Genomic DNA, 72,089 nt, shown 5'->3' with positions numbered 1-72,089 from the left:
AATTGTGCAATCTCTAGCGAACCACCTTGTGCTTCGTAGACCTCTGTTCCTGATTGCAGCCAATAAATTTGGTCTTTGACGTCACCTAAAAGTGTCCCGTGTCTCTGTTTGCCAAGGCAGGGGAACTCGAAGACATCGGGCGTTTTCGCTGGCACTGCTGGGTTCTAAAGCCCGGTTCTTCAAAACCCCAGCTAGCACTTTTGACTAAAGACACTCCAATGCCCCTCCCATGGACAGATGAATGTGAAACTGCTTTCCATCATGTACGAAAAGCTCTTTGTTCAGCACCAGTGTTAGGTACTCCAGAATCTATGAAGCCTTTTACACTCTATGTACATGCGAAATCTGGATGCGCATTGACAGTTTTAGTGAGGACACACGGCGATAAGCAGCGTCCCTGTGCATAATTTTCAGCAGTACTTGATCCTGTTGCTCATGCATTGCCTGGATGCTTCCATTTAGTTGCAGCAACAGCTGTCTCAATACGTCAGAGTGAAGGGCTAGTTTTGCCACATAAACTGTTGGTGCTAGTACCCCATGCGGTTGGTGCCCTTTTAAATCAGACAAAGACGCAGCATTTAACTAGCGCTCGTCTGACAGGATACGAATTGACATTGTTGGCCCCTCACATTACACTGAAGAGATGCGCAGCCACTTTGTTGCTATACCCGATGACTCAGCCTCAGTCGCGATTGTATATTCCTTACTGAAGAACATACAAAGGGTCATGTTGACTTACAAGATATGCCCCTTTCAGATGTATATGGGGAATTGTGGGTTGATGGGTCCTGTTTGAAGTTGGCAGATGGTACGAACTCAGTTGCATATGCCATTACAACAATTCACACGGTAGTGGAGGCAGCTCGCATACCACAGAAGTCAGCTCAAGCAGCTGAACTAATAGCTTTGACACGAGCTTGTGAGCTTAGCACTGACTTATGTGTGAACATTTATACAGATAGCTGCTATGCTTTTGGAGTGGCCCCTGATTTTGGCCTGCTCTGGAAGGAAAGAGGCTCCATTACGTCCCACGGGATGCAGATAATACACGGAGAACTAGTACATAATCTTTTGACTGCACTGATATATCCAAAGAAAATAGCTATTGTGAAGTGTAGTGCACACAAGAAAGTGACTGTTAACACCTTAGCTGCGTGTAAACATTTCTCCCCAGTGCTGCGCTGTCCATTAGAACTAGTGCTGAATGGACGTTCAATGGTCGTGCGCAGCACTGGGGAGGTAGCGCTGCTGACGACCATTGGCCGTCAGCAGCACTTAAGGGGTTAAGGCAGGACAAGGCAATGCCTTTGTAGACTGCGTAACTCGTGAGACTGCGATGCAGCGAAGCACTACTTCTATGTATGTAGTGAAGTCACAAGCTGAAGGTTGGCATGATGCTAGACAAGAAGTACTAGACATACAGAAATCTGCTTCTTTGAAAGAACGTGACCAATAGTCTGAAGAGGGTGAGTTGGATGACAAGGGCTGTTGGCGGAATAAGCAGATGAACAAATGCAAACTGCCTATAGCTTTTGTACAACCTATGGTTCAGATGGCACATGGGCTGGCACATGTTGGAGCTTCAGCAATAACGAAATTGCTTACGCAAGATTGGGAGCATCCAGAAATTGCCAGCACAGTCTTGTTTGATCTGTTTGCAGTACAATCCGGGAAAGGGGACACAAACTCCTGCAGGAGGGTTTGCTACACCGACTGCACCTTTTGAAGTTTTGCAAATTGATTATATCCAACTTGAACGCTGCAATAATCTGAAGTATGTTCTAGTGGTGGTATGTGCCTTCAGTAAATGGATAGAGGCATATCCCATGAAGGATAATACTGCTATCACCACAGCGATGGTGCTTTTGAATGAATTCTTCCCTAGATATGGTGTTTGCAAACTTTTGTGGAATGATAACGGACCTCATTTTGTTGGGGAAGTTTTTAAGCATGTCCTGAAAGGATTAGGGATCAAACAGAAGTTCCATGCGGTCTTCCACCCGCAACCAGCAGGGCTAGTGGAAAGGTGTAATGCTACTCTGAAGCTGAAATTAGCGAAAATACTGGCTTCCACATCCTTGAATTGTCCAGATGAATTACCTTTGGCATTATTGTCTATTAGATCGGTGCCACATTCTCAAACAGGCCTTACCCCTTATGAGTGGCGTTTTGGAGACCGATGAACATTTCGGAAGTTCCTAAGCCACGCTCCATACATGATGTACCATGTGTTTTAATGAGTGATTATTTGGCACAATTAACTGACAGTTTGGTCTCTATTCATCAACAGGTTCGAGAAGCACTTCCTGACAGATCCACAGGTGAGGCCCATGAACTCCGGCCCGGAGACCATGTAATGGTCAAAGTCTTTGAAAGGTTGAACAGCTTGGAGCTGAGGTGGCGAGGACCAGAGCAAGTGCTCCTTGCAACGAGGACTGCAGTTCGAGTGACAAACAGAAAGAACTGGATCCATAGCACCCACTGAAAGAAGGTGCTACCTGCCTTGGTGGAACCTGCTGTACTGACCGACCATCGAGAGATCCTGCATGCGGCGAAAGGCCACGCCATATCACCTGTAGAATCTGAGGAGGTCTTCCCAGACCACACGATTCCTGGAGTTTCCCGATACCAACTGAGACCACGGAAAGAGTCTGCATCGTCGTTTGAGCAACTGCCCTGGGTTAGTGAAACGGAATGCCGATGTGGCAATGGGGGAGAATCAGTCCTGTATAGTGTAGCAACACCCGTCTTGACCCCCGGTGAAGAAATCAGCGACTGCCCAGGGATAAGAGCTCCAACGATTGTTTGAACGAGTTTGCAGAAAGATCAATTATCGCTGTTGCTAAAATGCATAACAAAAGAATAATTTGTGCTGTAGGGTTTGTTGTTGCGCTGGTGGTTATGGCAATAATCACCTGGTTTGCTGAGAAAGTGGCTCCTGCTCGACAGCTTTTTGTTGCCACTACTCCAGAACCGATGGAACATCACTACTTCACGCTTCCCTATCACGAGCAGAAGCACCGACAATCCTACCTCAATAATACCTTTATCCAGATGTTGCATCATACTCATAATGCCACAAATACCACCAACTGTTGGGTATGTGGGATGATACCTGCACATCAAAAGAAAGGAAGAACACCTTTTATTCCTCTTCCCTTTTCACATAACGGTTCTTGTCATGCTTGGTATGCGCTTTTTTTTGCATCTGGAAGATGTACAGTAGGCGAGCTTCTTTTTCGCCTTAATAAAGTATGCTACCAAGATAAAGATGCTTATCCTCAAGCCAAAGGGACCAAATGGGAATGGGAAGAGTATCAACTGGACAATATTTCAACACCATATGTTTTCACAAATATGAGAACATTTACCAATAACGAACAATTTGTGATTTCTGTTACCAGAGCTAAAGCAGATCTATATATAAACAGTATTGGGCGAATTCCAGTGGGGAAAAGCCAATGTACTGTAAAACTGACTATTGAAGGTGTAAACAACAGTAGTTTTAAAGCCTCACATAATACCTACTTTATCTGTGGTAGCCATGGATATTATCAACTACCTGCTTGGTGGTCAGGTGTGTGCTATGTGTCCTTTCTATTTCCCCCTGTGTTTTTGGCACCTGCATCATACCACCGAGACCTTAAATTATTCGACGACATCTCTAGAAATAGATACAAAAGGACAATAAGTGCTGACAAAGTATACCAAACTGACACTACTCTTCAACAATATGTCGATTTTAATTTAGGTTTGTTCTTCTTTGTGGGTGCTGCATTAAACAGTAGGAAAATAAGACGATTGACTAGAGTTGTGGAAGCTGTTACCAATCAGACAGCTATTGCACTTGGGAACATTACAGAGGAGCTGCAAATTGCAAGGATTGTATCTCTCCAGAACAGAATGGTTCTAGATGTGGGTCTGGCTGATCGAGGTGGTGCATGTCGCATCATCGGTAGCAGCTGCTGTGTATTCATACCAGATCACTCACCTTCAGTATATGACACAATATCAAAACTGCATAAGATTGCTGCAGAAATCCATCCAGAGACTGGTACTTGGACTTTTGCTGGATGGTTTTGGACTCTGGTTTCTGCTTGGGGTTGGAAGCTACTGACTATCCTATGTGTAATACTCAAAATACTTTTTACATGCTGTGTATGTATCCAATGTGGTCCAATGCTTTGCTCCATTTGTATCTCTGCTTGTATACCTTCCAAAAGGAATGTTGCAGAAACAAAGACCCAACAAATGTTGAAAAAAGAGGTGGCCGAAATAATGCTTATAGATGTACGGGATGCATTACCCCAGAGGAACAAATGTCTTCAGCTAATGCTAAAAGGGTCGTCTGTTGTAAATTGGCAGCGATCGGGTTAGCATTAGCAGAAGCGTTCTTTATCTAGAGACTATCTTGCCCGTTTTGTGGAATCCATTTTGTATTTCTGTCAGCCATTTTGTTTGCCATGTGCTACCATGTGCTCTGTCCTACCTTTCTGTTAACTGCTCTTGAAATCTGCCTAGAAATGTACTATATTTAGCATCTTCCACTTTCACACATGCCCAGTTGAGTTTGCAGCTGTCCTTGCAGCTGTTAGTAGTATGTAACTGTCAGGATGTGTTTACTAGTCTTGGAAAACTGTTAACCCCTCCTACTTGTCGACTGTGCATTTCTATATGACCTTATATGTACATAAAACCTTCTTCTGTACTTGTACCGCCTTCTGTTGAGCCCCTGTGTGGGTATAAAAGGACTATGCTCCTTCTGTTCGGTGTGCTACTTCATACATTACGGAAGGGTGCTGTTTGAATGTAGTTCCACCTCATGAGGTTTATTAAACTTTGTATTTTCTATTCCAGTTTCTGTGCCAACTTCTTCCTATTGGTCTGAGGACTCTGTGCAGAGAAGCGCGTACCCCTTGCACTGGTAGACCTTGCTGAGGCTTACTCCGACAAGTTGACTGGGGGTGAGTGTTTGATTCGCTCAAACGCTCCATCCATCCTCCCCATTGGTGACGCTTTGTTCGCCCTAAGTTGGCTGGGTTTGCCCAGACGTGTGTTCCTTGCTCACTCTACCACTGGATTCAAGATAGCCTGCCTGATGACGGCTGATTAGCCAGAAACCAGTCCCAGGATGCTTTTTTCCGGTCCAGGGAAGACATGGCTTGGCAGTTCAGGCTGGACTGTTCCCATGAGGCACAGGGTCAGACCGATTTGCATATGGCCATGTCTGAACTGGGGAGGTGGAGTGAGCTAAAGAATTGTGATGGATTAAACCCAGATCAGTTGACTGGTGGTGAGTGCTTGATTCGCTCAAACGCTCCATCCATAATCCCCTTTGGTGTCGCTTTGTTCGCCCTAAGTTGGCAGGGTATGCCCAGACATGGGTCCCTTGCTCACTCTACCACTGGATTCAAGATAGCTTGGCTGATGAGGATTATGAATCTGAAACCAGTCCCAGGATGCTCGTTTCTGGTCCAGGGAAGACATGGTTTGGCAATTTGGGCTGGACTGTTCCCATGAGACACAGGGTCAGACTGATTTGCATATGGCCATGTCTGAACTGGGGTGGTGGAGTGAGCTAAAGAATGGGGATGGATTAAACCCAGATCAGTTGACCGGGGGTGAGTGTTTGATTCGCTCAAACGCTCTGTCCATCATCCCCTTTGGTATCGCTTTGTTCTCCATAAGTTGGCAGGGTATGCCCAGATGTGGGTCCCTTGCTCACTTTGCCACTGGATTCAAGCTAGCCTGGGTCCCAGGATGCTTGTTTCCGGTCCAGGGAAGACATGGCTTGGCAGTTCGGGCGGGACTGTTCCCTTGAGGCACAGGGTCAGACTGATTTGCATATGGTCATGTCTGAACTGGGGTGGGGGAGTGAGCTAAAAAATGGTGATGGATTAAACCCAAATCAGTTGACTGGGGATGAGGGTTTGATCCGCTCAAACGCTCCGTCCATCATCCCGTTTGGTATCGCCCAGTAGGGACTGAGGTCACCAGTGTGTAGTTATGGTTCTGGACAGCTTTTTTTTGAAAATGTATTTTCACTTGATGGTCTTTTGGCACCGTGGACAGATCTGTACCAAATTTGCGAGTCTCTTAGTTGAGTCAGCTGGGGTCTGGCTTGCTCATTTTCATGCACATTTTTTCAAGGGAAAAAAGTTAAAGGGGGGGAAAAAAGAAGTGTGATCCAATTTTAGCTCCTATGTTAATTGTGCTTTCACGTACAAACTGCTGAACGGATTTACCCCAAATTTAGCATGCAAGAAGAACTTTACTCCAAAATTGTGTGCTTTGATTGGTTCAGTGAAAGTCCATTCAGTAGTTTTTGAGAAATGAGTGTTTAAAAAAGAGTGCTAGGTGGGCTTGAAAGGTTTAACACCTTAGTACATGTCTGTCTTACAAGGTTGTGATTCACTGATTCGCTACTTCTGTTAATCGCTGCGATTTATTTGACAATTGTGATACATTGTTGACAATCTCTGGATTTTAATTTAGTTTTTTTGACATCTTGAATTGGTGATTAAAATTTGAATTGCTACTTTTGTGCTGTGAGCAAAGAAAATAAACTGGAAAGGGTAAGTTTCATAATGAGCGTCTGACTCCAGCGCAGTCATTTGTGTGCTATTTGCACCACTATGCACATTCGCAGCAGTGTTCAGGTGACTGGGGAAACAAAACCTATACAGCTGTGCATGGTGGGCTAGTGTGGCGGACTTGAGAGACAAACGGCTACATGCATCAAAGTGCCCATTTGCGATTTCTTAATTGCGAAAATTAAGGAATCGCAATTAAGAAATTGCAAATTGGTATGCATTAGGAAATCGCAATTTTATTTGCGATTTCTTAATTTTCCTTAATTGCGATTCACAATTTGCGAATCACAATTAAGGAATCCCTTCCCATTGATTCCTATGGGCCAAAGGGCCCATAGGAATGAATGGGAAGACAATCTCAATTTGCTAATCGCTAATCGCTCAATAGCTAATCACAAATTGAGATTGCAATCTCAAGGGTGCCGGGGTGTCCAAAGGACACCCTCTTGCACCCCTGAAATCAATCTATGCACATATGTTGTGCTCACACCTGCCCTAAGGGCATGTGTGTGCACAACATGACAGTTTGAAAAATGCACAAAATTGCATTTTTCTAACTTTTCGCAAATTACCATGAGGTCCAACCTCATGGTAATTTTTTCCTCCTATTTGCGAATTCGCAATTTTTTTAAGTGTCATGCATTGCATTTAAGGAATCGTAAATTACGATTCCTTAAATGCAATTGCATTTTTATAAATCGCAAAAAACAGCGATTTCTTGCATTTTTTGTTAATGCATCCCAAATAGTGGCCGAATTTTGCGATTTGCACCGTTTGCGATTCCTTAAATCACTTGATGCATGTGGCCGAAAGAGCCTATCCTACCCTTAACCACCATTGGGCAGGTGGTAGTCCGAAATGGTGGCCTTATGGCTGGAAATCTTAGCTGAGGCCATTAACGCTCTGACATCTATCTGCAAGGAGGAAGGGGGAAATTTCTGCCTCCAGCTAAAACAAGCTTTCCATTTCTGTCTTTGATGCCAACTTAACTTCTGTTTCCCCTAAGAATATCCACCGGATAAAAAGAGCAGTTTTTACTTTATTCGCGTTGGAGACACAGTTGTGTTACCAAACTCCAGCCTAACGCCCGCGGGGTGCTGGTGAATAGATGCTTTCTCAAGTATTTACAGACTGTGCCATGCTGTGTCCTGTTGTCTGGACTCCAGTGAGGCATTCCTTAATCTTGTCACGGCGACCTGCTGTCATTTCTACGGCAATCTGCAGCATTTTAACGATTCAGTCCATTTTTTTTTTTACTTTGGCAGCGCATTTTTGTAAAACAAGTAATTGGCTGCAGGGTGACTGGTGTGATGTAATAGTACAAGACTTGTAGTGCTCAAGGCATGAAAATCTCGTTTTACACCTTAATTTGGCGGCTGATTGAACTTTGACCTCACCCCATGACTGACCCCTGCGTCTTTTTTGCCACCAGTCAAGGATGGGTCATCAGTAGGAAGTGTGTGTCACTAGGTAGGTGTCTTGTGGTCTGTAGGTAGGGTGACCAACCGTCTGTAAATTTCACGGACCGTCCGTAAATTGGACCTCACGTCCGTTGTCCGTGAGGATCCTTTTGACGGACGCCTTTTGTCCGTAATTTGGCCTTGCAGGGAACAGAGCTGTTCCCTGTGAGAGGCCTCTGCTCCTGATAGGGCGCCTCGCACTCCACCTCGGAGCACAAGAGCAGCCCCAGCCCCCATTCCCATTCTGTTTGAGGCTGATTGCCACATACAGAATAACAATGGGCCCGTCTGAAGTGTTACTGCATGGTGGGCCTCCTCCTGCCTTGGTCTAGGGCAGCGTATTTTGTTAGATGAGAGGAATGTGCAAACACGCAAATGTGGCTACAGAATCCAGTTCATTCAAAGAAGCTGGTGAAACAATTTGAAAAGAAGACGCTCGGGCTAGAGTGCTTTCAGTCTCATCATTTTAGAAAAGTACTGTTTAAATATTATTTTCAACAAAGCCATGGTTACAGCATTTTTATTTTATGCATCTAACAGCCATTGACAAAGCCAATAGTTCTGTCTTGTTGTAGGTGAAACGTTACTTGTTATTTATCTGGAAACAATGACAGAAGAGGCAAAATACCAGTCTGGCGGCACACTATGCTAAACACAGATTTTTAGCTTAGGTGTTTTGAGCCCCGCTCTTAATTACATCGAACACCCCCTTTTGAGAGACCCTCCCCCTTTTTTCATCCCGCTTAAAGCCCTGGAAACAACACCATGTTCACAGTCGCCTCATGTCCTGGCACTGTGCATCATGCATGACTCATGACTTCCACTTTTTCAGATTGCCTATGTGCAGGGGCATAGTGAACCCTCCCCACCCCCACTCCACCTGTTGCTTTAGGAACTACAGGGAGGGTGACATTCTTGATGGGCCTCTTCTGTCTGGAACTCTGCACACAAAGGCTCAGCTCATAATTAATATGAAAACGTGGGCGAGTGAGTAAGTGAAAGGATGGCTGGATGGATTGCTGAATGGATGATTCAAGTTCAAGTTAGAAATTTGTATAGCGCGCTACTCACCCAGAGGGTCTCAAGGCGCTTAAGGGAGAGGTGTTCGCTACTGATCGAACAGCCAGGTTTTCAGTTGCTTTCTGAAGGAGAGGTGGTTCTGTGTAAGGCGGAGGTGGGTGGGCAGGGAGTTCCAGGTCTTGGCCGCTAAGTAGGAGAAGGATCTTCCTCCCATGGTGGCTCTTCGGATACGTGGACTCGAGGCGAGGGATTGGTTGGATGATCGTAGTTGGCGGGTGGGGGTGTAGAAGGTCAGGCGAGTGTTGAGGTTTTTGGGTCCTAGGTCGTGGAGGGCTTTGTGTGCGTGGGTGAGGAGACGGAACGTGATTCTTTTGTTGACGGGGAGCCAGTGCAGGTCTCTTAGGTGACCGGATATGTGGTTGTGGTGAGGTATATCTAGGATGAGCCGAGCGTTCTAAATTCGTTGAAGTCTTTTCTGCAGTTTGGCTGTGGTTCCGGCATAGAGGGTGTTTCCGTAGTCCAGTCGGCTGGTGACGAGTGCTTGGGTGACCGACTTCCTTGTTTCGGTGGGGATCCATCGGAAGATCTTACGGAGCATGCGCAGGATGTTGAAACATGATGAAGAGACGGCGTTGACCTGTCTGGTCATTGAGAGGGAGAAGTCTAGGATGAATCCCAGGTTGCAAGCATGGTCCGTTGGTTTGGGTGCGTTGCCTAGGGCCGGGGGCCATCATGAGTCGTCCCAGGCAGAGGGGGATGATTCTAGGATGAGGAATTCCGTCTTGTCAGAGCTCAGTTTCAGGCGACTGTTCTTCATCCACTCGGCTACGTCTTTCATCCCTTCGTGTAGGTTGGATTTGGCGGTGGTTGTGTCTTTGGTGAGTGAAAGGATCAGCTGGGTGTCGTCTGTGTAGGAGATGATGTTGAGGTTGTGTTGGCGTACGAAGGATGCGAGGGGACTCATGTAGACGTTAAAAGAGGGTGGGGCTGAGCGATGATCCTTGTGGAACGCCGCATATGACTTCGGTGGCCTCTGATCTGAAAGGGGGAGGCGGACTCTCTGTGTTCTTCCGGCGAGGAACGAGATGATCCAATCCAATGCTTTGTGATGCATCCCGACGTCCCTGAGGCGTTGTACAAGTGTGCGGTGGCAGACCGTGTCGAAAGCTGCGGAGAGGTCCAGGAGGATGAGGGCCGCTGTTTCCCCATTGTCGAGCAGTGTTCGGATGTCGTCTGTGACTCTGATAAGGGCGGTCTCGGTGCTGTGGTTGGCTCGGAAGCCGGACTGTGAGGGGTCGAGGGAACTTTTAGACTCAAGGAAGGCGGCGAGTTGACTGTTGACGGTCTTCTCGATGACTTTGGCGGGGAACGGGAGGAGCGAGATGGGCGGTAGTTCTTAAGTTCGGTGGGGTCAGCTGTAGGTTTCTTCAGGAGGGCGCTGAGCTCGGCATGTTTCCAGCTTTCTGGGAAGGTAGCGGTGTTGAAGGAGCAATTGATGATGTCCCGGAGTTGGGGTGCTATGACGGAGTCGGCCTTGTTGAAGATGTGATGGGGGCATGGGTCAGTTGAGGACCCGGAGTGGATGGATTTCATCAAGCGGATGGTGTCTTCGGTGCTGATCGGGGTCCAGGCGCGGAGGGTGGTGGTGGGGGGCTTCGGTTCAGTGGTGAGGGGAGTGGGCTGGTCGCCGAAGCTGTTGTGTATGTCTGCGATATTGCTGTGGAAGAACGAGGCTAGACAGTCACAGAGGTTTTGAGAGGGAGTGATGTTGTTGTTGCCGGCGCTGGGACTGGTGAGTTCTTTGACGATGTTGAAGAGTTCCTTGCTGTTGTGTGCATTGTTGTCTAGTCGATCCTTGAATGCTGATTTCTTGGTGGTGCGGATTAGCTGGTGGTGTTTGCGGGTGGCGTTCTTCAGGGCGGTCATGTTATCTGTGGTTGGGTTTCTTCGCCAGGCTTTCTCGAGGGTGCAGCAGTTCTTTTTGGAGTTCTTGAGGTCATCGTTGAACCAGGAGGCTTTTTTGCTTCCAGGCTTGTTGGGATGGTTTTTCAGGGGTGCTAGTTTGTTAGCGCAGTGGGTGATCCACTGTGTGAGATTGATGTCTGCTTGATTTGGGTCCTTTGATGTGGCGGGAGGGTTTTGGTTCAGAGATGTGGTGAGCTGGTCGGTGGTAATTTTGTTCCAGCTTCTGCAGGGAACTTGTTATGGGTGGTGGTGGGTCGTGGTCTTTCTGAAGCTAAAGTGGACGCAGCTGTGGTCTGTCCAGTGGAGTCCCGTGATGTGATTGAAGGAGATGTGCTTGCTGGAGGAGAAGATTGGGTCGAGCGTGTGTCCGGCGTAGTGGGTAGGGGTGTTCACCAGTTGTTTGAGTCCGAGATTGGCGAGGTTATCCAGCAGGGTGGTGGTGTTGTTGTAGTTGTTATTTCCCAGGTGGAAGTTGAGGTCCCCTAGGAGAATGTAGTCTTCGGAAGGGCGGGTGTGTGGGCTGACAAAGTCAGCAATGTCTTCGCTGAATTGTGTGCGGGGTCCCGGGGCTCTGTACATGAGGGTGCCTCTGAGTGTGGTCTTGGGGTCGGTGTGTATCTGGAAGTGAAGGTTTTCGGCGGCAGCGAGGGTGTCGTCGGAGCTGGTCGTGATGCGGATGGTGTTCTTGTGGACGATGGCGATGCCTCCTCCTGTTTGGTTGATGTGGCCCCTTCGGATGATCTTATAACCGTCCAGGATGGCTATGGCGATGTCGGGTGCTGATGAGGTGTTCATCCAGGTTTCCATGAGAAAGGCGATGTCCGGCGAAGTGGTGTCGAGTAGGTTCCATAGTTCAATGGCGTGTCTGTGGACCGAGCGGGTGTTGAGCAGGATGCACTGCAGGTGGTTGTTGTTGGAGCTCAGTTTGCCGTTTGTGGTTGTAGAGTGGGACTTGATGCTGCAGAACCTGCAGGATTGATAGGTGAAGGGTCCATGGGTACGTCCTGGGGCAGCTCGGTGGCAGTTTTGGAGGCGGCCGGTGTTGAGTCCAGTGAGGGTTGCGGCGTCGTAAGTTCGGCGGGGGGGAAGGCCTCTGCGGGAGCCAGTGGGTCTGGCACTGGGCGTGGACCAGGCGCGGACGGGCGTAGACGGGCTTACCTTTGGTGCGCCTTCGGCGCGCATAGGGTGCTTCCGCTGCGCGTATGCGTCTCTTCCTTAAGTGGAGAGCGGAGGGGGGCGGAGCGAGGGAGGAGCAGCTGGGAGGCGGGAGCGGGGTGGCGAGTGGGGAGGGGATCGGTCGATGATGCTGTAGGGAACGGGGGCGTGGCTGCGGGGGAGCAGCAGCAGGGAGCGGGAAGCGGGGTGGAGAGACGGGCTGGGACAACAAAATGGCACCAAACAACAACAAAAACAATACAGGGCGAGATCGGGGGCACAGTCTAGCACCGATACCTAATTAAAGCAGGGTCAATACGATAAAATGCACAATCTGGCACAAATACGATGCAGGGGAGACCGGGGGCACAGATACAATACCACAGGAAGCGGGCAGAGTCAATACGATATCAGCACAGGATGCAGGCAGTGTCAATGCGATATCAGGACGGCCTGGAACGGGTGGAGCGACCGGTTCTGACCACATCAGGATGGATAATTAGCGAAAGGATGGATAGAGGAGTGAAAGGGGGATGATCGGTGAGTGAATGGGTGGATGGATGAGTGAAAGTATGGATGAGTGATAGGGTCAATGGATGGATTCATGAGTGGATGAGTAGAAGGATGGGTGGATGGATGGATGGAGGGCTAAGTGAAAGGGTCAATGGAGAGAGAAAGGGAGGATGGGTGGATGGCTGAAAAGGTGAATGGGTGGAAGGATGAGTGCCTGGATGAGTAAATGAAAGGATAGCTGGATGGGTGAAAGGATAAATGGCTGGATGGAAGAGTGGATGGATTAGTGTACGGATGGATAGGGTGAAAAGGTGGGTGAATGGATGAGTGAAAGTGTGGGTGGATGAGTGAAATAATGGCTGGAAGGATGCACAATGGATAGGTTTGCAAATGTATGAATATGTTAGGATATAAATGGGATTACTTATATACTATGTGCAACCTCCTTTAATGTGTCTGTAAAACCTACCTGTTGTCCCGAAATTTTGTCCTGAATTTTGACCCCCTGTCCTGAATTTTTGTCCTAAATTTTGACCCTTTGTCCTGAATTTTTACACTCACTGTCCTGAATTTGGACCCATGACAGTTGGTCACCCTATCTGAAGGGGATGCCGAGTCCTTTATTTCTAATTCTGAATAAAAGTTTGTGTTAGTCAACAAGAGCAAAAGTGTTCTTTCTAAAGCCCTGGCCAATCAACTCCGCTCTCTGGGCTATATCAGATGAACCTGGACGCTGATCGATCTGGTTTCTCTGTCAGAGGCCATTTAATCTTCGTTTGAGTGACTGCAATTTTTATAGCCCACTCTACGAACATCGCTGACCCCAGGGAAATATGGTCGAACGGAAAATACTATGTAGGTGGTGTATGTGGTATTTTAATCCCAGCTTTGACACTTGACTTCTTTCTGTGATCGTCTGCTGTTAATAACTTGATCTTCAATTGCCTCTGTTGCCTTTTGAAAAAAACATCGAGAATTTACAAACATTCAAAATACCACTAAGTTAGCTATACATTGCGCTATTTCTAAATAAAGTGTGGATTTCCCTCTACAAGGTGTCCGTACCAGTCCGGGCAGAGAGGACACCCTCCCCTGAGCTTTGGAGAGAGACGGGGCTGCCCAGGCCACAAGTCGTAAAAAAAGAATTGGGGGGACGCTGTCACCGGAAGAGACGTCACAACAGGAAGTGGCGTCACGAAAGGTGCCGAGCTCCTCATTCCAGAGAGGCCAAAGAGTGAAGTCCAGCGGTTTGGCAGGGGGGACGGCGTCCCTCCAATAAAATAAGTGGGGGGACGCCGTCCACCCACGTGGTACCCCAACTTGAGCCCTGGGGCTGCCCAGGCTGGAGGGGCTGTGTGTGCGGAGGTTGAGGCTCCTCGCTCCTGTCACATAGCTCTGTAATGAGATCCCTCACCTCCTGAGGTCCCGATCCCGGGACACACAGAGACAGACCCGGACAGCCCACGAGCCCAGCTGCCCAGAGGGAGATGCTGTTCTAGGGAGGTCCCTTTGCCACCTTCTCCGCCCTCACACCGCTGCATCCTTTCTCTGCCCATGGTCTGTGAGTACACCAGTAAGAGGAGCTGTGAGGGGACGGTCCGGGCAGCCCTGCGTGCTCAAACAGCGGGAGCCCAGGCGAGCTGTCCTCCTGGGCAGAGCAAGGAAGAAGAACCGGGCGGGGGGAGACAGAGGGGCCACCCAGACAAGGGACTGAAGGTCGCTCTCCTCCAGAGAAGACTGCACTCGCTCTGTCACCTTGGACTAAGGGGCTGGACGCTCTCACATGACCAGACTGGGGGGCTGCGCACACCACCTACAGAGCACTAGCAGTTGCTCACACCCACCCAGAAGAGGAGTGGGGGTGGGCTGCTGACACGTGGGCCCGAGTGGTTTCAAACATCTCTGGGCAAAGCACTGACTCTGCAGGCACTGAGGACTGGGGCTGTTGACACTGCAGAAGACTGAAAGGTGCTGCTACCTGGACCTGAGGGCTCCAGAATGAACTGAGAAGGAAATCAAAAAGTTTGTACTGATAGGGAGACGTCTTTTGGTCTCAGGTTGTTTGACCTGGCACCTAAACCCATGGGCTCGTTCACACTTGCTGCTTCCTGCTCAGTGTGTGCCCGCCGTTGTAGCAGCAACGGGTCCATGACTGACGATGCGTCTCCGAGGTGGGCAGCAGGACCGTAGGGGTAGCTCTGGAAGGTAGGCTTGGCTGTACCGCCCCCTGCCATCCTTCCAGTAAACACTGTGTGCGAGGGACCGACATGTGAACTCGGGCGATGCTAACTTTACATGCAGCCAATTGGAAACCCAAGCAGAAAGAGAGGAAGGAAGGCGAGCCTAACAAGTGGGAGGGGTGGAGAAAGTGCGGCAGGGATACGCAGAGTTTACATTGCGGGAGCGAGCGTGATAACTGCTAACAGATGGCGCCGCTCGCTCCCGCAAAGGAACCCCCAAAAGTACATGCGTTGCCATTCAAAGCAATGCAATAAGTGCACGTTTTTGCCCTCAAAACCAAATCGATTACAAGAGGTCTCCTATGCAGTGCATGCGTACTGCGTAGGCGAGACCTAAAAACAGCTGGATATACAAACACCTCAAAACGAAAGTGCAGAAATGCATTGGAACTAATAGAAAGCCAAACCTACAGGTGAAGTTAAGGTGGTGCAGCCTACACAAAATAACCAATTTCAAAATCAGGACACTGAAGATAACAGCACCAATGTCTATAGTCTTTTTCATCGAAGGTTCATAGGTGAAAAGCATTAATCTGTCCCTACTCTACCACTAACGTGACATCTTTACTTAGCATTCCCTATGCAAGTACTGTAAAAGGTGCCAGCAAGTGAAGGCTTCCCAAGAAGACCATTCACTCTGAATGGGTCAGGTAGCGTGAAGCTACAGAGCTTTTCTAAGATGCTCTCTCTTCTCAAGGCAAGGCCAAAGTCCCCGGACTCTGTCCCTAAGTCAAATACAAGAACGGATAGAAAGAACGTAACACAAAACTACACAACATCACCCCATCCATGCAAGACACATCCTCGTAGGTAACTTTCCATGCAGCACCGATGCTCCCAGGGTTGGCTTGATGCCCTTGATTCCCAGGCTCTTTTCGGTGAGAAAGAACACCATCCCACATTATCAGCATCGCTGTTCAATTTATTTTTTCCTCCCTAAGCCTAACTCCTAAAACTAAGACATTATTCTAGCTAAGAAACATTTCACCACCTGCAACAGAAAACGTGAAAAAGAACAGGTTCTGCATACACATGAGTTCTACTAGCAAATCCAACTCGAGAGCAGCAGGGAGGAATATATATGAGGCCTGCAGAATTTGGCCAACATAAGAAACAGCACATCATTTAATAAGACACACGTGATCACTGTTACAGGACACATTTAAGTCAATGCTTTACATAAGCATACAAATATTAATGTTCATTAGTCATGGGCAATTTTTCACATTATGGCTTACATCTAATCATTTGTAATTGAAATGCTGTTTTTGCCATGTTAGATACCGGTATGCCTCTCACTTCACCTTTAGCATTATTACAATAACCAATCTAATAACACAAATGTTAACAAAAATAAAAGATTATGCACAGGTGCGGACTAATCATGATTATAATGCATTCCTACAACAACATAGCAATTTGTGCTCTATCAGATCCCCCCTCTGATGACTAGTGTCATCACACTCACTTTAGTCCCTGCAGAAAGAACCGCCCTAAACAGAAGTTGTAGCCAGTCTACCCTGTCGAAACCTCTCCAATATCTTGAGGTTGTCATAGTGACTGTCCTGCAGTCTCTCAAGTCTCCTCTCTCGCTGCGTAAGAGAATTTTCATCTAGTCTGGACCTATGCCACTGGAAAGCTTTCACCGTTTTCATCAAAAGGATGACACAAACCACAACTATGAGTATTGACTTCAGAATATACCCAAGAATTCCCTTCCCAAGGTTTGCAAACCAACTTCCAATATTTTCAAATCATTTATCAAGCTTGATCCAAACACCCTCTGTTGCCAAGTCATGTATCCCATGATGTATCTCAGTGATGTTACTTATATACTTCCTCAGATCCCTACTGTGGTCTGGGATATTAGTACAGTACTGTTGACCCCTCAGCATTTTACAGACTTCGCTTTCCTTTGCTAATAACACATCTAAAGCAAGACAGTTTTGCATCACCATTGCTCTTATCGAGACCATCCCTCCATTCACGAGTAATAATGACTGAGCTGTATTAACTGACAACTTACCTACTATGGTTGACAATTTTCTGATCTTAACATCATTCAAAAACCACTCCCAAAGTGGGTATCAATGCTCAAAACACATGTCCCCTAATCTCTCCTGCACTTGTGCCGCTTTTCTCTCTATGCAGAGACTTCTCCTCTAAAGGTTTCAAATTCTCCTCATGGTGTATCTTAGGGAACACAACAGCCACATAACATGTACCATACCAATTCAGTGGCAATTGGACATACGCATTCTTCTCACACACAAAATACACATTTGGCACCACTTGTACTGCTTCTTGTAAGTACTTCTTTACAGTGGCTGCAATCATAAAGATGTGATCACACAACTCTGGTCCATAAATATCTTGTCGTAATATGTCTGTACTGGAAGCACGCCGGTATCAACTCCCTACTCAAGAAACCCACAGCGGACCCAAAGGACTTCAAGAACTTCCAGCACATCTCCCTTCTTCCTTTCCTGGCGAAAGTCATTGAAAAGATCGTCAACAGGCAACTGATCCACTTCCTCGAGGATAACAACATCCTGTACACATGACAAACTGGATTCTGAAGCAATCACAGCACCGAAACTGCCCTCATCACTGCCACAGATGACACCAGGACCCTACTGGACAATGGTGAAATCGCTGCCCTCATCCTCCTGGACCTCTCGGCCGCCTTCAACACCGTCTGCCACCACATCCTACACACACACCTACAAGACGCAGGAATACGCGACAAAACTCTGGACTGGACCACCTCCTTCCTCACTCACAGAACCCAGAGGGTCCGCCTCCTCCCTGTCCGTTCCGAAGCCACCAAGATCATTTGCAGCGTACCCCAAGGATCATCCCTCAGCCCTACCCTTTTCAACATCTACATGGCACCGCTCACCAACATCGTACGCTCGCACAACCTCAACATCGTCTCCTACGCCGATGACACTCAACCGATCTTCTCACTCACCAAAACCACTGCAAAAACCAACCTCCATGAAGGAATAAAGGTCGTCGCCAGCTGGATGCCGACCAGTTGCCTGAAACTCAACTCAGACAAGACAGAGATCCTCATCCTCGGATACACTCCCTCCGCCTGGGACGACTCCTAGTGGCCAGCCGCCCTGGGAGCCGCACCCACACCCACTGACCACGCATGCAACCTGGGGTTTATCCTGGACGCATTGCTCTCAATGACCCAGCAAGTCAACGCCGTCTCCTCCTCCTGCTTCAACACCCTCCGCATGCTCCGCAAGATCTACAGATGGATCCCCACCAACACCAGAAAGACGGTCACTCAGGCCCTCGTCAGCAGCAGACTGGACTACGGCAACGCCCTCTATGCAGGGACCATGGTCAAACTCCAGAAGAAACTCCAACGCATACTGATCACATCCGCACGCCTCATCCTCGACTTATCCCGCCACACCAACATCACTACCCACCTGAAAGACCTGCACTTGCTCCCAGTCAACAAGAGGATCACCTTCAAGCTACTCACCCATGCCCACAAAGCACTACACAACGCCGGACCAGCATACCTCAACACGTGTCTCACCTTCTACACCCCAAACCGCCAGCTTCGCTCTGCTGACCTCGCCCTCGCCATGCCCCACGCAACCACTGGACCTCCACCATCGGCAGATCCTTCTTCTACCTCGCCACCAAGACATGGAACTCCCTCCCCACACAGCTGCGACAGACCCAGGACCTGCTAACCTTCAGGACACTTCTCAAGACCTGGCTGTTCAAGCAGTAGCTGCTCACCCACCAGCGCCTTGAGACCCTCACTGGTGATTAGTGCTCTCTACAAATGACTGATGACAAATGACTAATTGATTTATTGATTGATTGAAAGGGGATGCAGTTTGCGATGATGCCTGTACAATGATATAAACTCTTCCATAAATAAATCAAGGCTCAGCCGTAAATGTGTGACCTACTTGACCGCAGTGTAGGCCAGAGGCAGCGGTCAGCAGGGACCCACAGCCACATGTCATTGGTTGCGATGCACAGACTTAGTGGCACCAGAGCTGAAAGGGGATGCAGTCTGCGATGATGCCTGCAAAATGATATAAACTGTTCCATAAACAAATAAAGGCTAAGTTCCAAATGTGTCACCTACTTGTCCGCAGTGTAGGCCGGAGGCAGCCGTCAGCAGGGGCCCACAGCCACGTGTCGTTAACTGGCGATGCAAAGAGTTAGTGACATGAGAGCAGATGTTGGTAGTGTTCGATCACCTCCGTACCGATAATCCTTTATCCATCTGGACAGAAACGAGTCTTCCACTTACTCCTCTCCTTGCGCACAATGATATGAACTCTGCCATTGAGAAATCAAGACTCAGTTCCAAATGTGTGAACTACTTGGCCACAGTATAGGCCAAAGGCAGTAGTCAGCAAGGGACCACAGACACGTGTCACTGGAATGCTATGCCCAGAGTTGGTGGCACCACATCAAAGGGAGTACAGTGATATCAAACGTCCCATTAACATATGAACTCGGCCATCATGATATCAAGTTCCAAATGTGTGACCTTCTGGACTGCAGTGTAGGCCGGAGGCAGCGTTCGGGTACGTCAACGAGAAAGGAGTGCTGGGGGCCTGTGTCGCGGAGGTCAGCGATGGTCTGAGGAGGCTGCCAAGGTTACGGGCCTCAGACTTGGAGCTTGAACCGGCACGTGGTGGGCCCTCTTTGACACATGCCACTGTCGGCAGGTGAGCAGTGAGCCCTGGGTGATGTGGGGCGGGCAAGACGGGTCTGGGGACCAGCGGCCTGGGGTGCTGCAGGCACACAGGCTCGCAGGCAACACCGCTCACGCTGTTGGCTCATGGTGGGGTGAGAAGCGCCGCACTGGCAGACACTTTGGCCATTCGAGAAGAGAACCACGCCCAGAGCTACGTGCTTTTTATTCACACCCCTACACTAGCTTTGCATATGCTGGGCCAGCACACTCTGCTCACGCTTACAGGGGGGGACGTAATAAACTACATTTCCGTGATCTTCCCCACTGGCTGAGGAACATGGTTGTGTCCACTGTCCACTACACTTCAAACACCAGCAGTGTATGTCAACATGGATATGTCTGAGATCTGCATACTGCAGTCTGGCCAGCACATCCACTCCACACTTGGCATTGTGTACATTCTCATTCATGGGTCACTTGCCTCCTTTGCACATGCCTGGTTCCCATCTCTCCCCACAATATGCTATTGTGTGGCTGAGGTGCCATACCGTTGATGGCTTATGTACATGGCTGGCCCAGGTGTGAGAAGTTGGCCTGATATATGATGTTTCCAATTCTGGAACCACCTTGTATCAGTCCAAACAATCCCTTATGGTGTCTGGTTGTAAGTCAACCTTGTTAGACAAGCTATCCTAGGGGTAGCATGGACTAAGCAGCCTTAAAGGCTTAACTTAAGAGGTCGTGTTAAGCGAGCTGTTTTACCACATACAATCCTGTAATCAAATGAAAGGACACCACACAAGTATATATTATAAAAATATATGTGTTTATTTCTAAAATAATCCCCAGTACTCTTTATGAGCAAAGGGGCACAAGCGTTAAATCGAAAGCACAGTATAACATACAAAGTTGCACAATTATGGATGAGGGCGGGTGGCCACTCAGACCATATACTAAAAAAGTGGTATATGAGATACCAATCGAACAGTGGTTAGGCCTAGGGCCTAGAGAATCGCTGGGAGCAGTCTGGACTAGCAATGCTGAAGTCGGGAAAAGCCAGCGGGATTCGGGTGCAGCACGTAAAGTGCGGCTTGCACCAATGCAAAGTCAATGGTGCGTAAAAGTTACACAAAGTTAGTTTAAGGATACTTCCGCGGAACCTAGAAGAACAAAACTTAAGACACAGACCCTAGAGGTGTGTACCAGTGTAGGAACACCGGCATTGCAATGTTACCTCATCCACAGGAAGCGGGTGCACAGGGTTGAAGTGGCGTCGGGTTTTGACACACAGGCTCTTGGTGCTTGGAGCTGAAGATGCTGCAGGCGATGGGAAGCAGAAGTGTCCGGTGTGATCCAAGGGTGGATCGAAGTCTAAAAGTATCTGAAAGCAGAGGGGACAGAGTCTGGGTCACTCAGCAGTGACCAGGGTGGAACCAGGATGGAACCAGGCAATGTCGGGCGCACTCAGATGGTTGTAGAGGAGCTTCTCTCTGTTGTCACGTGGGCTCTGGGGCATCTGCGACATCCAGGAGCAGGTCACGATCTGTCCCACGCAGGCTCTCGCCGTCAGCGCCGTTGGCTTCAAGATTGGAGCAAACAGCACTTGGCAAAAGCAATCCACACAGAACCGGGAGATTGCTTCTCACTCAGACCAGGAGAGTCAGAGCGGGGGCTTCGTTTCACAGGAGCTGGTGCAAATCTGGAGCATATTAAACACACAAAAGGGGAGAGGGCCAAATTATTTATACTCCAATACCCCAAACCACCTAAAAGGACCAGTGAAGCAAAAAGCAAAAAATGGGGTGACCATAGGATGGCAGACCATGCTCTCCTACACAGGTGTCATACGAATTGGAATACTACCCCCTCGCCAGTTCTGGTGACGGGGTAGCATTCCACCCCTCTAGAGGGAGAAAACATGTTACTTTACTTAAATGCGGTTGATTTTAAAAGAGCCTCAGATCCACAAAATGGATGCCTCTGCCACAGACACGGGTCTGGCCTCCTGCTGCTGACCGAAACTCAGCAGATGGTGGCCTGGACAAAGTGTTTCCTGTCGCAGGGCGGCGTCACACAACCCCAGACAGGAGATAATGGATTGTAGCAGGGAGGTTTCAAAGAAACCAGACACTGCCCGGGGAGCACAAGGCTGCCCCTTGCATAATCCGGCCAAACCGGTTCTGGGGCACACCAGCCCCTGTCCCAGCGCGGCCGTGATCAAAGGAAAGGGGTGTATCCACCCCCTTCCTGGGTCCCACCCATTGGAGGGGACCTAGCAGGTAATCCAGCCCACCAGATTCGAATAAGAGTGGGAGAAGTGCCAATGCAACTCCGATTATCCTGAAGAAACATAAGAAATGAAACTCTGGGCCCTTCGACATCCTACTCAACGTAGAAGACTGAAGAATCTCCCTTGTGGTCAAGGAGTGACCACCCTGTGCAAACAGGCACCATCCAGCACCTCGACCCTTGCTTTGTTGCAGTTCCCGCCAGAACTCGAGCGACAGAGATTGACGAGATCAAGCTTGCCTGCCTTCCTCCAGCCCGATCCACAGTCCCTGCAGAGCTGAGACCCGTGGAGGCAACCGGAAGCGTGGGGCACGCCATCTTGAAAAGGCCAGGAGACTCTGACTGTGCAGCCCACAAGTGACCCTCGAAGCTGAACACCGGGGTTTGGGAAGCCCCAACCCTGAGCTACTCCTGCACCAAAGCCACCCCCTCCACACTTGACGAGTGCTGCATGGGGCCCTTCTGCTGGTGTTGGCTCGACGCGTTGGCCCATTCACTTTCCAGCTGGCTTGTGGCCCCTGTGCCAACGAAAACTTTAAACCGACTTGCTTTTCTGGTAGCTTCAGATTTGCACCAGCTCCTGTGAAAAGGAGCCCCCGCTCTGACCCTCCTGGTCTGAGTGAGAAGCAATCTCCCGGTTGCTTTTGCCAAGTGCTGTTTGCTCCAATCTTGAAGCCAACGGTGCTGACGGCGAGAGCCTGCGTGGGACAGATCGTGACCTGCTCCTGGATGCCGCAGATGCCCCAGAGCCCACGTGACAATGGAGAGAAGCTCCTCGACAACCATCTGAGTGCGCCCGACATTGCCTGGTTCCGTCCTGGTTCCACCCTGGTCACTGCTGAGTGACCCAGACTCTGTCCCCTCTGCTTTCAGATACTTTTCGGCTTCGATCCACCCTTGGATCACACCGGACACTTCTGCTTCCCATCGCCTGCAGCATCTACAGCTCCAAGCACCAAGAGCCTACGTGTCAAATCCCAACGCCACTTCGACCCTGTGCACCCGCTTCCTGTGGGTGAGGTAACATTGCAACGCCGGTGTTCCTACACTGGTACACACCTCTAGGGTCTGTGTCTCAAGTTTTGTTCCTCTAGGTTCCGCGGAAGTATCCTTAAACTAACTTTGTGTAACTTTTACGCACCATTGACTTTGCATTGGTGCAAGCCGCACTTTACGTGCTGCACCCGAATCCCGCGGGCTTTTCCCGACTTCAGCATTGCTAGTCCAGACTGCTCCCAGTGATTCTCTAGGCCCTAGGCCTAACCACTGTTCGATTGGTATCTCTTATACCACTTTTTTAGTATATGGTCTGAGTGGCCACCCGCCCTCATCCATAATTGTGCAACTTTGTATGTTATACTGTGCTTTTGATTTAACGCTTGTGCCCCTTTGCTCATAAAGAGTACTGGGGATTATTTTAGAAATAAACACATATATTTTTATAATATATACTTGTGTGGTGTCCTTTCATTTGATTACAGGATTGTAAATGGTAAAACAGCTCGCTTGACACGACATCTTAAGTTAAGCCTTTAAGGCTGCTTAGTCCATGCTACCCCTAGGATAGCTTGTCTAACAAGGTTGACTTACAACCAGACACCATAAGGGATTGTTTGGACTGATACAAGGTGGTTCCAGAATTGGAAACATCATATATCAGGCCAACTTCTCACATTGGTGCGCAGCGGTGCGGATTTGAGCTTGCTGTTGTTTTACCATTGCAATCTTTTATCAAATTGAAAGATCACATCAAGTACCTTAGGTACATATAAATCAAAAGCTTAGCATATTAAGTTCTACTGAACTTAGTAGTTGTAGATTAAAGGGATTAGCACACCCTGACTACAACTCACTAGCAAGGTACAGTAAGAAAACACTTAGTGTAGGTAAGTGCACCACTTACACCTCACTAGCAGTCATGTCTGATGTAGGTGGAGCCTCAGGCTCTCTCCCTGTGAAATTTGACCCTACCAAGGCAACTTCCAGATATGACAACCTTAGCCACAAAGACATGGGTGCCTTGTGCACTGCAAGGGGGCTAAAAAAGGGCAGAGGCCCTACTATTCCTTCCCTGATAGCCATCCTGGAAAAGGATGACTTAGATAAGGTGAGTCAGGCTCCCTTAGAGACAGGAGAGGGGGTGAACTCCCCTGAGAATGAGATTTCTCCAGAAGTAGAAGAAGAAGAGGAGGAAGAGGAGGAAGAAGGCTCAGAGATAGAGGAGCCTGAGAATCAGGATCAGAGGGTGAACCAGGTTATAGTTGCCAGGCTTAACCAGGCCAACTTAGACCTACTGGGGAATGGAGAGGGCCAGCACCTCCCCAGGACCCAACACATAATCCTCCCAGGCAACAGAAGGGTGAGATCTCCATCAGGGGACTCTCATGTTTCTAGTGTCTCAAGAGGATCTCAAAGGGGAATGACTGCCCCCCAGAGGAAAGAGCATAGGGCCAGGATGAGGGCTGTCCAACTCCAGATAGAGAGGGAAAAGATAGCCTTGGCTCAAGCTAAAACTGCTTTAGCAAGAGAACAAAAGTTGTGTGGCTTAGATGCCACTGGTGGCAGCAAAGTTCCTAAAGAGAAAGACAGGGCCTATGATAATAGAAACCTGAAAAACATTGTGCCCCCCTACAAGGAAGGGGATGACATCCACAAATGGATGACTGCCCTTGAGAGAGCCTGCATGGTACAGCAGGTTCCTCAAGACCCGTGGGCTGCAATTTTATGGTACTCCTTTTCTGAGAAAGGGAGGAATAGGCTCCTCACAGTTAGACCTGAGGATGCCAAAAACGACTCTGTCCTGAAGAGTGCTCTTATTGAAGGGTTTGGCCTAACCACTGAGCAATACAGGTTGTTGTTCAGAGACACCCAAAAAACACAGACTCAGGACTGGACTGATTTTTTTTATTGTGCCACTAAGGCTTTGGAGGGTTGGCTGCAGGGAAGTAAAGTCTCAGATTATACAGGATTGTACAATCTTATAATGAGAGAGCAGATCCTTAATAACTGTCAGAACCAGCTGTTGCATCAATACCTTATTGACTCTGATCTGACCTCTCCCCAAGAATTGGGAAAGAAGGCAGACAAATGGGTCAGAACAAGAAGCCCCAGAACCATGGTGACCAGAAGAAAACAGACCAGAAGGGTGGGAATCAGAACAATAAAGAAAAGGACCAGAAGTCTTCAGGCCCCCAAACTAGTAATAAGGAGGGTGGTTCCCAAAATGACAAAAAGAAGAATGATGGCCCAAAGAAACCTTGGTGTAATACCTGCAAATCAGTTTCACACCGGGGCAGTGAATGCACTAAGAAAAATCCAGTTCCTGCCACTGCAGCTCCTAAAGCAACTGCACCCCCTAGTACAGTCAGCAGTGGTAGTGCACAACCTAAGGGGTTAGTGGGGTTAACCTTGGGTACTGAGATGGAGTCTGGCCTAGTCAGAATCCCTACTCAAGCTGTTCTGCTCTATGATGTGGACTTGACCTTGTCCACTATTGTGAGCCCGAGTAACCTGAGCAAGTATAGACAGACACCTTTAATCAATGAGAAACTGGCTCAGGCCTACAGGGACACTTGTGCCAGTGTCACTATGGTGACACCTGACTTTGTGGACCCTGGTCAGATTGTACTTGGTGAAAGTTACCTAGTGACCAATGCAAGCAACTCCACTACTTCACATAGTGTGGCTGTTGTGAACTTCTCCTGGGGAGGGGTAAATGGCCTAAAGAAAGTTGTTGTGAGTGCAGACCTCCCAGTAGACTGTCTGTTAGGCAATGATCTTGAAAGCTCAGTTTGGTCAGAAGTGGAGTACAGGACTCATGCAGAAATGCTAGGGATTTCAGCTCATGTCCTTGCAGTGACACGGTCTCAGGCTAAGAAGTGCCTTCCTGAACCAGTGGTGGATCTTGAAACAATAGACCAACCACAACCCAAGAGAAGGAGCAAGAGGGTTAAGGCTGTGCCTTCCCACTTGCCCCAGGTTGAGGATCAGGTTTCACAGGAAACTGATTCTGCAGTCCAAGAGGAGACTGTCTCTGAGGAGCTTGAACCTGACCAGGTTGAGTTTCTGGGGACAGGGGGACCCTCAAGGGCAGACCTGGAGCAGGCCCAATTAGATTGCCCTTCACTTGAACCCCTCAGACAGCTAGCTGCTGCTGAGGCTGCAGGGAATGCTCAAGGTGCCCATAAAGTTTATTGGGATGATGGACCCCTTTACTCAGAGGCTAGAGACCCCAAGCCTGGTGCCACCAAGAGGTTGGGTATACCTTTGAAGTTTAGGGGTTTCCTTCTCACCTTGGCCCATGATATTCCCCTTGCAGGACACTTAGGCCAGAACAAGACTTGGGACAGGCTTGTTCCTCCATCCTAGCGGCAGTATTCTGAGCCACCTGGAGTCTACTTAGCAAGTTGTCATTTGCTGATATAAGTTGCCCATTACAGTAGTACAGGCGGCTAAGCACTGGAGCCTGAACGAGAGTCTTTGTAGATTAATCTGGCAGTAATGGAAACACTCTTCTAAGGAGTCCAATTACATGGAAACAGGACCCTGCTGTTTGATTGACATGCTCCTTTAAGGACAGTCCTCGCTCCAACCAAACAACCAGGTTTTTTACTACCTGCTTAGGGCTGGGAACGGGGCCCAGATCTAATGGCCACCAGTCCGGCGACCACAGTAATGGGGCCTCCCCGAACAGCATAACCTCGGTTTTCCCTACATTACACTGCAGGAAGTTCGAGGCCATCCATCGAGACACAGCCCTCATACCTTCAGAAAAGGAGTGTTTAACTGTAGCAGTCAGGGTCTGGAAGGGAAAAATCAGCTGAGTATCGCCAGCGTACAACACAGGAATGAGTCAAGACTTTCACAGGCCGTAGGTTTAGTAAAGGATTGTAAAATTCGATACAGTACCTTAGAGGAATTGCCTGCCTCGGTTAGTTGCAAGGCAATGTGTTTTTTTTGGGCCAATCTAATGTTTTTATGATATTCCGACAAGGGAATATAATAACCCTTTTTATCATCCTCAGAATGCGTTTTTCTCCAGGCTCTTTCTAACTTTCTACAAGCCTGTTTATCAGACCGTAGTTGGTCAGTATACATTGAATATATTTGCATAATCAGTGGATATTCTTTTCTTTTAGCGGGGCGAAAATTGCAGCTGTACACCAATGCAGGCACCCTTGCACAATGGTGCAAGGATGACTGTGTTGTTGGCATGATTGTTTAAGTTCAGCTAGGGGTACCTTCCTGAACTAAACAATCACAAAAGGTGTTTCCCCATAACGCAGCACACGTAGAAACAGAAAAAAACAGCAGTGTGATCAATTTTCAAAGCAAGGGGGGGTAAGGTAATTTCAAGAACCTGGAAGACGGGGGCAGCTCTGGGAATGAGTTGTGGGTTTCCCAAAACCGCAGCCCTCAACTGGTAATAAGTGAAGGTGTCCAGAAGAGTGGTATCGGATCTCTTAAGTACTATTTGTGGGCACACAAATTTGCCAGCTGGATAAATGGACTCCAATGAAGTTAGCTGCATGTTGCTTAATCTATTGAGGTGCCAACATCGTGGTAAATAGGGAACATGGGGTGTTCTGTAAGCAGCACCGATGGGACGTACAAATGATCTAGTTTAGTCCTCTTTATGAGCTCCCTCCATACCCACACCGTACATGCCACTGTATAGATCTGTGCCCTCGGGCACCTGGTGGTCTGGAAAATGCTGCAAGATCATGATCTGGAGCTTTGTGGGCTTGAAACTGTGTGGGAAAGAGCCAGTAGTGTGCGGATAGCATGTGGGCACTACAATAGTAAAGCTTCATATCTGGGTTGCCCAGTCCCCCAGCTCAAAAAGGAATGTTAATATCTACCAGGCTATCGGGAATTGGCCTCCAGCTAATATTAGGGACCCCAAGCTAAGCATGGGCGAATTTTGCGAATCTCGCGTTCGCGAATTTTGCGGATTTGCGAACTCGCAATCCGCAAAATCCGCGAATTCTTTCGAATTTGCGGATTTTTTTTTTTTTGTGTTTGCGCGGGTTTCTGCCAGTTCGCGAGGGTTTTGTACACTTTCGCAAATTGCGAACTTACCTGTCGGGTCGCAAGTTTCGCAAACTTGTTGTTTCTACGTGTCCAGCCTGTTTGGGACACTCTTCTTCATCACTGCCACTCTCTGTCACCACTGCCACTCTCTGACTACTCATGCCACCCTCTGGCCCACCCATGCCACCCTCTGTTTCATCACAGCACCCTCTGGTTGTCCAGTCAGTGTACATTATTGTGGCAACGCAAGCACACCTTCCCTGCCTCAAGTGACCTGAATTAATTTGGGGCTGATTAATGTGTCACAGAATATTTTTTTAGCTGGCACCTGCTTCCTTAGTGCTTCCTGATTAGTGATCTTTTGCACTTGCTAAGTTCTTTCATTGTTGCAAAATTAGTTACAACACCTGCCCTGCCCCAACTGACAATAATGAATTAGGGGCTGATTAATGGATTTGAACTTCCAGCCTGGCTCCTGCTTGTCTCCGTTATCTGTAATTCAGGACCTTTGTGGCATATGTGTAACTATTCTGAGGTTCAGAGCAGGGTCACATAATAGTTGCAACTGGCAACTGAACTCTGGAGGGGCCCCTCAGGAAGCACTACAGGAAATGGCTACTAATGATGAGTGTGAGAAGTTGGCCTGATATGTAGTGTTTCCAATTCTGGAACCACTTGGTATCAGTCCAAACAAACCCCAAAGATGTCAGGTTGTAAGTCAACCTTGTAGACAAGCTATCCTAGTGGTAGCATGGACTAAGCAGCCTTAAAGGCTTAACTTAAGAGGTCGTGTTAAGCGAGCTGTTTTACCACATACAATCCTGTAATCAAATGAAAGGACACCACACAAGTATATATTATAAAAATATATGTATTTATTTCTAAATTACTCCCCAGTACTCTTTATGAGGAAAGGGGCACAAGCGTTAAATCAAAAGCACTGTTAAACATATAAAGTTGGCACAATTATGGATGAGGGCGAGGGGCCACTCAGACCATATACTAAAAAAATGGTATAAGTAACACTTATCGAACAATGGTTAGGCCTAGGGCCTAGAGATTCGCTGGGAGCAGTCAGGACTAGCAATGATGAAGTCGGGAGTAGCCCACAGGAGACGGGTGCAGCACGGAAAGTGCGGCGCGCACCAATCCACTGTCAATGGTGCGTAAAAGTCAGTTAAAGTGAATTAAAAGATACTTCCGCTGAACCTAGGAACACAAAACTTTAGACACAGACCCTAGAGGTGTGTACCAGTGTAAGGACACCGGCGTTGCAAAGTTACCTCACCCACAGGCCGTGGGTGCACAGGGTCGAAGTGGCGTCGGGTTCTGGCACGCAGGTTCTTGGTGCTTGGAGCTGTTGCAGCTGCAGGCGCTGTGAAGCAGAAGTGTCCGGTGCGATCCAAGGGTGGATCGAAGTAGAAAAGTACCTGAAAGCAGAGGGGACAGAGTCTGGGTCACTCAGCAGTGACCAGGGTGGAACCAGGACGGAACCAGGCAATGTCGGGCGCAATCAGGCGGTTGTCGATAGGCTTCTCTCCGCTGTCACGTGGGCTCTGGGGCATCTGCGACGTCCAGGAGCAGGTCACGATCTGTCCCACGTAGGCTCTCGCCGTCAGCACCGTCGGTTTCAAGATTGCAGCAAACAGCACTTGGCAAAAGCAATCCACGCGGAACCGGGAGATTGCTTATCACTCGAACCAGGAGGGTCAGAGTGGGGGCTCCTTTTCACAGGAGCTGGTGCAGATCTGGAGCAACCAGAAAAGCGAGTCGTATTTCAAGTTTCGTCGGCACAGGGGCCACAAGCCAGCTGGCAAGTGACCGGGCCAACGCGTCGAGACCACACAAGCAGAAGGGCCCCACGCAGCACTCGTCGAGTGTGGAGGGGTGAGCTTTGGTGCAAGTGGAGCTCGGGGCTGGGGCTTCTCAAACCCCGGTGCACAGCTTCGAGGGTCACTCGTGGGCTGCACGGTCAGCGTCTCGTGGCCTTTTCAAGATGGCGTGCCCCACGCTTCCGGTCGCCTCCACGGGTCTCAGCTCTGCAGGGACTGTGGATCGGGCAGGTAGAAGGCAGGCAAGCTTGATCTCGTCGATCTCTGTCGCTCGAGTTCCGGCGGGAACTGCAACAAAGCAAGGGTCGAGGGCTGGATGGTACCTGTTTGCACAGGGTGGTCACTCCTTGACCACAAGGGAGATTCTTCAGTCTTCTCACGTCGTGTAGAAAGTCGAAGGGTCCAGATTTCGTTTCTTATGTTTCTTCAGGATGATCTGAGGTCCGTTGGGACTGCTCCCCCTCTTATTCGAATCTAGGGGGTTGGACATCCTGCTAGGTCCCCTCCTATGGGTGGGACCCAGGAAGGGGGTGGTTACACCCCTCTCCTTTGATCCTGGCCGCGCTGGGACAGGGGCTGGGAGGCCCCAGAACCGGTTTGGCCGGATCCTGCCAGGGGCAGCCTTGTGCTCCCCAGGCAGTGTCTGGTTTCATTGAAACCTCCCTACTCCAATCCACTATCTCCTGTCTGGGGTGGTTTGACACCGCCCTGTGACAGGAAACTCTTTGTCCAGGCCTCCTCTGCCGGGTTTCGGTCAGCAGCAGGAGGCCAGACCCGTGTCTGTGGCAGGGGCATCCATTTTGTGGATCTGAGGCTCATTTTAAATCAACCGCGTTTCAGTAAAGTAACATGTCTTCTCCCTCTAGAAGGGTGGAATGCTACCCCCGTCGCCAGAACTGGCGAGGGGGTAGTATTCCAATTCGTATGACACCTTACACGACATGTTTTGATAAAGCCAAACCAAAGTTGCTATATAACCGCGAGGATTATAAGGCGCTTAAGAGTATATGGTATGGCATTATCCCGGATCAGCTTAGGGAGTTGTTCCCGACAGCTGCAGACAGGCTCAGCTCATGCCAGAGCACCATCTCACATAAAACCACGCACTCTGCCTCCAGGATTGATGAGGCCTTCCATAGGAGTGGCTTACAGGCTATATATGTGTCCAGATATAGGTTTAGATATAGGTATACTATATCTAAGCAAGGGGTGATTACACCCACTTGCCCCAGCTGAGTGATCAGCCAGTTGTGTCAATTTAAGAACCAGCCAGGGGTGGCAAAAGCTATGCTTCAGCCCCTGGTAGGCCTTGGTGGCACCTATGCCCAGAGCACCTATAGTGCATGGTACAGGGGCTGACAAGGAGTCCATTTCCAATTGTGGTATGTACCTATAGCACATGTATCATAAATTTAGAGAGAGAACAGCAGGCTGGGGGTCTGATTAGCAGGCCCACAGCCTCAGTAAGTCGAAAACCAGTGAAGCAAAAAGCAAAAATTAGGGTGACCATAGGATAGCAGACCCTACTCTCCTACATAACCCCCCCCAAACGCAGGGACATTAAACTTAACCTTGACCAGATAAGTCTTCATGTTCTAAGTGGAAGTACCTGGAGAGACCATCTGCATTACCATGGTCAGTCCCTGGGCGGTGCTCCACTGTAAAGTCCATCCCCTGTAGGGAAATGGACCACCTGAGCAGTTTGGGATTTTCACCCTTCATCTGATTTAGCCACAAGAGGGGCTTATGGTCTGTCTGAATTAGGAAGTGAGTACCAAACAAGTATGGCCTCAACTTCTTCAGGGCCCAAATAGGCGTGGGCGGAAAATCCGGTCCGCTCGCGGATTTTGCGGATTTTCGGGAAATCCGCAATCCGCGAGATTTGCGAATTTCCCGCAAAATCCGCAAATCCGCGAGCAGCGGATTTTGCTCGCACTGCACGCACTGTTCGCGTGAGTTCGCGCCCCGCGAATAAGTGCAAAATTGCAGAAATACGATTTTAGCAAAAATGAAAGTAACTACTTACCAGGTTCAAAAGTTCAGGCTCATCATTAGTAGCCATTTCCTGTAGTGCTTCCTGAGGGGCCCCTCCAGAGTTCAGTTGCCAGTTGAAACTATTATGTGACCCTGCTCTGAACCTCAGAATAGTTACACATATGCCACAAAGGTCCTGAATTACAGCTAAGGGAGACAAGCAGGAGCCAGGCTGGAAGTTAAAATCCATTAATCAGCCCCTAATTCATTATTGTCAGTTGGGGCAGGGCAGGTGTTGTAACTAATTTTGCAACAATGAAAGCACTTAGCATGTGCAAAAGATCACTAATCAGGGCGCACTAAGGAAGCAGGTGCCAGCTAAAAAAATATTCTGTGACACATGAATCAGCCCCAAATTAATTCAGGTCACTTGAGGCAGGGAAGGTGTGCTTTGCTTTGCCGAAAATAATGTACACTGGACAACCAGAGGGTGTGGTGATGAAACAGAGGGTGGCATGGGTGGGCCAGAGGGTGGCATGAGTAGTCAGAGAGTGGCAGTGGTGACAGAGAGTGGCAGTGATGAAGAAGAGTGTCCCAAACAAGCTGGACACGTAGAAACAACAAGTTCGCGAAACTTGCGACCCGACAGGTAAGTTCGCAATTTGCGAAAGTGTACAAAACCCTCGCGAACTGGCAGAAACACGGGCGAACACAAAAAAAAAAAAAATCCGCAAATTCGCGGGAATTCGCGGATTTTGCGGATTGCGAATCCGCAAATCCGCAAAATTCGCGAACGCGAGATCCGCAAAATTCGCTCATGCTTAGGCCCAAACCACAGCAAAGGCCTCCCTCTCAATAGCTGACCAACGTTTCTCCCTGGGGGTCAGCCTTCTGCTAATAAAAGCAATGGGCTGGTCTTGACCATCTTGATTAAGTTGTGAAAGCACAGCTCCCACCCCCAACTCAGAAGCATCTGTCTGTACAATGAACTGTTTGGAGTAGTCAGGACTCTTCAGGATAGGTGCAGAGCACATGGCCTTCTTCAGGTCATCAAATGCCTTTTGACAGCTAACTGTCCACTGAACCTTTTTGGGCATCTTCTTGGATGTCAAGTCATTCAATGGTGTCACAATGGACCCATAGTTCTTTACAAATTTTCTGTAGTACCCAGTCAGGCCCAAGAAGGCTCTGACTTGTGTCTGGGTAGTTGGAGGAGCCCAGTCCTGTATGGTCTGGATCTTGCTCTCCAGTGGTTGAACTTGACCCCCACCTACTAGGTGGCCCAAGTACACAACCTTGCTCTGCCCTATCTGGCACTTAGTAGCCTTGATAGTCAGGCCTGCCTTTTGCAGGGCCTCCAGAACCTTCTTCAGGTGGATCAGGTGATCCTCCCAGGTGGAGCTAAAGACAGCAATATCATCTAGATATGCTGCACAAAAGTCATCCAGCCCAGCAAGGACTTGGTTCACCAACCTTTGGAAAGTGGCAGGTGCATTCTTCAAGCCAAAGGGCATTACCACAAACTGATAATGCCCACTAGGGGTAGAGAATGCTGTTTTGGCTTTTGACTCTTCAGCTAGTCTGATTTGCCAGTAGCCAGCTGTCAAATCAAATGTGCTCAGAAACTTGGCAGAAGCCAATTTATCAATGAGCTCATCTGCTCTTGGAATGGGATGAGCATCTGTCCTAGTGACAGCATTGAGACCTCTGTAGTCCACACAAAACCTCATTTCTCTCTTTCCATCTTTGGTATGAGGTTTTGGCACAAGGACCACTGGGCTAGCCCATGGGCTCTCTGATGGCTCAATCACTCCAAGCTCCAACATCTTTTGCACCTCAGCCTTTATACAATCCCTGACATGGTCAGGTTGCCTGTAGATCTTATTCTTCACAGGCAGATTGTCACCAGTGTCCACCTCATGGGTGCACCAGTTAGTCTGACTGGGTGTGAGTGAAAACAATTGTCTGTGGGCCTGCAACACCTGTCTGCAGTCCACCTGTTGCTGCTCAGTGAGGCTGCTTGCCAAGGCTACTCCATCAACTGAACCATCATCAGGGTTCTGGGAAAGCAGGTCTGGGAGAGGGTCACTCTCTTCCTCCTGTTCCCCATCTGTGGCCATGAGGAGACTCATGTCCTCCCTGTCAACAAATGCTTTCAAACGATTGACATGGAGCACCCTGTGGGGGCTCCTAGGGGTGCCAAAGTCAACCAAGTAGGTGACTTCTCCCTTCTTTTCAATGATAGGGTAGGGTCCAGTCCATTGGTCCTGGAGAGCTGCTGGCCCCACTGGGTCCAACACCCACACCTTCTGCCCTGGCTGGTACTCAACCAGAACAGCCTTTTGGTCATGCCAGGCTTTCTGTAATTCCTGACTTGCCTCAAGGTTTTTGGATGCTCTCTCCATGTATTCAGCCATCCTGGAGCGGAGACCAAGTACATAGTCCACAATGTCTAGTTTAGGCTTTTTGAGAGGTAACTCCCATCCTTCCTTCACCAAACTCAATGGACCTCTTACAGGGTGGCCAAACAAAAGTTCAAAAGGGCTGTAGCCAACCCCCTTCTGTGGGACCTCTCTGTAAGCAAAGAGCAAGCAGGGTAAAAGGATGTCCCATTTCCGCCTAAGCTTCTCTGGTAAACCTTTTATCATTCCCTTTAGGGTCTTGTTGAATCTTTCCACAAGCCCATTGCACTGTGGATGGTAGGGTGTGGTAAACTTATAGTTTACTCCACACTCTTTCCACATTGCTTTTAAGTATCCAGACATAAAGTTAGTACCTCTGTCTGAAAGAACCTCCTTTGGAAAGCCCACTCTTGAGAAAACTGCAATGAGGGCTTTTGCCACCACAGGAGCTGTGGTGGTCCTCAGGGAAATTGCCTCTGGATACCTGGTGGCATGATCCACTACCACCAGTATAAATCTGTGCCCAGATGCTGTTGGAGGATCCATGGGACCCACAATGTCTATTCCAACTCTTTCAAAGGGTACCCCCACCACAGGTAGTGGTATCAGGGGGGCCTTTGTTGTGCCACCTGACTTACCACTGGCTTGGCAAGTGACACAGGAGCGACAAAACTCCTTGACATTTTCTGACATGTGAGGCCAGTGAAAGTGTGGAACAAGCCTGTCCCAAGTCTTATTCTGGCCTAAGTGTCCTGCAAGGGGAATATCATGGGCCAAGGTAAGAAGGAAGCCCCTAAACTTCAAAGGTATAACCAACCTCCTGGTGGTGCCAGGCTTGGGGTCTCTAGCCTCTGAATAAAGGAGCCCTTCATCCCAATACACCTTATGGGTACCTTGAGCATTCCCTGCAGCCTCAGCAGCAGCTTGCTGTCTGAGGGGTTCAAGTGAAGGGCAATCTAATTGGGCCTGCCCCAGGTCTGCCCTTGAGGGTCCCCCCGTCCCCAGAAACTCAACCTGATCAGGTTCAAGCTCCTCTGAGACAGTCTCCTCTTGGACTGCAGAATCAGTTTCCTGTGAAACCTGATCCTCAACCTGGGGCAAGTGGGAAGGCACAGCCTTAACCCTCTTGCTCCTTCTCTTGGGTTGTGGTTGGTCTATTGTTTCAAGATCCACCACTGGTTCAGGAAGGCACTTCTTAGCCTGAGACCTTGTCACTGCAAGGACATGAGCTGAAATCCCTAGCATTTCTGCATGAGTCCTGTACTCCACTTCTGACCAAACTGAGCTTTCAAGATCATTGCCTAACAGACAGTCTACTGGGAGGTCTGCACTCACAACAACTTTCTTTAGGCCATCTACCCCTCCCCAGGAGAAGTTCACAACAGCCACACTATGGGAAGTAGTGGAGTTGCTTGCATTGGTCACTAGGTAACTTTCACCTAGTACAATCTGTCCAGGGTCCACAAAGCCAGGTGCCACCATTGTGACACTGGCACAAGTGTCCCTGTAGGCCTGAGCCAGTTTCTCATTGATTAAGGGAGTCTGCCTATATTTGCCCAGGTTACTGGGGCTTACTGCAGTGGGCAAAGGTAAGTCCACATCATATAGGAGAACTGCCTGTGTGGGGATTCTGACTAGGCCAGATTCCACCTCAGTACCCAGGGTCAACCCTACTAAACCCTTTGGCTGTGTACCAACACTGTTAACTGTACTAGGGGGTGCAGGTGCTTTAGGAGCTGCAGTGGTGGGGACTGGATTTTTCTTAGTGCATTCACTGCCCCAGTGTGAAACTGATTTGCAGGTATTACACCAAGGTTTCTTTGGGCCATCATTCTTCTTTTTCTTGTTTCCATTTTGGGAACCCCCCTCCTTATTACTAGTTTGGGGGCCTGAAGACTTCTGGTCCTTTTCTTTATCTTTCTGATTCCCACCCTTCTGGTCTGTTTTCTTCTGGTCACCTTGGTTCTGGTTTTTCTGCTTAATCCTTGTTCTGACCCATTTGTCTGCCTTCTTTCCCAATTCTTGGGGAGGAGTCAAATCAGAGTCAACAAGGTATTGATGCAACAGCTGGTTCTGACAGTTATTAAGGATCTGTTCTCTCATTATAAGATTGTACAATCCTGTATAGTCTGAAACTTTACTTCCCTGCAGCCAACCCTCCAGAGCCTTAGTGGCACAATCTACAAAATCAGTCCAGTCCTGAGTCTGTGCTTTTTGGGTGTCTCTGAACAACAACCTGTATTGCTCAGTGGTTAGGCCAAACCCTTCAATAAGAGCACTCTTCAGAACAGAGTAGTTTTTGGCATCCTCAGGTCTAACAGTGAGGAGCCTGTCCCTCCCTTTCTCAGAAAAGGAGTACCATAAAATTGCTGCCCACTGATCCTCAGGGACCTGCTGTACCATGCAGGCCCTCTCAAGAGCAGTCATCCATTTGTGGATATCATCCCCTTCCTTGTAGGGGGGCACAATTTTTGTCAGGTTTCTATTGTCATAGGCCCTGTCTTTTTCTTTAGGAACTTTGCTGCCACCAATGGCATCTAAGCCACTTAATTTCTGTTCCCTAGCCAAGGTAAGTTTAGCTTGAGCCAAGGTAAGTTTAGCTTGAGCCAGAGCTACCTCCTCCCTCTCTATCTGGAGTTGGACAGCCCTCATTCTGGCCCTATGCTCTTTCCTCTGGGAGGGAGTCATCCCTCTCTGAGATTCTCTTGAGGCACTAGAAAGGTGAGAGTCCCCTGATAGAGATCTCTCCCTTCTGTTACCTGGGAGAATTTGGTTATGAGATCTGGGGAGGTGCTGGCCCTCTCCATTCCCATGTAGGTCCAAGTTGGCCTGGTTAAGCCTGGCAACCTGTACCTGGTTCACCCTCTGATCCTGATCTTCAGGCTCTTCTACATCAGAGCCTTCCTCTTCCTCTTCCTCCTCCTCTTCTTCTGGAAGATTCTCATTCTCAGGGGAGTTTATCCCTTCACCTGAATCTAAGGGAGCCTGACTCACCTTATCTAGATCATCCTTTTCTAGGAGAGCTATTAGGGAAGGAATGGTAGGGCCTCTGCCCTTTTTTAGCCCCCTGGCTGTGCACAAGGCACCCAGGTCTTTGTGGCTAAAGTTGTCATATCTGGATGTTGTCCCTATAGGATCAACTTCTACAGGAGCAGAGCCTGAGGCTCTACCTGTATCAGACATGACTGCTAGTGAGGTGTAAGTGGTGCACTTACCTACACTAAGTGTTTTCCTACTGTACCTTGCTAGTGAGTTGTAGTCAGGGTGTGCTAATCCCTTTAATCTACAACTACTAAGTTCAGTAGAACTTAATATGCTAAGCTTTTGATTTATATGTACCTAGAGGTACTTGATGTGATCTTTCAATTTGATAAAGATTGCAATGGTAAAACAAACAGCAAGCTCAAATCCGCACCGCTGCACACCAATGTGAGAAGTTGGCCTGATATGTAGTGTTTCCAATTCTGGAACCACTTGGTATCAGTCCAAACAAACCCCAAAGATGTCAGGTTGTAAGTCAACCTTGTAGACAAGCTATCCTAGTGGTAGCATGGACTAAGCAGCCTTAAAGGCTTAACTTAAGAGGTCGTGTTAAGCGAGCTGTTTTACCACATACAATCCTGTAATCAAATGAAAGGACACCACACAAGTATATATTATAAAAATATATGTATTTATTTCTAAATTACTCCCCAGTACTCTTTATGAGGAAAGGGGCACAAGCGTTAAATCAAAAGCACTGTTAAACATATAAAGTTGGCACAATTATGGATGAGGGCGAGGGGCCACTCAGACCATATACTAAAAAAATGGTATAAGTAACACTTATCGAACAATGGTTAGGCCTAGGGCCTAGAGATTCGCTGGGAGCAGTCAGGACTAGCAATGATGAAGTCGGGAGTAGCCCACAGGAGACGGGTGCAGCACGGAAAGTGCGGCGCGCACCAATGCACTGTCAATGGTGCGTAAAAGTCAGTTAAAGTGAATTAAAAGATACTTCCGCTGAACCTAGGAACACAAAACTTTAGACACAGACCCTAGAGGTGTGTACCAGTGTAAGGACACCGGCGTTGCAAAGTTACCTCACCCACAGGCCGTGGGTGCACAGGGTCGAAGTGGCGTCGGGTTCTGGCACGCAGGTTCTTGGTGCTTGGAGCTGTTGCAGCTGCAGGCGCTGTGAAGCAGAAGTGTCCGGTGCGATCCAAGGGTGGATCGAAGTAGAAAAGTACCTGAAAGCAGAGGGGACAGAGTCTGGGTCACTCAGCAGTGACCAGGGTGGAACCAGGACGGAACCAGGCAATGTCGGGCGCAATCAGGCGGTTGTCGATAGGCTTCTCTCCGCTGTCACGTGGGCTCTGGGGCATCTGCGACGTCCAGGAGCAGGTCACGATCTGTCCCACGTAGGCTCTCGCCGTCAGCACCGTCGGCTTCAAGATTGCAGCAAACAGCACTTGGCAAAAGCAATCCACGCGGAACCGGGAGATTGCTTATCACTCGAACCAGGAGGTTCAGAGTGGGGGCTCCTTTTCACAGGAGCTGGTGCAGATCTGGAGCAACCAGAAAAGCGAGTCGTATTTCAAGTTTCGTCGGCACAGGGGCCACAAGCCAGCTGGCAAGTGACCGGGCCAACGCGTCGAGACCACACAAGCAGAAGGGCCCCACGCAGCACTCGTCGAGTGTGGAGGGGTGAGCTTTGGTGCAAGTGGAGCTCGGGGCTGGGGCTTCTCAAACCCCGGTGCACAGCTTCGAGGGTCACTCGTGGGCTGCACGGTCAGCGTCTCGTGGCCTTTTCAAGATGGCGTGCCCCACGCTTCCGGTCGCCTCCACGGGTCTCAGCTCTGCAGGGACTGTGGATCGGGCAGGTAGAAGGCAGGCAAGCTTGATCTCGTCAATCTCTGTCGCTTGAGTTCCGGCGGGAACTGCAACAAAGCAAGGGTCGAGGGCTGGATGGTACCTGTTTGCACAGGGTGGTCACTCCTTGACCACAAGGGAGATTCTTCAGTCTTCTCACGTCGTGTAGAAAGTCGAAGGGTCCAGATTTCGTTTCTTATGTTTCTTCAGGATGATCTGAGGTCCGTTGGGACTGCTCCCCCTCTTATTCGAATCTAGGGGGTTGGACATCCTGCTAGGTCCCCTCCTATGGGTGGGACCCAGGAAGGGGGTGGTTACACCCCTCTCCTTTGATCCTGGCCGCGCTGGGACAGGGGCTGGGAGGCCCCAGAACCGGTTTGGCCGGATCCTGCCAGGGGCAGCCTTGTGCTCCCCAGGCAGTGTCTGGTTTCATTGAAACCTCCCTACTCCAATCCACTATCTCCTGTCTGGGGTGGTTTGACACCGCCCTGTGACAGGAAACTCTTTGTCCAGGCCTCCTCTGCCGGGTTTCGGTCAGCAGCAGGAGGCCAGACCCGTGTCTGTGGCAGGGGCATCCATTTTGTGGATCTGAGGCTCATTTTAAATCAACCGCGTTTCAGTAAAGTAACATGTCTTCTCCCTCTAGAAGGGTGGAATGCTACCCCCGTCGCCAGAACTGGCGAGGGGGTAGTATTCCAATTCGTATGACACCTTACACGACATGTTTTGATAAAGCCAAACCAAAGTTGCTATATAACCGCGAGGATTATAAGGCGCTTAAGAGTATATGGTATGGCATTATCCCGGATCAGCTTAGGGAGTTGTTCCCGACAGCTGCAGACAGGCTCAGCTCATGCCAGAGCACCATCTCACATAAAACCACGCACTCTGCCTCCAGGATTGATGAGGCCTTCCATAGGAGTGGCTTACAGGCTATATATGTGTCCAGATATAGGTTTAGATATAGGTATACTATATCTAAGCAAGGGGTGATTATACCCACTTGCCCCAGCTGAGTGATCAGCCAGTTGTGTCAATTTAAGAACCAGCCAGGGGTGGCAAAAGCTATGCTTCAGCCCCTGGTAGGCCTTGGTGGCACCTATGCCCTGAGCACCTATAGTGCATGGTACAGGGGCTGACAAGGAGTCCATTTCCAATTGTGGTATGTACCTATAGCACATGTATCATAAATTTAGAGAGAGAACAGCAGGCTGGGGGTCTGATTAGCAGGCCCACAGCCTCAGTAAGTCGAAAACCAGTGAAGCAAAAAGCAAAAATTGGGGTGACCATAGGATAGCAGACCCTACTCTCCTACATAACCCCCCCCAAACGCAGGGACATTAAACTTAACCTTGACCAGATAAGTCTTCATGTTCTAAGTGGAAGTACCTGGAGAGACCATCTGCATTACCATGGTCAGTCCCTGGGCGGTGCTCCACTGTAAAGTCCATCCCCTGTAGGGAAATGGACCACCTGAGCAGTTTGGGATTTTCACCCTTCATCTGATTTAGCCACAAGAGGGGCTTATGGTCTGTCTGAATTAGGAAGTGAGTACCAAACAAGTATGGCCTCAACTTCTTCAGGGCCCAAATAGGCGTGGGCGGAAAATCCGTTCCGCTCGCGGATTTTGCGGATTTTCGGGAAATCCGCAATCCGCGAGATTTGCGAATTTCCCGCAAAATCCGCAAATCCGCGAGCAGCGGATTTTGCTCGCACTGCTCGCACTGTTCGCGTGAGTTCGCGCCCCGCGAATAAGTGCAAAATTGCAGAAATACGATTTTAGCAAAAATGAAAGTAACTACTTACCAGGTTCAAAAGTTCAGGCTCATCATTAGTAGCCATTTCCTGTAGTGCTTCCTGAGGGGCCCCTCCAGAGTTCAGTTGCCAGTTGAAACTATTATGTGACCCTGCTCTGAACCTCAGAATAGTTACACATATGCCACAAAGGTCCTGAATTACAGCTAAGGGAGACAAGCAGGAGCCAGGCTGGAAGTTAAAATCCATTAATCAGCCCCTAATTCATTATTGTCAGTTGGGGCAGGGCAGGTGTTGTAACTAATTTTGCAACAATGAAAGCACTTAGCAAGTGCAAAAGATCACTAATCAGGGCGCACTAAGGAAGCAGGTGCCAGCTAAAAAAATATTCTGTGACACATGAATCAGCCCCAAATTAATTCAGGTCACTTGAGGCAGGGAAGGTGTGCTTTGCTTTGCCGAAAATAATGTACACTGGACAACCAGAGGGTGTGGTGATGAAACAGAGGGTGGCATGGGTGGGCCAGAGGGTGGCATGAGTAGTCAGAGAGTGGCAGTGGTGACAGAGAGTGGCAGTGATGAAGAAGAGTGTCCCAAACAAGCTGGACACGTAGAAACAACAAGTTCGCGAAACTTGCGACCCGACAGGTAAGTTCGCAATTTGCGAAAGTGTACAAAACCCTCGCGAACTGGCAGAAACACGGGCGAACACAAAAAAAAAAAATCCGCAAATTTGCGGGAATTCGCGGATTTTGCGGATTGCGAATCCGCAAATCCGCAAAATTCGCGAACGCGAGATCCGCAAAATTCGCTCATGCTTAGGCCCAAACCACAGCAAAGGCCTCCCTCTCAATAGCTGACCAACGTTTCTCCCTGGGGGTCAGCCTTCTGCTAATAAAAGCAATGGGCTGGTCTTGACCATCTTGATTAAGTTGTGAAAGCTCAGCTCCCACCCCCAACTCAGAAGCATCTGTCTGTACAATGAACTGTTTGGAGTAGTCAGGACTCTTCAGGATAGGTGCAGAGCACATGGCCTTCTTCAGGTCATCAAATGCCTTTTGACAGCTAACTGTCCACTGAACCTTTTTGGGCATCTTCTTGGATGTCAAGTCATTCAATGGTGTCACAATGGACCCATAGTTCTTTACAAATTTTCTGTAGTACCCAGTCAGGCCCAAGAAGGCTCTGACTTGTGTCTGGGTAGTTGGAGGAGCCCAGTCCTGTATGGTCTGGATCTTGCTCTCCAGTGGTTGAACTTGACCCCCACCTACTAGGTGGCCCAAGTACACAACCTTGCTCTGCCCTATCTGGCACTTAGTAGCCTTGATAGTCAGGCCTGCCTTTTGCAGGGCCTCCAGAACCTTCTTCAGGTGGATCAGGTGATCCTCCCAGGTGGAGCTAAAGACAGCAATATCATCTAGATATGCTGCACAAAAGTCATCCAGCCCAGCAAGGACTTGGTTCACCAACCTTTGGAAAGTGGCAGGTGCATTCTTCAAGCCAAAGGGCATTACCACAAACTGATAATGCCCACTAGGGGTAGAGAATGCTGTTTTGGCTTTTGACTCTTCAGCTAGTCTGATTTGCCAGTAGCCAGCTGTCAAATCAAATGTGCTCAGAAACTTGGCAGAAGCCAATTTATCAATGAGCTCATCTGCTCTTGGAATGGGATGAGCATCTGTCCTAGTGACAGCATTGAGACCTCTGTAGTCCACACAAAACCTCATTTCTCTCTTTCCATCTTTGGTATGAGGTTTTGGCACAAGGACCACTGGGCTAGCCCATGGGCTCTCTGATGGCTCAATCACTCCAAGCTCCAACATCTTTTGCACCTCAGCCTTTATACAATCCCTGACATGGTCAGGTTGCCTGTAGATCTTATTCTTCACAGGCAGATTGTCACCAGTGTCCACCTCATGGGTGCACCAGTTAGTCTGACTGGGTGTGAGTGAAAACAATTGTCTGTGGGCCTGCAACGCCTGTCTGCAGTCCACCTGTTGCTGCTCAGTGAGGCTGCTTGCCAAGGCTACTCCATCAACTGAACCATCATCAGGGTTCTGGGAAAGCAGGTCTGGGAGAGGGTCACTCTCTTCCTCCTGTTCCCCATCTGTGGCCATGAGGAGACTCATGTCCTCCCTGTCAACAAATGCTTTCAAACGATTGACATGGAGCACCCTGTGGGGGCTCCTAGGGGTGCCAAAGTCAACCAAGTAGGTGACTTCTCCCTTCTTTTCAATGATAGGGTAGGGTCCAGTCCATTGGTCCTGGAGAGCTGCTGGCCCCACTGGGTCCAACACCCACACCTTCTGCCCTGGCTGGTACTCAACCAGAACAGCCTTTTGGTCATGCCAGGCTTTCTGTAATTCCTGACTTGCCTCAAGGTTTTTGGATGCTCTCTCCATGTATTCAGCCATCCTGGAGCGGAGACCAAGTACATAGTCCACAATGTCTAGTTTAGGCTTTTTGAGAGGTAACTCCCATCCTTCCTTCACCAAACTCAATGGACCTCTTACAGGGTGGCCAAACAAAAGTTCAAAAGGGCTGTAGCCAACCCCCTTCTGTGGGACCTCTCTGTAAGCAAAGAGCAAGCAGGGTAAAAGGATGTCCCATTTCCGCCTAAGCTTCTCTGGTAAACCTTTTATCATTCCCTTTAGGGTCTTGTTGAATCTTTCCACAAGCCCATTGCACTGTGGATGGTAGGGTGTGGTAAACTTATAGTTTACTCCACACTCTTTCCACATTGCTTTTAAGTATCCAGACATAAAGTTAGTACCTCTGTCTGAAAGAACCTCCTTTGGAGAGCCCACTCTTGAGAAAACTGCAATGAGGGCTTTTGCCACCACAGGAGCTGTGGTGGTCCTCAGGGAAATTGCCTCTGGATACCTGGTGGCATGATCCACTACCACCAGTATAAATCTGTGCCCAGATGCTGTTGGAGGATCCATGGGACCCACAATGTCTATTCCAACTCTTTCAAAGGGTACCCCCACCACAGGTAGTGGTATCAGGGGGGCCTTTGTTGTGCCACCTGACTTACCACTGGCTTGGCAAGTGACACAGGAGCGACAAAACTCCTTGACATTTTCTGACATGTGAGGCCAGTGAAAGTGTGGAACAAGCCTGTCCCAAGTCTTATTCTGGCCTAAGTGTCCTGCAAGGGGAATATCATGGGCCAAGGTAAGAAGGAAGCCCCTAAACTTCAAAGGTATAACCAACCTCCTGGTGGTGCCAGGCTTGGGGTCTCTAGCCTCTGAATAAAGGAGCCCTTCATCCCAATACACCTTATGGGTACCTTGAGCATTCCCTGCAGCCTCAGCAGCAGCTTGCTGTCTGAGGGGTTCAAGTGAAGGGCAATCTAATTGGGCCTGCCCCAGGTCTGCCCTTGAGGGTCCCCCCGTCCCCAGAAACTCAACCTGATCAGGTTCAAGCTCCTCTGAGACAGTCTCCTCTTGGACTGCAGAATCAGTTTCCTGTGAAACCTGATCCTCAACCTGGGGCAAGTGGGAAGGCACAGCCTTAACCCTCTTGCTCCTTCTCTTGGGTTGTGGTTGGTCTATTGTTTCAAGATCCACCACTGGTTCAGGAAGGCACTTCTTAGCCTGAGACCTTGTCACTGCAAGGACATGAGCTGAAATCCCTAGCATTTCTGCATGAGTCCTGTACTCCACTTCTGACCAAACTGAGCTTTCAAGATCATTGCCTAACAGACAGTCTACTGGGAGGTCTGCACTCACAACAACTTTCTTTAGGCCATCTACCCCTCCCCAGGAGAAGTTCACAACAGCCACACTATGGGAAGTAGTGGAGTTGCTTGCATTGGTCACTAGGTAACTTTCACCTAGTACAATCTGTCCAGGGTCCACAAAGCCAGGTGCCACCATTGTGACACTGGCACAAGTGTCCCTGTAGGCCTGAGCCAGTTTCTCATTGATTAAGGGAGTCTGCCTATATTTGCCCAGGTTACTGGGGCTTACTGCAGTGGGCAAAGGTAAGTCCACATCATATAGGAGAACTGCCTGTGTGGGGATTCTGACTAGGCCAGATTCCACCTCAGTACCCAGGGTCAACCCTACTAAACCCTTTGGCAGTGTACCAACACTGTTAACTGTACTAGGGGGTGCAGGTGCTTTAGGAGCTGCAGTGGTGGGGACTGGATTTTTCTTAGTGCATTCACTGCCCCAGTGTGAAACTGATTTGCAGGTATTACACCAAGGTTTCTTTGGGCCATCATTCTTCTTTTTCTTGTTTCCATTTTGGGAACCCCCCTCCTTATTACTAGTTTGGGGGCCTGAAGACTTCTGGTCCTTTTCTTTATCTTTCTGATTCCCACCCTTCTGGTCTGTTTTCTTCTGTTCACCTTGGTTCTGGTTTTTCTGCTTAATCCTTGTTCTGACCCATTTGTCTGCCTTCTTTCCCAATTCTTGGGGAGGAGTCAAATCAGAGTCAACAAGGTATTGATGCAACAGCTGGTTCTGACAGTTATTAAGGATCTGTTCTCTCATTATAAGATTGTACAATCCTGTATAGTCTGAAACTTTACTTCCCTGCAGCCAACCCTCCAGAGCCTTAGTGGCACAATCTACAAAATCAGTCCAGTCCTGAGTCTGTGCTTTTTGGGTGTCTCTGAACAACAACCTGTATTGCTCAGTGGTTAGGCCAAACCCTTCAATAAGAGCACTCTTCAGAACAGAGTAGTTTTTGGCATCCTCAGGTCTAACAGTGAGGAGCCTGTCCCTCCCTTTCTCAGAAAAGGAGTACCATAAAATTGCTGCCCACTGATCCTCAGGGACCTGCTGTACCATGCAGGCCCTCTCAAGAGCAGTCATCCATTTGTGGATATCATCCCCTTCCTTGTAGGGGGGCACAATTTTTGTCAGGTTTCTATTGTCATAGGCCCTGTCTTTTTCTTTAGGAACTTTGCTGCCACCAGTGGCATCTAAGCCACTTAATTTCTGTTCCCTAGCCAAGGTAAGTTTAGCTTGAGCCAAGGTAAGTTTAGCTTGAGCCAGAGCTACCTCCTCCCTCTCTATCTGGAGTTGGACAGCCCTCATTCTGGCCCTATGCTCTTTCCTCTGGGAGGGAGTCATCCCTCTCTGAGATTCTCTTGAGGCACTAGAAAGGTGAGAGTCCCCTGATAGAGATCTCTCCCTTCTGTTACCTGGGAGAATTTGGTTATGAGATCTGGGGAGGTGCTGGCCCTCTCCATTCCCATGTAGGTCCAAGTTGGCCTGGTTAAGCCTGGCAACCTGTACCTGGTTCACCCTCTGATCCTGATCTTCAGGCTCTTCTACATCAGAGCCTTCCTCTTCCTCTTCCTCCTCCTCTTCTTCTGGAAGATTCTCATTCTCAGGGGAGTTTATCACTTCACCTGAATCTAAGGGAGCCTGACTCACCTTATCTAGATCATCCTTTTCTAGGAGAGCTATTAGGGAAGGAATGGTAGGGCCTCTGCCCTTTTTTAGCCCCCTGGCTGTGCACAAGGCACCCAGGTCTTTGTGGCTAAAGTTGTCATATCTGGATGTTGTCCCTATAGGATCAACTTCTACAGGAGCAGAGCCTGAGGCTCTACCTGTATCAGACATGACTGCTAGTGAGGTGTAAGTGGTGCACTTACCTACACTAAGTGTTTTCCTACTGTACCTTGCTAGTGAGTTGTAGTCAGGGTGTGCTAATCCCTTTAATCTACAACTACTAAGTTCAGTAGAACTTAATATGCTAAGCTTTTGATTTATATGTACCTAGAGGTACTTGATGTGATCTTTCAATTTGATAAAGATTGCAATGGTAAAACAAACAGCAAGCTCAAATCCGCACCGCTGCACACCAATGTGAGAAGTTGGCCTGATATGTAGTGTTTCCAATTCTGGAACCACTTGGTATCAGTCCAAACAAACCCCAAAGATGTCAGGTTGTAAGTCAACCTTGTAGACAAGCTATCCTAGTGGTAGCATGGACTAAGCAGCCTTAAAGGCTTAACTTAAGAGGTCGTGTTAAGCGAGCTGTTTTACCACATACAATCCTGTAATCAAATGAAAGGACACCACACAAGTATATATTATAAAAATATATGTATTTATTTCTAAATTACTCCCCAGTACTCTTTATGAGGAAAGGGGCACAAGCGTTAAATCAAAAGCACTGTTAAACATATAAAGTTGGCACAATTATGGATGAGGGCGAGGGGCCACTCAGACCATATACTAAAAAAATGGTATAAGTAACACTTATCGAACAATGGTTAGGCCTAGGGCCTAGAGATTCGCTGGGAGCAGTCAGGACTAGCAATGATGAAGTCGGGAGTAGCCCACAGGAGACGGGTGCAGCACGGAAAGTGCGGCGCGCACCAATGCACTGTCAATGGTGCGTAAAAGTCAGTTAAAGTGAATTAAAAGATACTTCCGCTGAACCTAGGAACACAAAACTTTAGACACAGACCCTAGAGGTGTGTACCAGTGTAAGGACACCGGCGTTGCAAAGTTACCTCACCCACAGGCCGTGGGTGCACAGGGTCGAAGTGGCGTCGGGTTCTGGCACGCAGGTTCTTGGTGCTTGGAGCTGTTGCAGCTGCAGGCGCTGTGAAGCAGAAGTGTCCGGTGCGATCCAAGGGTGGATCGAAGTAGAAAAGTACCTGAAAGCAGAGGGGACAGAGTCTGGGTCACTCAGCAGTGACCAGGGTGGAACCAGGACGGAACCAGGCAATGTCGGGCGCAATCAGGCGGTTGTCGATAGGCTTCTCTCCGCTGTCACGTGGGCTCTGGGGCATCTGCGACGTCCAGGAGCAGGTCACGATCTGTCCCACGTAGGCTCTCGCCGTCAGCACCGTCGGCTTCAAGATTGCAGCAAACAGCACTTGGCAAAAGCAATCCACGCGGAACCGGGAGATTGCTTATCACTCAAACCAGGAGGTTCAGAGTGGGGGCTCCTTTTCACAGGAGCTGGTGCAGATCTGGAGCAACCAGAAAAGCGAGTCGTATTTCAAGTTTCGTCGGCACAGGGGCCACAAGCCAGCTGGCAAGTGACCGGGCCAACGCGTCAAGACCACACAAGCAGAAGGGCCCCACGCAGCACTCGTCGAGTGTGGAGGGGTGAGCTTTGGTGCAAGTGGAGCTCAGGGCTGGGGCTTCTCAAACCCCGGTGCACAGCTTCGAGGGTCACTCGTGGGCTGCACGGTCAGCGTCTCGTGGCCTTTTCAAGATGGCGTGCCCCACGCTTCCGGTCGCCTCCACGGGTCTCAGCTCTGCAGGGACTGTGGATCGGGCAGGTAGAAGGCAGGCAAGCTTGATCTCGTCAATCTCTGTCGCTTGAGTTCCGGCGGGAACTGCAACAAAGCAAGGGTCGAGGGCTGGATGGTACCTGTTTGCACAGGGTGGCCACTCCTTGACCACAAGGGAGATTCTTCAGTCTTCTCACGTCGTGTAGAAAGTCGAAGGGTCCAGATTTCGTTTCTTATGTTTCTTCAGGATGATCTGAGGTCCGTTGGGACTGCTCCCCCTCTTATTCGAATCTAGGGGGTTGGACATCCTGCTAGGTCCCCTCCTATGGGTGGGACCCAGGAAGGGGGTGGTTACACCCCTCTCCTTTGATCCTGGCCGCGCTGGGACAGGGGCTGGGAGGCCCCAGAACCGGTTTGGCCGGATCCTGCCAGGGGCAGCCTTGTGCTCCCCAGGCAGTGTCTGGTTTCATTGAAACCTCCCTACTCCAATCCACTATCTCCTGTCTGGGGTGGTTTGACACCGCCCTGTGACAGGAAACTCTTTGTCCAGGCCTCCTCTGCCGGGTTTCGGTCAGCAGCAGGAGGCCAGACCCGTGTCTGTGGCAGGGGCATCCATTTTGTGGATCTGAGGCTCATTATAAATCAACCGCGTTTCAGTAAAGTAACATGTCTTCTCCCTCTAGAAGGGTGGAATGCTACCCCCGTCGCCAGAACTGGCGAGGGGGTAGTATTCCAATTCGTATGACACCTTACACGACATGTTTTGATAAAGCCAAACCAAAGTTGCTATATAACCGCGAGGATTATAAGGCGCTTAAGAGTATATGGTATGGCATTATCCCGGATCAGCTTAGGGAGTTGTTCCCGACAGCTGCAGACAGGCTCAGCTCATGCCAGAGCACCATCTCACATAAAACCACGCACTCTGCCTCCAGGATTGATGAGGCCTTCCATAGGAGTGGCTTACAGGCTATATATGTGTCCAGATATAGGTTTAGATATAGGTATACTATATCTAAGCAAGGGGTGATTACACCCACTTGCCCCAGCTGAGTGATCAGCCAGTTGTGTCAATTTAAGAACCAGCCAGGGGTGGCAAAAGCTATGCTTCAGCCCCTGGTAGGCCTTGGTGGCACCTATGCCCTGAGCACCTATAGTGCATGGTACAGGGGCTGACAAGGAGTCCATTTCCAATTGTGGTATGTACCTATAGCACATGTATCATAAATTTAGAGAGAGAACAGCAGGCTGGGGGTCTGATTAGCAGGCCCACAGCCTCAGTAAGTCGAAAACCAATGAAGCAAAAAGCAAAAATTGGGGTGACCATAGGATAGCAGACCCTACTCTCCTACAATGAGCCTGAACTTTTAAACCTGGTAAGTAGTTTCAGTTTTGCTAAGATCGTATTTCTGCAATTTTGCACTTATTCGCGGGGCGCGAAGTTGTACTGGGCAGCCGCGAAATCACACGAACAGTGCGAGCAGTGCGAGCAAAATCCGCTGCTCGCGGATTTGCGGATTTTGCGGGAGATTCGCAAATCTCTCGGATTGCGAATTTATCGAAAATCCGCAAAATCCGCGAGCGTAACGGATTTTCCGCCCATACTTACCCCAAGCACCATCAGAGCTGATGCATGAAATAGAGTGGCTGGGGCAGTGGCAGATTAAAAATATAGAAACTTTGGAAGAATCATAATCTTAGTGATCCTTCCTTTCAAAGACAATGGGAGCCCATGGCAGCTCTCCACATGTTCACAAGTATATATTGTAAAAATATATGTATTTATTTCTAAATTACTCCCCAGTACTCTTTATGAGGAAAGGGGCACAAGCGTTAAATCAAAAGCACAGTAAAACATATAAAGTTGCACAATTATGGATGAGGGCGGGTGGCCACTCAAACCATATACTAAAAAAGTGGTATAAGGAACACTTATCGAACAATGGTTAGGCCTAGGGCCTAGAGATTCGTTCGGAGCAGTCAGGACTAGCAATGCTGAAGTCGGGAGTAGCCCACAGGAGACGGGTGCAGCACGGGAAGTGCGGCGCGCACCAATGCAATGTCAATGGTGCGTAAAAGTTAGATAAAGTGAATTAAAAGATACTTCCGCTGATCCTAGAGGAACAAAACTTTAGACACAGACCCTAGAGGTGTGTACCAGTGTGGGAACACCGGCGTTGCAATGTTACCTCACCCACAGGCCGTGGGTGCACAGGGTCGAAGTGGCGTCGGGTCTTGACACGCAGGCTCTTGGTGCTTGGAGCTGTTGCAGCTGCAGGCGATGTGAAGCAGAAGTGTCCGGTGGATCCAAGGGTGGATCTGAAGTGGTGAAGACCTGAAAGAAGAGGGGACAATGTTCAAAGTCACTGACCAGTGACCACCGTGGAACCAGATTGGAACCAGGCAAAGTCGGGTGCAAACAGGTGATGAGGGGTTGCTTCTCTCTGCAGCTGCGTAGACACGAAGAAGTCAAGGACGTCCAGGAGTCGTTCACGAGCTGTCCTTTAAAGGCTCTAGCTGATGGCGGTGTCGGCAACTCGATTGAAGCAAACAAGCCTTGGCTAATGCAAGCCACGAGTAAAGTGAAAAAGGCTTATTACTCAAACCAGCAAGGTCAGAGCGGGTACTCCTTTCTACAGAAGTGAGGGCAGGTCTAGAGCAACCAGACCCACAGTGTAAATTGTAGGTTTCGTTGCCAAGATGGCCGCTGACCACGTGACAAGCGGACGGGATGCCGAGTCGAGTGGCACAAAACAAAAGAGCCCCACGCAGATCGTGGAGATGCTGGAGGGTTTATCTTTGGTGCAAATGCTGCTCGGTTATGGGGCTTCTCAAACCTCAAAGCACAGAGTCGAGGGTGCCTTGGGTGCTGCGCAGTCAGCGTCTCAGGGGTCTTTCAAGATGGCCGCTCCCACGTCTCTCGGTGCCTCCAGGGGTCCCTTCTTTGCAGGGACTGTGGATCGGGCAGGGAGAAGTCTGGGAAGCTGTGTCTTGTCAGGCTCTGCACTCGGGCTCCAGCGGGAGACGGCGGCAAAGCAGACGTTGAGGTGCTGGGTGGTGCCTGTGTTCACAGGGTGGCCCCTCCTAGGCCACAAGGGAGATGCTCTTCAGTCTTCTATCATCAGAATGTCGAAGTCCAGTCATCTTCTTAGTTTAAAGTTGATTTCAGGATGATCTGAGTTGCATTGGCACTGCTCCCCCTCTTATTCCAATCTGAGGGGTGGATCTCCTGCTAGGTCCCTCCCCTATGGGTGTGACCAGGAAGGGGGGTGGTTACACCTCCTTTCCTTTGTCCAGGTCTCACTGGAGCTGGGGCTGGGCTGCCCCAGAACTGGTTTGACCGGATTATGCAAGGGGAAGCCTTGTGCTCCCCAGGCACTGTCTGGTTTCTTTCAAACCTCCCTGCTACAATCCACAATCTCCTGTCTGGGGTGGTGTCACACCTCCCTGTGACAGGAAATCCTTTGTCCAGGCCTCCTCTGCTGAGTTTCGGTCAGCAGCAGGAGGTCAGACATGTGTCTGTGGCAGAAGCATCCATTTTGTGGATCTGAGGCTCTTTTAAAAATCAACCGCATTTTAGCAAAAGTAACATGTCGTCCCCTCTAGAGGGGTGGAATGCTACCCCCGTCGCCAGGACTGGCGAGGGGGTAGTATTCCAATTCGTATGACACCTTACACGACATGTTTTGATAAAGCCAAACCAAAGTTAACATATAACCGCGAGGATTATAATGCACTTAATAGTATATGGTTTGGCATTATCCCGGAACAGCTAAGGGAATTGGTCCCGACAGCTGCAGACAGGCTCAGCTCATGCTAGAGCACCATCTCACATTAAACCACGCACTCTGCCTTCAGGATTGTTAAGGCCTGCCATAGGAGTGGCTCACAGGTTTATATGTGTCCAGATAGGTTTAGATATAGGCATACTATATCTAAGCAAGGGGTGATTACACCACCTTGCCCCAGCTGAGTGATCAGCCAGTTGTGTCAATTTTAGATAGCCAGCCAGGGGTGGCAAAAGATATGCTGCAGCCCCTGGTAGGCCTTGGATGCACCTATGCCCTGGGAACCTATAGTGCTCTGTACAGGGGCTGATAAGGTGACCCAAGCCAATCTAGTTATGCACCTAGGGTACATGGAATCCATTTTACAGAGAGAGCAGATAGCCTGGGGCCCTGATTAGCAGGGAACCAGGCCAACTAAGTCGAAAACCAGCTAAACACAAGGCAAAAAATCTGGGGTAACCATAGTCAGGTAGCTCCTTCCTACATGTGGTGTCATGTGTCATCCTGTGGTGTCATGTTTCGTCATGTGTCATCATGTGTCATGTGGTGTCATGTGTCATCATGTGTCATCATGTGTTGTCTTGTGTTGTCATGTGTCATCATGTGTCGTCATGTGGTGTCATGTGGTTTCATGTGTCATGTGGTGTCATGTGGGTCATGTGTTGTCATGCTTCATCATGTGTCATGTGGGTCATGTGATGTCATGTGGTGTCATGTGTTGTCGTGTCATCATGTGTCATGTGGGTCATGTGGTGTCATGTGTCATCATGTGTCTTCATGTGGTGTCATGTGTCATCATGTGTCATCATGTGTCATGTGGTGTCATGTGGTGTCATGTTTCGTCATGTGTCATCATGTGTCATGTGGTGTCATGTGTCATCATGTGTCTTCATGTGTTGTCATGTGTTGTCATGTGTCGTCATGTGTCATGTGGTGTCATGTGGTGTCATGTATTGTCATGTGTTGTCATGTGTCATGCGGTGTCATGTGTCATGTGGTGTCATGTGTCATGTGGTGTCACGTGGTGTCATGTGTTATCATGTATAATGTGTCATGTGGTATCTTGTGGTGTCATGTGGTGTTATGTGTTGTCATGCCTCATGTGTCGTCATGTGTCATGTGGTGTCATGTGTCATCATGTACCATCATGTGGTGTCATGTGTCATCATGTGTCATCATGTGTCATGTGGTGTCATGTGTCATCATGTGTCATGTGTCATCATGTGTCGTCATGTGTCATCATGTGGTGTCATGTGGTTTAATGTGTCATGTGGTGTCATGTGTCATCAAGTGTCATGTGGGTCATGTAGTGTCATGTGGTGTCATGTGGTGTCATGTTTCATCATTTGTCATCATGTGTCATGTGTTGTCATGTGGTGTCATGTGGTTTCATATGTCAAGTGGTGTCATGTGGGTCATGTGTAGTCATGCTTCATCATGTGTCATGTGGGTCATGTGATGTCATGTGGTGTCATGTGTTGTCATGTGTCATCATGTGTCATGTGGGTCATGTTGTGTCATGCGTTATCATGTGTCATGTTGTGTCATGTGTCATCATGTGTCATGTTGGTCATGTGGTGTCATGTATTGTCATGTGGTGTCATGTGTTGTCATGTGGTGTCATGTGGTATCATGTTTCGTCATGTGTCATCATGTGTCATGTGGTGTCATGTGTCATCATGTGTCATGTGGTGTCATGTGTCATCATGTGTCATCATGTGTCGTTATGTGGTGTCATGTGGTTTAATGTGTCATGTGGTGTCATGTGTCATCATGTGTCATGTGGGTCATGTGGTGTCATGTGGTGTCATGTGTCGTCATGTGGTGTCATGTGGTTTCATGTTTCGTCATATGTCATCAAGTGTCATGTGGTGTTATGTGTCACTTTGTGTCATCATGTGTTGTGATGTGTTGTCATGTGTCATCATGTGTCATCATGTGGTGTCATGTGGTTTCATGTTACATGTGGTGTCATGTAGGTCATGTGTTGTCATGCTTCATCATGTGTCATGTGGGTCATATGATGTCATGTGGTGTCATGTGTTGTCATGTGTCATCATGTGTCATGTTGGTCATTGTTGGAACTGGCCCTTCTTGCAGGGTCATCCCCAAACGTTTTGCTTCTTCCTCCCTTATTTTTCCTGACCCGTGGCTGTTGGCAATAGGACTCTGCGCACTTTACCACTGCTGATCAGTGCTAAAGTGCATATGCTCTCTATGTAAATTGTTATTCTGATTGGATATACATGTTTGGCATATTTGTATCACCATGAAGTCCCTAGTAAAGTGCACGGGGTATGCCAGGGCCGGTGATGACAAATGCTACTAGTGGGCCTGCAGCACTGATTGTGCCACCCACAGGAGTAGCTCTAAAATGGTGTCTCGGGCCTGCCACTGCAGCGCCTACGGGCAGTTTAGAACTGCCATATCCTCCTGGTCAGTGTCCCCACTGACCAGGCCTAACCCTTCCCTTTTCGTGCACATCAGTCACCCCTATGGAAGGCCCAAGGTACCCCCCTGGGCAGGGTGCAGTGTATGTGAAAGGTAGAGCATGTACTAGTGCAGGTGACATGCTCTGGTAGTGAATTACAGCCATTTTCGTTTTTCACTATTGTAAGGCTATCTTGCTCCATAGGTTAACATGGGGGATGCTGGCTACAGTGGTTAACAGCATTTCTTCCCATAGGAACAAGATAGGACATAAGTATTGTAGGAGAGTAGGGTCTGCTATCCTATGGTCACCCCAATTTTTGCTTTTTGCTTCACTGGTTTTTGACTTACTGAGGCTGTGGGCCTGCTAATCAGACCCCCAGCCTGCTGTTCTCTCTCTAAATTTATAATACATGTGCTATAGGTACATACCACAATTGGAAATGGACTCCTTGTCAGCCCCTGTACCATGCACTATAGGTGCTCAGGGCATAGGTGCCACCAAGGCCTACCAGGGGCTGAAGCATAGCTTTTGCCACCCCTGGCTGGTTCTTAAATTGACACAACTGGCTGATCACTCAGCTGGGGCAAGTGGGTGTAATCACCCCTTGCTTAGATATAGTATACCTATATCTAAACCTATATCTGGACACATATATAGCCTGTAAGCCACTCCTATGGAAGGCCTCATCAATCCTGGAGGCAGAGTGCGTGGTTTTATGTGAGATGGAGCTCTGGCATGAGCTGAGCCTGTCTGCAGCTGTCGGGAACAACTCCCTAAAATGCCATACCATATACTCTTAAGCGCCTTATAATCCTCGCGGTTATATAGCAACTTTGGTTTGGCTTTATCAAAACATGTCGTGTAAGGTGTCATACGAATTGGAATACTACCCCCTCGCCAGTTCTGGCGACGGGGGTAGCATTCCACCCTTCTAGAGGGATAAGACATGCTACTTTACTGAAACGCGGTTGATTTAAAATGCGCCTCAGATCCACAAAATGGATGCCCCTGCCACAGACACGGGTCTGGCCTCCTGCTGCTGACCGAAACTTAGCATATGGTGGCCTGGACAAAGAGTTTCCTGTCGCAGGGCGGTGTCAAACCACCCCAGACAGGAGATAGTGGATTGGAGTAGGGAGGTTTCAAAGAAACCAGACACTGCCTGGGGAGCACAAGGTTGCCCCTTGCATAATCCGGCCAAACCGGTTCTGGGGTCTCCCAGCCCCTGTCCCAGCGTGGCCTGGATCAAAGGAAAGGGGTGTAACCACCCCCTTCCTGGGTCCCACCCATAGGAGGGGACCTAGCAGGATGTCCAGCCCACCAGATTCGAATAAGAGTGGGAGCAGTGCCAATGCAACTCAGATCATCCTGAAGAAACATAAGAAACATATTCTGGACCCTTCGACTTTCTACTCAACGCAGAAGACTGAAGAATCTCCCTTGTGGTCAAGGAGTGACCACCCTGTGCAAACAGGCACCATCCAGCCCTCGACCCTTACTTTGTTGCAGTTCCTGCCGGAACTCGAGTGACAGAGATCGACGAGATCAAGCTTGCCTGCCTTCTCCCTGCCCGATCCACAGTCCCTGCAGAGCTGAGACCAGTGGAGGTGACCGGAAGCGTGGGGCACGCCATCTTGAAAAGGCCTTGAGACGCTGACCGTGCAGCCCACGAGTGATCCTCGAAGCTGTGCACTGGGTTTTCAGAAGCCCCCACCCCGAGCTACACTTGCACCAAAGCTACCCCCTCCACACTCGACGAGTGCTGCGTGGGGCCCTTCTGCTTGTGGCGGCTCGACGCGTTGGCCCGGTCACTTGCCAGCTGGCTTGTGGCCCCTGTGCCGATGAAAACTGAAATACGACTTGCTTTTCTGGTTGCTCCAGATGTGCACCAGCTCCTGTAAAAAGGAGCCCCCACTCTGACCCTCCTGGTTCGAGTGATAAGCAATCTCCCGGTTCCACGTGGATTGCTTTTGCCAAGTGCTGTTTGCTGCAATCTTGAAGCCGACGGTGCTGACGGCGAGAGCCTACGTGGGACAGATTGTGACCTGCTCCTGGACGTCGCAGATGCCCCAGAGCCCACGTGACAGCGGAGAGAAGCCTATCAACAACCACCTGATTGCGCCCGACATTGCCTGGTTCCGTCCTGGTTCCACCCTGGTCACTGCTGAGTGACCCAGACTCTGTCCCCTCTGCTTTCAGGTACTTTTCTACTTTGATTTACCCTTGGATCGCACCGGACACTTCTGCTTCACATCGCCTGCAGCTGCAACAGCTTCAAGCACCAAGAGCCTGCGTGTCAAAACCCGACGCCACTTCGACCCTGTGCACCCACGGCCTGTGGGTGAGGTAACATTGCAACGCCGGTGTTCCTACACTGGTACACACCTCTAGGGTCTGTGTCTAAAGTTTTGTTCCTCTAAGTTCAGCGGAAGTATCTTTTAACTCACTTTATTTAACTTTTACGCACCATTGACATTGCATTGGTGCGAGCCGCACTTTCCGTGCTGCACCCGTCTCCTGTGGGCTACTCCCGACTTCAGCATTGCTAGTCCTGACTGCTCCCAGCGAATCTCTAGGCCCTAGGCCTAACCACTGTTCGATTGGTATCTCTCATACCACTTTTTTAGTATATGGTTTAAGTGGCCACCGGCCCTTATCCAAAAATTGTGCAACTTTGTATGTTATACTGTGCTTTTGATTTAACGCTTGTGCCCCTTTACTCATAAAGAGTACTGGGGAGTAATTTAGAAATAAATACATATATTTTTATAATATATACTTGTGTGGTGTCCTTTCATTTGATTACATGATTGTATGTGGTAAAACAGCTCGCTTAACACGACCTCTTAAGTTAAGCCTTTAAGGCTGCTTAGTCCATGCTACCTCTAGGATAGCTTGTCTAACAAGGTTGACTTACAACCGGACATCTTTGGGGCTTGTTTGGACTGATACCCAGTGGTTCCAGAATTGGAAACACTACATATCAGGCCAACTTCTCACATTGGTGTGCAGCGGTGCGGATTTGAGCTTGCTGTTTGTTCTACCATTGCAATCTTTACATCAAATTGAAAGATCACATCAAGTACCTCTAGGTACATATAAATCAAAAGCTTAGCATAATAAGTTCTACTGAACTTAGTAGTTGTAGATTAAAGGGATTAGCACACCCTGACTACAACTCACTAGCAAGGTACAGTAGGAAAACACTCAGTGTAGGTAAGTGCATCACTTACACCTCACTAGCAGTCATGTCTGATACAGGTAGAGCCTCAGGCTCTGCTCCTGTAGTAGTTGATCCTATAGGGACAACATCCAGATATGACAACCTTAGCCACAAAGACCTGAGTGCCTTGTGCACAGCCAGGGGGCTAAAAAGAGGCAGAGGCCCGACCATTCCTTCCCTAGTAGCTCTCCTAGAAAAGGATGACTTAGATAAGGTGAGTCAGGCTCCCTTAGAATCAGGTGAAGGGATACACTCCCCTGAGAATGAGAATCTTCCAGAAGATGAAGAAGAGGAGGAGAAAGAGGAAGAGGAAGGCTCAGATTTAGAAGAGCCTGAAGATCAGGATCAGAGGGGAAACCAGGTACAGGTTGCCAGGCTTAACCAGGCCAACCTGGACCTACATGAGAATGGAGAGGGCCAGCACCACTCCAGATCTCATAACCAAATTCTCCCAGGTAACAGGAGGGTGAGATCTCAATCAAGGGACTCTCATCTTTCTAGTGCCTCAAGAGAATCTCAAAGAGGGATGACTCCCTCCCAGAGAAAAGAGCATAGGGCCAGGATGAGGGCTGTCCAACTCCAAATAGAAAGGGAAGAGGTAGCCTTGGCTCAAGCTAAACTTGCTTTAGCAAGAGAAAGAAAATTGTGTGGCTTAGATGCCACTGGTGGCAGCAAAGTTCCTAAAGAAAAAGACCCGGCCTATGACAATAGAAACCTGACAAAAATTGTGCCCCCCTACAAGGAAGGGGATGATATCCACAAATGGATGACTGCTCTTGAGAGGGCCTGCATGGTACAGCAGGTCCCTGAGGATCAGTGGGCAGCAATTTTATGGTACTCCTTTTCTGAGAAAGGGAGGGACAGGCTCCTCACTGTTAGACCTGAGGATGCCAAAAACTACTCTGTTCTGAAGAGTGCTCTTATTGAAGGGTTTGGCCTAACCACTGAGCAATACAGGTTGTTGTTCAGAGACACCCAAAAAGCACAGACTCAGGACTGGACTGATTTTGTAGATCGTGCGACTAAGGCTCTGGAGGGTTGGCTGCAGGGAAGTAAAGTTTCAGACTATACAGAATTGTACAATCTTATGATGAGAGAGCAGATCCTTAATAACTGTCAGAACCAGCTGTTGCATCAATACCTTGTTGACTCTGATTTGACCTCTCCCCAAGAATTGGGAAAGAAGGCAGACAAATGGGTCAGAACAAGGATTAAGCAGAAAAACCAGACCAAGGTGACCAGAAGAAAACAGACCAGAAGGGTGGGAATCAGAAAGATAAAGAAAAGGACCAGAAGTCTTCAGGCCCCCAAACTAGCAATAAGGAGGGGGGTTCCCAAAATGGAAACAAGAAAAAGAAGAATGATGGCCCAAAGAAACCTTGGTGTAATACCTGCAAATCAGTTTCACACTGGGGCAGTGAATGCACTAAGAAAAATCCAGTCCCCACCACTGCAGCTCCTAAAGCACCTGCACCCCCTAGTACAGTTAGCAGTGGTGGTACACAGCCAAAGGGTTTAGTAGGGTTGACCCTGGGTACTGAGGTGGAATCTGGCCTAGTCAGAATCCCCACACAGGCAGTTCTCCTATATGATGTGGACTTATCTTTGACCACTGCAGTATGCCCCAGTAACCTGGGCAAATATAGGCAGACTCCCTTAATCAATGAGAAACTGGCTCAGGCCTACAGGGACACTTGTGCCAGTGTCACTATGGTGACACCTGACTTTGTGGACCCTGGTCAGATTGTACTAGGTGAAAGTTACCTAGTGACCAATGCAAGCAACTCCACTACTTCACATAGTGTGGCTGTTGTGAACTTCTCCTGGGGAGGGGTAGATGGCCTAAAGAAAGTTGTTGTGAGTGCAGACCTCCCAGTAGACTGTCTGTTAGGCAATGATCTTGAAAGCTCAGTTTGGTCAGAAGTGCAGTACAGGACTCATGCAGAAATGCTAGGGATTTCAGCTCATGTCCTTGCTGTGACAAGGTCTCAGGCTAAGAAGTGCCTTCCTGAACCAGTGGTGGATCTTGAAACAATAGACCAACCACAACCCAAGAGAAGGAGCAAGAGGGTTAAGGCTGTGCCTTCCCACTTGCCCCAGGTTGAGGATCAAGTTTCACAGGAAACTGATTCTACAGTCCAAGAGGAGACTGTCTCAGAGGAGCTTGAACATGATCAGGTTGAGTTTCTGGGGACAGGGGGACCCTCAAGGGCAGACCTGGGGCAGGCCCAATTACATTGCCCTTCACTTGAACCCCTCAGACAGCAAGCTGCTGCTGAGGCTGCAGGGAATGCTCAAGGTACCCATAGAGTGTATTGGGATGAAGGAGTCCTTTATTCAGAGGCTAGAGACCCCAAGCCTGGCACAACCAGTAGGTTGGTCATACCTTTGAAGTTTAGGGGTTTCCTTCTTACCTTGGCCCATGATATTCCCCTTGCAGGACACTTAGGCCAGAATAAGACTTGGGACAGGCTTGTTCCACACTTTCACTGGCCTCACATGTCAGAAAATGTCAAGGAGTTTTGTCGCTCCTGTGTCACTTGCCAAGCCAGTGGTAAGTCAGGTGGCACAACAAAGGCCCCCCTGATACCACTACCTGTGGTGGGGGTACCCTTTGAAAGAGTTGGAATAGACATTGTGGGTCCCATGGATCCTCCAACAGCATCTGGGCACAGATTTATACTGGTGGTAGTGGATCATGCCACCAGGTACCCAGGGGCAATTCCCCTGAGGACCACCACAGCTCCTGTGGTGGCAAAAGCCCTCATTGCAGTTTTCTCAAGAGTGGGCTTTCCAAAGGAGGTTCTTTCATTTATTTATTTATAAATTTATAAAGCGCCTGGTGACCCGGAGGCATCCCCGCGCTATAGAGCTGTGATATCCCAAGAGGAGGTACCAACTTTATGTCTGGATACTTAAAAGCAATGTGGAAAGAGTGTGGAGTAAACTATAAGTTTACCACACCCTACCATCCACAGTGCAATGGGCTTGTGGAAAGGTTCAACAAGACCCTAAAGGGAATGATAAAAGGTTTACCAGAGAAGCTTAGGCGGAAATGGGACATCCTTTTACCCTGCTTGCTCTTTGCTTACAGAGAGGTCCCACAAAAGGGGTTTGGCGCCAGCCCTTTTGAACTTTTGTTTGGCCACCCTGTAAGAGGTCCATTGAGTTTGGTGAAGGAAGGATGGGAGTTACCTCTCAAAAAGCCTAAACTTGACATTGTGGACTATGTACTTGGTCTCCGCTCCAGGATGGCTGAATACATGGAGAGAGCATCCACAAACCTTGAGGCAAGTCAGTCAGTCAGGATATCTTTATTTCGACTTATTACAAGTCATACAAAGAAAACATAAACGATAAACAGTAAGACATACCATAGGATACATATGCCCATACATACATAACCCAGCATATTCATAAAAACATTAAAACTACCAATAAAAAAGTTAAATACTATGCACATGTTAAGACATTTTAAAAAATTACTAAGGCGAGTTTTGACCGGCAGCTTTTGCCCTTGCTGCGGCGACTAGAAAATTCGCAATGCAAAAGGTGGTACGGGGGTTTGGCAAAAGCTGTAAATAGAGCAAGGCAGGACGGACCTGAATAAAGCCTGCTTCTTTCAGGACTGGGAGTAGATATTTTTTCCTCTGCTCCTGGAAGAAGCTACAGAACATGACGAAATGCAGTGTGTCCTGCACCGAAAAGTCGTCGCATCTGCAAGGTGGGGCTTCGTCTGGCTTCTGCCATCCCTTATATGAACCAAGATAATAATGTATCTGGTTAAACCTAAATTTGGTTAGCAGAAACCTATGGTAGGGAACGGTTACAAAAATAAGATAGGATGCAATGGAAGGGGCGCTAACCAAAAGGTCATGAGACCTAACCGATGGCTTCAGTAGTTCTATGTCCTCGCGCTGCGCTTCCCTCCTATTCATAAAGACCTTCTTAATGTAACCTATGTCTTCCACCCTGATTTTATCTGGGCTTAAAAAAAGCTCAGGGCGGCCCAGGTCGGTAAAGGATTTAATTAGATATGACAACCATGGGATACTACCATGCTTATCTAATGATAAAACATCCTTCAAGATTGTATGGTTTAATGGGAGGTCTTCATTTAACCATAGTTTCAACCATAGAGTCAGGGGTGCTAAGTTCAGTAGGTCGGACAAGTATGGTAGGCCCACCTCTTGATGGATTGAGTATGTTGGGGTGCACTGAGGAACAGATAAAAGAGATCTAATAAATCTGTTTTCCGCTCTCTGAATGGGGTCAAGGTTGACATAGCCCCACAGAGGCGAACCATAAAGTGCAATGGCCACTGGCTTACTCTTATAGATCTTTAAAAGGGCTTCCATAGGCCGGGCACCCAACTTGCCTGCAAATCCGAGGATTGCTGAGGAGGATCTAACTACCGCCAGCTTTTTAGCTTTTATCTGTGGTCCCCATGTACCCTTTTGATCAAATAAGACACCCAAGTATGGGAATGTTGTTACCATTGAGACGGGGACCCCACTGCAGAAAAAAGATTTGTGCCTTTTTTTAGTACATTCACGCCCCATTACCATGGTATGAGATTTTAACACATTCACCTTCAAGTCCAGATTGTTCATAAAACTGCCAAAAGCGTCCAAAAGAGTCTGAAGGCCAACACCAGTTCGAGCAATCAGCACGGCGTCGTCTGCGTACAGGAGAGCCGGAATTTGCACATCCCCTGCACGTGGAACGTCCGCTTTCAGGCTGCGCAAATGTGCCCCCAAGCCGTTGATGTAAATGGTAAAAAGCGTCGGGGCTAGGATGCAGCCTTGGCGAACCCCCTTTAAAGATTTAAATAATGAGGTGCATCTGCCGTTATTTGACACTCGGACTGCTGCGAAGAGTTCCTGATGCATGGTGGCCATGAAGGAGACCAGGGCTTCTTCGACGCCCAACTCTAACAAAATCGCCCACAATTTGGATCTATTAACAAGATCGAACGCTGATGACAGGTCCATAAAGGCAAGAAACACAGACCCCTCCTTGGCTACTGTATACTTAGAGATAAGAAGATGCAAGTTAATACATTGTTCGATGGTACCCTTTCTTTCTCTAAAACCGTATTGCAAGTCGGATAGGCCTCCACAGTCCTCGATGTTTTCCCTCAATCTGGCTAGCAGAACTCTGCCCAAGATTTTTATAGTTGAATCCAGTAGGGATATGGGCCTGTAGAAGGCGGGGTCATCCCTGCTCCCTTTGTTTTTGAAAATAGGAACAATCGTAGATATGGCCCATGTAGCTGGCGCCGAGTTGCCGTTCACTGCGTTAAACAGGTTTGTCATAACCTCGGCCCATAGCTTAGGAGAGAACATGAAGAAGTCAGCCGGGACCCCATCCGGACCAGGTGCCTTGTGTTTAGTTGTATCCAGGAGTGCTTTTTCGACTTCTTGCGGGTTGAAGATAATGGGTTGTACATTGTTAATAGTCAGCTGGACCCTTTTACTGCCGTCGTCATCATCTCCCCCATAAACATTTTTGAAGAAGGCAAGCCATGTTTCGTCATCGATTACACAGTCCATAGGTGCGTTGTTATCTTCTGCAAAAAGTGGTTGCCTTAAAATCTCCCAGAATCTCCTGCTATCCTTTAGTACAGCCACGGAGAGGAGATTGTCCCAGGTTTCGCGTTTGATTGCGTCTTTGCGATTTTTTATGGTCACTTTGTAAGTCTTCCTTTTCCTGGAGATTTCGGCTCTATCCTTAGGTACAGATTTTAGTGCCGCTAACAGTTCTCTATGTGCTTTCGAGCACTCGTGATCAAACCAGCGCTTGTGGCCTTGTACTCCCGGGGTGGTTTTTACCAGGAGTTCCTTGGAGACCTGTGTACAGATTGCCTCATATGCTTCAACTATGGTATGCCCTTGTGTGTCCGGGTTTCTACAAAGATCAACTTGGGCTTTAATTTTGGGAAAACATTTATTATAGAAATCGGCCGGTATCACTTTGGCCCACTTCACTCGTCTGTTTTGATCAGTGGTCCTCAAAGGGTGTGCCGCTTTTTCCGTTGCTGGGGGTGGCCCCATGTAGGCGCCCCAGGCCACTTCTAAGAGGACCGGGTTGTGGTCGCTGAAGTGGGTTGGTACAGTGACATAGGACATAGTCGATCTTAAGATTCCCCGGGTTACAAAGATATAGTCGATCACTGTGCCATATAGAGTGCCGGTGAAAGTTGGGGTTCTTAGGGCACAGTCGGGTTCAATCAAATCAAAGTTGGCCAAAAGTTCCTCCAACTCCTGTCCCTCTGCAGAATGTTCAAAATGAGGGCCCTGTATTGCTGTGTCTTCCACATCCCTTGCATCACTACCCTTGCAGGCTAATTCACACAAATGAATATTAAAATCGCCTAATAAAATTAACTCATAAACAAAATTATTATCCTGAAGTACTATGTTTAAGATAGTGTCTAGGCTTGCGATATTACGGCCATTATAATCGCTATTCCTAGAGTTATAAAAGTTTACGTATAAAGACTTACACTCTTTGCTTATCACCCTCTCTATCATTAGGATATTGTCTGATTCAGAGCTTATCTGCCTATAACTGCCTTTTAGGGCCAGTGAGAACAGAATCGCCAAGCCCCCCTTGGCTCTACCCGCTCTACTCGGAACTGCAGGGTTAGTAAAACTAATGTACCCATCCCACCAAAGGTTATTCGATGTGTCCCAGGTTTCTTGCAGGGCAATTATATGATACTTAGAAATAAAGCTTACCCATGCATGATCCTGGCGTTTGGCGTTTAAGCCCGCCACATTCCAGCTCATTATCTTACAGTGGTTAGTGGGAGATCTTAGGTCTACTGGCGCATTTTCATCCGCGCAATCGGCTATTGTTTGTTGCAATACCTGGCCGCCCCCTGTAGGTAATGGATCGGGCTCCTCAGCCTGTTTTTGGACTGATTCTAATTCGAGTCAGTCGCAGGGATTTAGGTCAGACAAGGGTGCAAATCTATTGCCGGTGCCGAATCCCCACACAAGAGGAGTGGCTGCCTGAGCCTGACCAAATGGAGCTAGCTTCCACGGTGGTTGTGGAGTTATTGGGTGTACCGGAAACTGATCGTTTCCCCACCAATGTGTAGGCCTTAGACCCCTAGTGTTATATTCGAAGTCCCTTATACCAGAACCCCAGGCATTCCCTCTTGTCTCTTGTCCCAAAGTTGCCCTGATATTTAAATCATGTGGGCGATAGGATCTACCTGGCTCCCTATAGGCTGCTAATTGAGACCACTCGTTATGGTGTAGGAGTCTAGGGCCCCCTCCCCATCTGTCAACGTTGGAAGGTCTTTTATAGGTTGGAGGTTTAGGTAAAGTGGTAAACCTATTTTTATCAAAAAAGAACTTGAGAGTAAGAGGAATTATGGAGCCACTACGTCGTTGAGGCGGGTAAATATTGTTTAAAATGTCTGGGAGGACCTCAGCGTTGGCAAAGTTTAAGATGACGCAATCCCCTTGGAACTTTTTGGGCTTGTTGCCAATCCATGGGACCCTCCTCGACATAACAATATCACCTGCCAGCTTATCATAGCCCTGATCTGTCATACGCATGTTGTTAGTTAACCAGTATAACGCTTTGTCTTTTAAGTCTTGGTTGGACTCTGCTTTGCCTTGCGATAAGACTGGGACATTGGCCAACACCAAGACAACCGGCGAAGCCTCCAAGATAAATTGGGCAGAAGTGTCCACTTGGAATTCTTCCGCTATAGCAGCAGATGCGCTGATGCTAGGGGCTGAATTGTCTGCAGACTGACCCTCTGTGAGTAATGGTGGTAGAGGTAGAGGTAGTGAGGGTAATGGGGGCGGGGGTGACTGCCCTTGCTGTATGGTATGCGGGCTGCTCTCATTAGTATTGGCTTCTGCGTTTATGGGTATTAAATTTGTGACGAGGGAAGATAAATTTCCGACCTCGTCTGCCAACTTACTATGTGCCTCTCCCAGTTTTTTTACCTCAGATGATAATTTGTCCAGTTTCCCTAACATTGGTTTGATGATGGTCCTGATTTTAATATCAATCATGTCCTGGATTCTATTAAATAGGTCCTCATCGGTAGCGCTTCTTAACTCACTGTCAGTGACAGAATCGGGCTGTTTCCTTGCCCGAATCTGGGGTGGTGTAGCGACCTTCTTCCTACTGGGATGTTTACCCCCGCGTTTCGCAGTGGATTTCCGACAAGCTCTGACAGCCCTTGTGGCAATTGGCGGTGAGTGAAGTGCTACTTCCGTGGCGTCTGTCTGTTGGTTTGGATCGCTGATGATGTTATCTGATAGGTTGATCAGAACTTGTGTATCTGATTGGGGGTAAGAGTCTGCTTTATCCTCGGGGTCCAGATCTTGGGGAATTAGTATTTCTGGATACCCTGAAGAATTATCTGGCAGTAGTTCGGATGACTCGGGAATAAGAGCGCTTGTTGATGGACTTACTAACGGCATAATGGGTGATTGACTCAGCCCCAAGGATTGCCTGCGCTTATTGTTGATATCATTAACTACTTGCACAAGATAAGAATCCAGAGTGTTCACAGATTCCACTGGGACCGGAACCCGTTTTTTCCCCATACTTAGAATAGTAGCAAATGAAGACGCTAGAGTCCCTACGTCAACAAACACCAAGTAGGTTGTGCAGCAGGAGAGGATAACGATAGCGTGGTAGTAATACTCTGTAAAGACCAGCAAGTCACAAAGGGGTACAGTACCTTAGTTTGCGGAGAATGATGTTAGGGGGGAGGCCTAGCCTGGCCTTTTCGTGCCTCTGAGGGCCACAGAGGGCCCGCCCTTGTCCCGGGCTTCTCCCGCGCGCGCGACTCGCGTGGCGAGAGGCGTTCCTCTCCCTTTACGCGCCTCCGGGCGCTCTGCTGTCGTCAGTTTCGCGCCACAGCCGCCGGGGCACCTGGGGATTGAAGTCCCAGCCCTCGCGGCGACTGTAGGCTGCAGGACCCGCTGCTTTGACTGCCGTTTCCCTCACGGCGTAGATACTGGCGCTGGGGTGCGGGACCCGACGTTGCTGCTCTCAGCCGTTCCCCTCACGGCAGGTAAGGTTAGGTAAAGCTCCCAGGGAGCGCTCGCCGCTCCTCTCCCTTTACGCGCCTCCGGGCGCTCTGCTGTCGTCAGTTTCGCGCCACAGCCGCCGGGGCACCTGGGGATTGAAGTCCCAGCCCTCGCGGCGACTGTAGGCTGCAGGACCCGCTGCTTTGACTGCCGTTTCCCTCACGGCGTAGATACTGGCGCTGGGGTGCGGGACCCGACGTTGCTGCTCTCAGCCGTTCCCCTCACGGCAGGTAAGGTTAGGTAAAGCTCCCAGGGAGCGCTCGCCGCTCCTCTCCCTTTACGCGCCTCCGGGCGCTCTGCTGTCGTCAGTTTCGCGCCACAGCCGCCGGGGCACCTGGGGATTGAAGTCCCAGCCCTCGCGGCGACGGTAGGCTGCAGGACCCGCTGCTTTGACTGCCGTTTCCCTCACGGCGTAGATACTGGCGCTGGGGTGCGGGACCCGACGTTGCTGCTCTCAGCCGTTCCCCTCACGGCAGGTAAGGTTAGGTAAAGCTCCCAGGGAGCGCTCGCCGCTCCTCTCCCTTTACGCGCCTCCGGGCGCTCTGCTGTCGTCAGTTTCGCGCCACAGCCGCCGGGGCACCTGGGGATTGAAGTCCCAGCCCTCGCGGCGACTGTAGGCTGCAGGACCCGCTGCTTTGACTGCCGTTTCCCTCACGGCGTAGATACTGGCGCTGGGGTGCGGGACCCGACGTTGCTGCTCTCAGCCGTTCCCCTCACGGCAGGTAAGGTTAGGTAAAGCTCTAAAAGCAGTCTCATGCCCAGTCTGGACTTCAAAGTCACCTGTTTTACTCTGCTTAAGACCTAGCAGCGCAGTCAAGAATTACAGAAAGCTTTGCATGACCAAAAGGCTGTTCTGGTTGAGTACCAGCCAGGGCAGAAGGTGTGGGTGTTGGACCCAGTGGGGCCAGCAGCTCTCCAGGACCAATGGACTGGACCCTACCCTATCATTGAAAAGAAGGGAGAAGTCACCTACTTGGTTGACTTTGGCACCCCTAGGAGCCCCCACAGGGTGCTCCATGTAAACAGATTGAAAGCATTTGTTGACAGGGAGGACATGAGTCTCCTCATGGCCACAGATGGGGAACAGGAGGAAGAGAGTGACCCTCTCCCAGACCTGCTTTCCCAGAACCCTGATGATGGTTCAGTTGAAGGAGTAGCATTGGCAGGCAGCCTCACTGAGCAGCAACAGGTGGACTGCAGACAAGTGTTGCAAGCCCACAGACATATGTTTTCTCTCACACCCAGCCAGACTAATTGGTGCACCCATGAGGTGGACACTGGTGACAGTCTGCCTGTGAAGAATAAGATCTACAGGCAACCTGACCATGTCAGGGATTGTATAAAGGCTGAGGTGCAAAAGATGTTGGAGCTTGGAGTGATTGAGCCATCAGAGAGCCCATGGGCTAGCCCAGTGGTCCTTGTGCCAAAACCTCATACCAAAGATGGGAAGAGAGAAATGAGGTTTTGTGTGGACTACAGAGGTCTCAATGCTGTCACTAGGACAGATGCCCATCCCATTCCAAGAGCAGATGAGCTCATTGATAAGTTGGCTTCTGCCAAGTTTCTGAGCACATTTGATTTGACAGCTGGCTACTGGCAAATCAGACTAGCTGAAGAGTCAAAAGCCAAAACAGCATTCTCTACCCCTAGTGGGCATTATCAGTTTGTGGTAATGCCCTTTGGTTTGAAGAATGCACCTGCCACCTTCCAAAGGTTGGTGAATCAAGTCCTTGCTGGGTTGGATGACTTTTGTGCAGCATATCTAGATGATATTGCTGTCTTTAGCTCCACCTGGGAGGATCACCTGATCCACCTGAAGAAGGTTCTGGAGGCCCTGCAAAAGGCAGGCCTGACTATCAAGGCTACTAAGTGCCAGATAGGGCAGAGCAAGGTTGTGTACTTGGGCCACCTAGTAGGTGGGTGTCAAGTTCAACCACTGGAGAGCAAGATCCAGACCATCCAGGACTGGGCTCCTCCAACTACCCAGACACAAGTCAGAGCCTTCTTGGGCCTGACTGGGTATTACAGAAAATTTGTAAAGAACTATGGGTCCATTGTGACACCATTGAATGACTTGACATCCAAGAAGATGCCCAAAAAGGTTCAGTGGACAGTTAGCTGTCAAAAGGCATTTGATGACCTGAAGAAGGCCATGTGCTCTGCACCTATCCTGAAGAGTCCTGACTACTGCAAACAGTTCATTGTACAGACAGATACTTCTGAGTTGGGGGTGGGAGCTGTGCTTTCGCAACTTAATCAAGATGGTCAAGACCAGCCCATTGCTTTTATTAGCAGAAGGCTGACCCCCAGGGAGAAACGTTGGTCAGCTATTGAGAGGGATGCTCTCTCCATGTATTCAGCCATCCTGGAGCGGAGACCAAGTACATAGTCCACAATGTCTAGTTTAGGCTTTTTGAGAGGTAACTCCCATCCTTCCTTCACCAAACTCAATGGACCCCTTACAGGGTGGCCAAACAAAAGTTCAAAAGGGCTGTAGCCAACCCCCTTCTGTGGGACCTCTCTGTAAGCAAAGAGCAAGCAGGGTAAAAGGATGTCCCATTTCCGCCTAAGCTTCTCTGGTAAACCTTTTATCATTCCCTTTAGGGTCTTGTTGAACCTTTCCACAAGCCCATTGCACTGTGGATGGTAGGGTGTGGTAAACGTATAGTTTACTCCACACTCTTTCCACATTGCTTTTAAGTATCCAGACATAAAGTTGGTACCTCTGTCTGAAAGAACCTCCTTTGGAAAGCCCACTCTTGAGAAAACTGCAATGAGGGCTTTTGCCACCACAGGAGCTGTGGTGGTCCTCAGGGGAATTGCCTCTGGGTACCTGGTGGCATGATCCACTACCACCAGTATAAATCTGTGCCCAGATGCTGTTGGAGGATCCATGGGACCCACAATGTCTATTCCAACTCTTTCAAAGGGTACCCCCACCACAGGTAGTGGTATCAGGGGGGCCTTTGTTGTGCCACCTGACTTACCACTGGCTTGGCAAGTGACACAGGAGCGACAAAACTCCTTGACATTTTCTGACATATGAGGCCAGTGAAAGTGTGGAACAAGCCTGTCCCAAGTCTTATTCTGGCCTAAGTGTCCTGCAAGGGGAATATCATGGGCCAAGGTAAGAAGGAAACCCCTAAACTTCAAAGGTACGACCAACCTCCTGGTTGTGCCAGGCTTGGGGTCTCTAGCCTCTGAATAAAGGAGTCCTTCATCCCAATACACTTTATGGGTACCTTGAGCATTCCCTGCAGCCTCAGCAGCAGCTTGCTGTCTGAGGGGTTCAAGTGAAGGGCAATCTAATTGGGCCTGCCCCAGGTCTGCCCTTGAGGGTCCCCCTGTCCCCAGAAACTCAACCTGTTCAGGTTCAAGCTCATCTGAGACAGTCTCCTCTTGGACTGCAGAATCAGTGAAACTTGATCCTCAACCTGGGGCAAGTGGGAAGGCACAGCCTTAACCCTCTTGCTCCTTCTCTTGGGTTGTGGTTGGTCTATTGTTTCAAGATCCACCACTGGTTCAGGAAGGCACTTCTTAGCCTGAGACCTTGTCACTGCAAGGACATGAGCTGAAATCCCTAGCATTTCTGCATGAGTCCTGTACTCCACTTCTGACCAAACTGAGCTTTCAAGATCATTGCCTAACAGACAGTCTACTGAGAGGTTTGCACTCACAACAACTTTCTTTAGGCCATCTACCCCTCCCCAGGAGAAGTTCACAACAGCCACACTATCGGAAGTAGTGGAGTTGCTTGCATTGGTCACTAGGTAACTTTCACCTAGTACAATCTGACCAGGGTCCACAAAGTCAGGTGTCACCATAGTGACACTGGCACAAGTGTCCCTGTAGGCCTGAGCCAGTTTCTCATTGATTAAGGGAGTCTGCCTATATTTGCCCAGGTTACTGGGGCTTACTGCAGTGGGCAAAGGTAAGTCCACATTGTTAGACCTGGCATCTTTGGCGTGATTACCCCTATCTTTTTGCCTCTACCTCCTGTATTTTTGATGCTGTGCTGGATTTCGTTTTTGCTGGTTTAGATGCTTTGGACATTCTGCCACTGCTGTCCAGTGCCAGAGTGTAAGTGCTCCCTATGTAAATTGTTATCATGATTGGATATCCATGTTTGGCATATTTGTATCACCACGAAGTCCCTAGTAAAGTGCACAGGGTGTGCCAGGGCCGGTGATGACGAATGCTACTAGTGGGCCTGCAGCACTGATTGTGCCACCCACAGGAGTAGCTCTAAAATGGTGTCTCGGGCCTGCCACTGCAGCGCCTACGGGCAGTTTAGAACTGCCATGTCCTCCTGGTCGGCGTCCCCGCTGACCAGGCCTAACCCTTCCCTTTGCGTGCACATCAGTCACCCCTATGGAAGGCCCAAGGTACCCCCCTGGGCAGGGTGCCGTGTATGTGAAAGGTAGAGCATGTACTGGTGCAGGTGACATGCTCTGGTAGTGAATTACAGCCATTTTCGTTTTTCACTATTGTAAGGCTATCTTGCTCCATAGGTTAACATGGGGGATGCTGGCTACAGTGGTTAACAGCGTTTCTTCCCATAGGAACAAGATAGGACATAAGTATCTAGTATCCCTGAACTCAGGGTTTAATAACGCATCTTTTAGGAAAGGTGGTTTTTAGATCCTGAGTTTGAGAACCGCACTTTTAGAAAGTTGCTGTTCTCTTGTCTGACCCTTCTGTGTGCCTGGGAAGGTTTGTGTATTGACTGTCTGGTTTGTGAGTGACAGGGGCTGGGGAATCCCCCCAGAGGCTGGATGAGTCAGCACTAGGCTGAGTGGAGCAATTGCTACCTGAGTGGTGGGAGGAGTTAGCACCTGGGCTGTATAGGGCTGTGCCTGCCTGCCACAATGCTGGCTCCACCTCCTGCTGGGCGGCTGAGGACTCTGCCCCTCACTCTGAAAGGAAAGATGCAGCCAGCACATCAAGGTGCTCAGGATCCACCCAAAACTGGTTCAGACCGGGCTCAGGGCCCACATGCACAGAGAGAACAAAGACTTTAGGGGTATAAGTACAGGACCCCTGACAACAGAAAATTAGATCATCCTGGAAATCAAGAAGGAACCTCTGCCAAGGAGAAAGCTGACTCTGAAGAAGGAAGACTGTCCTGCTGTTGCTCTGCTGGACTGACCTGTTGTTGCTTTGCTGCCAAGGAGAGGGGAAGGACTTTGCTGTGAGCTGTGTCCCCTGTCTTGTAAGGGATCTCCAAGGGCCTGAGAAGAGCTGGCTCCCTGTTTCCGAAGTCCCAGGAACAAAAGGACTTCACCCCCAGTCTCCCTGAACTCTGCTGAGAGAGTTCTGTCCTTCGTAGAGTGCTTGATCCAGTTGTGGGGCCTCTAGAAGTTGAACCTGAGCTGGGAAGCTTGAGACTAAGCTGAGAAACTTGTGAAGCTGAAAAGTGTCGCATCGCTCGCTTGCGGAGCGCATCCCCGACAGTGCGAGAAGTTTCCCGCCGCTACGAAGGTCGAGATCGGCGCAGCGCCTGACGTCGCTGCCGGAGCCGTCGCACCCTTCGTTTGCGGGACGCACCAGCCCGGTGCGGGAGAATCGAACATCGCTGCGAGTGTCGT

The sequence above is a fragment of the Lissotriton vulgaris genome, chromosome 2_2 (genome assembly GCF_964263255.1).
Source record: "Lissotriton vulgaris chromosome 2_2, aLisVul1.2, whole genome shotgun sequence".
NCBI classification, from domain to species: domain Eukaryota; kingdom Metazoa; phylum Chordata; class Amphibia; order Caudata; family Salamandridae; genus Lissotriton; species Lissotriton vulgaris.
This window is presented reverse-complemented; position numbering follows the sequence as displayed.